The 72,089-nt window shown below is 40.6% G+C and overlaps 2 protein-coding genes and 1 long non-coding RNA gene across 3 annotated transcripts; all 3 read right to left on the bottom strand.

Moving 5' to 3' along the window:
• Positions 1 to 29,467: 29,467 nt before the first annotated feature.
• Positions 29,468 to 39,017, bottom strand: LOC122241269. Its single transcript, XR_006221311.1, has 3 exons — positions 38,886 to 39,017; positions 35,839 to 35,931; positions 29,468 to 30,043 (listed from the first exon to the last, which is right to left on the bottom strand). It is a non-coding gene; the product is annotated as an uncharacterized LOC122241269 (long non-coding RNA).
• Positions 39,018 to 41,446: 2,429 nt separating this feature from the next.
• Positions 41,447 to 56,341, bottom strand: LCE6A (late cornified envelope 6A). The gene is given in 2 exon segments (XM_007088175.1): positions 41,447 to 41,472; positions 56,089 to 56,341. Coding segments are annotated over 2 exon segments (279 nt in total).
• Positions 56,342 to 66,101: 9,760 nt separating this feature from the next.
• LOC122240789 (late cornified envelope protein 1F-like) lies at positions 66,102 to 66,470 on the bottom strand. Its single transcript, XM_042993880.1, has one exon. It carries the CDS (start codon positions 66,468 to 66,470, stop codon positions 66,102 to 66,104), a length of 369 nt encoding a protein of 122 aa, XP_042849814.1.
• Positions 66,471 to 72,089: the final 5,619 nt, after the last annotated feature.

Here is a 72,089-nt window from a genome sequence, read left to right as displayed (position 1 = left end):
GGTGCCCTTTTTGCTTACTGTTTAAACCTAAAGAATATATGATTATTTAATGCAAAATTGAGAGCAATGTATGATGACAATATAATTTGTTATATGTATAATATGTATACATGTAGAAGAGAAAAGTATCACACCAACAGCACTGGGGCCAGAAGGGGAGAAAGGGAAGCACACTCTTCATAAGTTTTTATGCTACAAGGGAAGGGGTAGAATGTGGAGGTGGGCTGTGCTGAGTTAGAGATCCATACAGTAAATCCAGTGTAACCACCAAAATTACACAGTGAAGAGTTACAGAAAAGTCAACAACAGAGATGAGATGAGATCATATAAAACTCAGTGCAAAAGAAAACAGAAAATAGGCAAGACAGAAAACAAATCTCAGGATGCTAGATTAAACTCAACCATAGCAATAATCACACTACAGGCAGTGATCTAAATACTCTGACTAAAAGGCAGAGATTGTCAATTTGAATTTTAAAAGACCCAATTATACATATTTTTTAATTTTTGAAAAAATTTACATCCATGTTAGTTAGCATATAGTGCAATAATTTCAGGAGTAGAATCCAGTGATACATCTCCCACATATGACACCCAGTGCTCATCCCAGCAAGTGTCCTCCTAAATGCTCCTTGTCCATTTAGTCCATCTCCCCTCCCACAACCCCTCCAGCAATCCTCAGTTTGTTCTCTGTATTTAAGAGTCTCTTATGTTTTGTCCCTCTCCCTGTTTTTATATTGTTTTTGGTTCCCTCCCCTATGTTCATCTGTTTTATATCTTAAATTCCATATATGAATGAAGTCATAACATCCTATGATATTTGTCTTTCTCTGACTGACCAATTTCACTTAGCACAATACACTCTAGTTCCATCCATGTTGTTGCAAATGGCAAGATTTCATTCTTTTTAAAAATTTTTTAATGTTTATTTTTGAGAGAGAGACAGACAGACAGAGTGTGAGCAGGGGAGGGGCAGGGAGAGGGAGACACAGAATCCAAAGCAGGCTTCAGGCTCTGAGGTGTCAGCACAGAGCCTGACCTGGGGCTCGAACTCACGAACCATGAGATCATGACCTGAGCCAAATGCTTAACCGACTGAGCCACCCAGGTGCCCCATAATTTTATTATTCTTGGTTGCCAAGTAATATTCCAGTGTGTGTGTGTGTGTGTGTGTGTGTGTGTGTGTGTATCACTTCAAGTATATATTATCTGGGAGGAATCCATTTCAAATATAAGGACACAAATAAGTTAAAAGTACAATAAATGCTTGCCTTCTACCAATCAAAAGAAAGCTGAAGTGGGTAGCTGACTTCAAAGTAGATTTTAGAGCAAAGAATATTACCAGGGATACAAGGTCATCTTTTAAAGATTAAGAGGCAATTTATGAAGAGGATATAATAAATCTAAGAATTTGTTAATCTAATCAGAGATTTTCAAAATATATAAAGCAAAACTATTAGAATTACAAGAAACAACAGAGGAATTCACAGTTATGGCCAGAGGTCTCAACACGACTCACTTAATATTTGACAAAACAAGGTGGTGTGAAATCAGTACAAATATAGAGGACTTGAATCATGCAGTGTAACAAATCAACCTAACTGCTACTATCAAATATGCCATGCAATGAAAGTAGAATGTATTTTCTTTTCAAGAGGACATGGAGTATTTACCAAGATGGAGCATATTCTCATCCATAAAATAAGACTTAATAAATTTAAGAAGATTCAAATCATACAAAGGATGTTATTTGATAACAGAGGAACAAAATTAGAAATAACAAAGATCTTTTGAAAATCTCCCAAAATTTGGAAAATAATAATTTGACATAATTATAACTCATAGATCAAAGGAGAAATCAAAAAGGAAATTAGGAAGTCTTTTGAACCAGAAAATAAAAACAACATATCAATAACTTTTAAATGTAGCTAAAACAGCACTTAGAGGAAAATTTATAACATTAAGGGCACATATTAGAAAAAGAAAAATTTCAAATTAATGGCCTTGGCTATCATCTTAAGTAACTAGAACAAAGAAACATAAATTAAACTCAAAGTGGAAGAAAGGAAATAATAAGGATAAGATCAGACATCAGTAAGACAAAACTGAAAGCAACATACAAAACCAATGAAACAAAAAGCTGGTTCTTTAAGAAGACTGATAAAAATCAATGAAGTTGCCAGCCAGATGGAGTGGGAAACAAAGAGAGAAGACATGAAGGACCAGTACCTGAAATGAAAGAGGTCACCTTATTACAAATTCTATAGGTATGAAAAAATAATAAGAGCATACTATAAACAACTTTATGCTGATAAATAAAAACAGATAAAATATATTTCCTAAAAGACAAAAACTAACAACATTCATTCAAAAGGGAATAATCTGAAACACTCCAAATCATTTAAAGACATTGTATTTTTAATTAAAAACCTTCCCACAAGGAAACCTTCAGGCACAGATGGTGAATTCTAACAAACATCTAAGGAATGAATTATATCAATTCTCTCACAAATTGCTGTAGAAATTAAACAAAAAAAAACCCAAAACTGTAGATCAGTATCCCTCATTAACACAGAAGCAAAACTTCTTAAAATTTAGCAAATCAAATAAAAGGACATGTAAAAAAGGATTAAGCAAACCCAGTCAAATAGGGTTTATCTTAGAAATGCAAGGTCTTTTTAACATTCAAAAATCAATCAATATAATTCACCGTATTAACGGACTATAATCATCTCAATAATGCAGACTTTTTTTTTTTCAAAATCCAACATTCATTTTTGTTAAAAACTCTTAGCAGAGTAGGAAGAGAATGAGCATCCTCAAGTGACAGGGAAAAAAGATAAAATGTATACAAAACCTTATGAATCTACATGAAGTTATTAACACTAATAAGCAGTATACAAGATTGGTAAACAAAAATAATTGTGTTTTTACATACTAACAGTGAAAATCAGAAACTGAAGATAAAACATTCTGTTTGCAATATGATCACTTTGATAATACATATGAAATATGTAGGGAAAATATGACGAAATATGTGCAAAACTTGTTCACTGAAAATTACAAAATTTTAAATAATTAAAGGTAAGCTAATAAATGAAGAGATAATTTCATATTTATGAATTGAAACACTCAATATTGTTAAGATGTCCATTCTTCTTCAAATTAATCTATAGATTTAATTAAATCCTGGTCAAAATTTCAACAGGATTTTCTTTCTTTTTTTGTGTGTGGAACTTGACAAGTTTATTCTAAAATTCATATGGAAGTGCAAAGGACCTAGAATAGCTAAAACAATTTTCAAAAATAACAAAATTAGAGAACCTACATTATCTGACTTCAAGACTTCTATAAAGTACAGTAAATAAGACAATAGTGGTAGAATAGAAAAATTGACCAAAGGAACAAAATAAGAATTCAGAGATAAATACAAACAGATATAGCTATTTGATTTTTGACAGAGATGCACAGGCAATTGAGAAAGGGTAGTCTGGAACAACTGGAGATCCATATGCTGTCTTCCACACTCCCTCCATCCACCCCCACAGAGAACTCCTTTGTTCATACCTTTCATCATATGCAAAAGTTAGCTTATAGAAGGAAGCATAGGAAAAAAATCTTTGTGACCTAGCATTAGGCAAAGATTTCTTAGATATGACACCAAGAATAAGATTCATAAGAGAAAAAAATTGTTTAATTCAATTTTATCAAAACTAAGAACTCCTCTTTGAAACTGTTTGAAAATGAAATGATATAGCCCCAGGGGTGCCTTCAGCTCAGGTCATGATCTTGCAGTTAGTGAGTTCGAGCCCTGCATCAGACTCTGTGCTGACAGCTCAGAGCCTGGAGCCTGCTTTGGATTCTGTGTCTTCCTCTCTCTCTCTTCCCTTCCCCTGCTCTCTCTCTCTCTCTCAAAAATGAATAAACTTAAAAAAAGAAAAGATAAGGCCACAGACTGAGGAAAATATGTGCAAATAATGTATCTGATAAAGAACTTGTGTCAAGAATATATACATTTCAAAAACCCCTCAGAATTCAGCAATAACAAACCAAACAGCTCAGTAGAGTAACAGAGAAAATATTTGAATGGAAAATTCACTAAGGAAGATACATGGAGGCGAATGGGCAAACAGAAATTGCTTAATATCATTAGTCATTAAGGAAATGCAAACTAAGTCACAATGAAATAACACTGTATATTTATTAGAATATCTAAAACTAGAAAAACTGAGCATACGAAATGTTGGCAGGAATGTGCAGCAGCTGGCATTCTCAAGTACTTCTTGTGGGAATGTGAACTGGGACAAACATTTTGGAAAACAGTTGGGTGGTTTCTTAAAAAATAAAGCATACACCTACTAATGACATAGTCATTTTACTCCTAGGACTTTACCCAAAAGAAATGAAAGCATATATCCATCCAAAGACTTGTCGTGAATGTTCATAGCAGCTTTATTTGTAATAACCAAACCTGGAAACAACCCAAATGCCCATCAAGAGATTAATGGATTAAAAAAGTGAGGTGTATCCATACAATGAGGGCATTCACGACTCAGCAATAAAAAAGAATGAATAATTGATACATGCAACAACTTGTTTGAATCTCAAAGTAGTTTTGCTGAGTGAGAGAATCCAAGTATAAAAGAGTACATACTAGATGATTCCATTTATAGAAAATTCTTGAAAGAGCAAACAGATTTATAGGGACCAAAGTAGATCAGTTGCTTTCTGGGGATTGTAGGGTGGGACAGTCATGAGGGAGGAAACACAAAGCAGCATTAGAAACATTTTAGAGGTGATGGATATATCAATTATATGTCAAAAAGGCGGTAAACATTAAAGGTTACAAGTATAGTGAATTGAGGCTGATTTCTCTATTTCTACCTGCCCACCTAGATTAATGGAGGTGTGTTTTAGGGATACATTATTGAAACATGGTAGGTTCTTCGCAGGGAAATCAGGACCTGGTGGCAGAGAGAAGTTTGAGAACCATGTATTGTATATCCATGTGTCTGACTTAAGTACTTTAAGGGAATTATCCCATTTAATTCTCATAAAAACCCTATGAGGTATTATCATTACTTCCATTTTACAGATGAGGAAATAGAGGCTGAGAGATTGAACAATGAACTCTAGAACCAGAGAGCCAGCACTGATGCCCCAAGACTGCACTGTCTGTGCCACCACAGAGCTTGCCTGGGGACCCTACCTCCACCTAAAAAAAATCTCTGCAGTGGGGGAGGGGAATCACTCCCAAGGATGTCCTCTGGCTTGTACTGGCCTCAAATGTGGTAGCCATGGACCCAGGGGCACTGATATTCTTGCATTAAGGGTGACCAACCGCCCCCCTGCTTTGCCTGGGACCAGAGGGGTCCCTGGAATGCAAGTCTTTCATTTTAAAACAGGGACGAGGGGCGCCTGGGTGGCTCCATTGGTTAAGTGTCTGACTTGTGGTTTTGGCTCAGGTCATGGTCTCGTGGTTTATGGGATCCAGCCCCACATCAGGCTCTGTGCTGAGAGTGTAGAGCCTGCTTGGGATTCTCTCTCCCTCTCTCTTCCCCTCCCCTGTTTGTGCCTTCTGTTTCTGTCTCAAAACAAACAAACAACCAATAGGATGAATGAGTCACCCTAACTCTGCCAGGCAGAGGCTTTGTGCTTCCAGGCTCTGGTTCGCATGACATTTCCAGAACATTTTCATGGACTACAACTAGATGGCTAACATGGTTTCACAGATTAAGGAGAAAAAGAGTGACGTTCTTTTTAATGCTCTTTTATTTTTGTGCTAGCTAATGTCAGGATCACTAGGAAAGACGATTCTAGCTTCTTCAGACTTCCGTTTCCATTTGGGGGCCTCCCCAGGGTAGGGAGCTGTGAAGGCAAATAGGGACTTCTGCTTGGGAGTAAATGGTGGTCAGTGAGAAACAGCTTTTCTAAATGTAGGCTTCGTCTGACCCCACCAGGTGATGGACATGACTCCTCTACTTGTTTGGCTTCTTTTGCCCCAACACACCTGGCTTGGGCACCTGTTTTGGACTTTGGGGCTGCTCTTGGGTTTGGGAGCTCTTGTTCTGAGTTTGGGGTGATGTGGGCTCAGAGTTCTTAATAAGGCAAGTGCACTCAGGCTTGGGTTCTAGACAGCAGCACTTGGGCTGAACGCAGCATGGAGACTTTTTCGGGCAGCATGGGGACTTTTGTGGGCAGCATGGGGGCTTCTGTGGGCACCCTGGAGATTTGGGTGGGCAGCACGGGGATTTTGACTGGCCGCACAAATTGCATTTTGGCTGGTCACACATCTTCTGGAGTTTTGAAGGTCCTAGGAAAAAGAGAAGAACATTCTCAGAAGGACAGCTGGCTGACTGCTTTCACTCCCTCTTCTCTGACCCCCAAGTGCATCCATCCCCAGAGTGAAAACTGAGACCAGGCTGGGAAGGCAGGGTTGGATGCTTCAAAGGACACAAGTCAACCCCTCAGTTCTGTGCCTTTCCATGTGTCAATGCGCTGGTTGCTCACCAGGTGGTCATTATCCATATGGAAATGCAAAGACCAGAACATGTAAGAAAGTTGCCTAAGGTGTCTCAGTTAATGAAGAATAGTGTGACACTTAGTAGCCTGAGTTCAAGTCTAAAGTCAGGCACTTCCCAGACATTGTCTCATGAATGACCACAGCCAGCCTAAGAGGTCAGCATTTTTGCCCATTTTCCATATTAGGACAACTGGGTCTTGGAGGTCTACGTCAGCTGCTGTAAGTGGATCCAAGCTGGACTCTGACCCAGCTCAGAGACCATGCTTGTTCTGGTGTCAAATGTGGCACCCAGAGACCCAGGGGCACCAGGAGTCTTGCACCTTGTGTGACCTCCCATCACACCCTTCTGGAATGCACCACCTTCTCCCATGTCTCAGCAGGTAGGAAGCCAGCTGCCAGGGTGGGGGGCTTCAGTGACAGGAAATGGAGAGGAGGGGTTCTGGTACTGGGCATCTGAGATCTCAGCTGAGTCCAAGCCAGCCTCCATAACACCTGGGCCCTGGGGAAGTCACAGAGCACTTCTTCACCTCTGGGCGCTATCTCTTGGCATAGGTGTCAGTGATAATGAAGCCAAATGAGACTTTATAGATATCCTCAGACTCAACCATTCAGGACTCGTGTAATTTCCTAGTTCTTTTAGGAGTGGGAAATTTCAAGACAATCCTGTCTTTGTGCCTCACCCACCCAACCCAGGAAATCCAAGTGCCCCTGAACAGCTCCCAGGGTCTCAGTCCTAATATGTGGCTCTATAGCTGCCCCTTCTCCTCCCACCCCCACACCCTGGTTTTTGCCCCACCTCCCCAATAGCAGGTGGATAAAAGCTGCTGTCAAGGCCCCAGAGCAGGACAGAGGGTCTAGAAGTGGCCAGGAGTCAGAAGGCAGAGGGACCTGGGGAGTCACCTAGACTTGAGGCAGACAAGGAAGAAGGGGGAATGAGCATGCGCCTCCAGTCAGGTACATCCCACAGGCTATACGCCCACACTGGGAGGTGCCAAGTCTGTGAGAGCCTGGCCTCCTGGGTGGAGGACGATAGGCGTGACAGCTGCTGAGGTAAAGCTGCCACTGCCGTCTGGCCTCCAGCACTCACGGATAAGCCTCTGGCCTACACGGGTTTTTTAAACTGAACCAATTCCTGCTATGGGCTTTCCACGAGGCACACACACTCATGCATCTGGTGTGTGTGTGCAGAAGCACAGGCACAAGGACAGCAGGACTTGAGGTTTCTGACAACGGCCGTGTGGCTGGACCAAGCAGAAATTTCTGTGGACTTGTTCATTAGGCTCTAACACTGGAGCATGTGTGAGCAGCTCACAGCGAGCTTGTTTCTGCTCTGGCCTCATTGCCTCCTGCCCATGGGCCTTCTCCATCTCATTCCTGCCCTTCCCTGCCCTGCTCCAAATACTCCACTTGATACTTTGAAAGCCATATCTTTCATCTTTTTGTTCTGTTCTTTTCTATGTTCTGAGGATGGGGGAACTCCATCCCCCTAAAAATTCCCCTCACACCAAAGACTTCCTGAGGGTTACCAGAGTGGGGCAGAAAGCTGTATCATCCCCTCCTTGCCAAGACTGCTTCTGTTCACTGAAAATGCGCAGGACTCTCAAATCAGGTGGTCCTTCTGACACCTGAAGATGACCTACTTCACTGCAGACACAGGGCCTTGGTGGCCTCAGATGATAGGTGTCAGGCTGGCAGTCTCAACCCTTTTCATCTGCAAATCCACCCCAGTCTGCTCATGTGTACAAGCGGCCTCCCACTGAGCCAGTCATGGCAGACACGTCCACCCACTGAAAACAGTAACTTTCAAAGTGACGATCTGTGTGCTGCCCCAGTCTAAGCTCTCCGCAACTCAACTTTTGGAACCAACAGAGCTTCATCTTGGAGTTCCTCTGTGGGAAAGAACCCTTGGGGTGTGCCTGAGGCACCTGTCACTGTGTTCCTTGCTGCTGAGGGACAGACTGTGGCCACTACCCTTTGGAATCCACTATGTTATGAATCTCCTGAACTAGAGCAGCAGACGTGAAAGAAATTTGAGGAGGATCACCTTGCAAGGGCCCCCACCACTGGGTCTACACCCTCCACACTCCCAAGTCCTTGGTCATTTGGCTATAGTCTGAACTGGGTCAGCGGCAGGCTCTCACCCATGAGGGGAAAGTGACTGTGGGAGGAGGGTGCTGGCCTCAATTTGTTTGTGACTCTCTGCCTCCCTATCTCTCAGGAATTCATTCTGTCATTCAGGAAGAGTTTTCTACTTAGTTTTAAGACGACAGCTGGACCAGGAGTCCTAAGGGATGGGAGTGGGGACAAGTGACACAGTCCCTCCTTCCAGCTCAAGAGATGCCAAAAGAAGCTGAAGTGGCAGAGACCTGTGGATGCCCTGACTTGCCTGGAAGGGAAAAGGAAGGAAGAAGCAGAGCAAGGGAGGCACACAGAAAATGAACACAAAACAGTCATCAGCATAAAAGTGGGGAAAAGGAGGGGAGTAAAAGGCCACAGGAGTTTTGCTCTCTGTCTCCTCAGAGACAGAGCTTTGGGAGCTGTTTGGAGTAAAGTCTGTGTGTGTGCTTGGGCACCAGCAGCCACAGCAGGGTGTGCGTGTGCAGGGAGCCTGCTATCTATCCTCTCTATCTACACCTGTCCCCTAGGGGCCAAACCCGAGTTCAGGATCTGAGAGGTCGAAAAGGAGGAGGGAGCCCCTTTCTCATTTTCTGTTGCTTTTGTGAATGTTTTTGCCTCCTTTATGACTTCTTCTCTCTGCCCCTCTCTATCTCTCTCTCTCTTTCTCCTCTTCTGTGTCTATGGTTTACCTTTGTCCTCTGAAGGGCAGTGCTCCCCAATTGACAGTTTGGAGCTTCCTTTCTGGAAGGCCAGCCTGTTTGTCAGGCTCTATGCTTTCAAGTCCCAGCTGGGCTATTTCTACAAAATCAATTCTTATCTTGGTCGCCAGAGGGCACCCAGAGCTCTTGGCCAGGGGTTCCCCTAGCTTCCCCCACAGACATCCCTGCTGAGCCCATCCCCTAAGGACAGTCCCTGGGAACAGGTCCTGAATGGGGGAAGGTTGCCATGTCACAGATGAAGAGGAAGTGAGAAATCAGTCTTCTGCACTGCGGCATTGGGAGGGCAAGGAGTAGTCTCAGGTCCCTACCTCCTGAGCTACCTGAGCTACTGCCTTGCTGCCTGGACAATGGCAAGGCTGGCTTCTATTTGATCTCCGCCCACCAGCCCCACCCCATCCCCTCACTACATGTGAATCTTAACTTCAACATCGTCCCCTTGAGGAAAACTTCCCTAGCCCAAAGGGGTGATGCCGCCATGTAACTTCCTGGGGGGGTCCCTTCACTTCTTGTTACATTCTCACACACTTGTGGTTTCCCTCATTATCTGACTTTTCTAGTCTGTTTGCTTCCTGAGCACAGATATCTGTGCTTCCTGCTTGCCACTATTCTCAGTGTTTAGCACAATGAATGACATGATGTGGGCTTTAACAAGTGAGAAATGACATGAAGAGAGGACCCAAAGAAACAAACTTTCTCTGGGTTACCTGTTTTGGCTACTTCTCTTCAGTTTCTTCTCAATTTATGATGGTCATTTTTGACCCCTCAGAAAAACGGTCTTCTCTGGACTGGTTCCAGCAGATATGACCTCCCCTCAGCAGCCTAGTGAGTCCATGACTGTGAGATGCCAAATGGTTTCTCTTCCCTCCTAGATTCTGAGGTTCTAAGCCTCTGTGACACAGTCATTCTTCCCCCAAGATTCCGTGACTGTGACTGATCCACCAGCATGCCCTGCTGGTAGGACCGCTCAAATCCTTTTGTGTTTTTCTCTCCTGAAGGACAAAGGGAGGTCTGTAGTTAATCTAAAATCATTCAATCACCTAAAAAGGAAACCTAAATGTCACATTTGTATAAACTCGCCACTATCTGCCAGGCTCTGTCCTAAACATGAAGTGTGTAAGTTCCATAAGATATAGTTCACATGCCCAATGCTCTTCCAATTCAGTATAGAGACAAAAAAAAGTGTCAGTCCTATACCATAAGAATGATGTGAAGGTAAGCCCTGGGTGTCACAGGAACACATGGGGCCAGGCTTGGGATAGGGAATGCTTTCTGGAAAGAGTATGTTTTGAAGTGGGGCATGGAGGTACATGTGAAAGGGTGTTTAGACTCAGGTGCACCAGCACTGATGAGCTGTGGGAGGAGCCTAGTGTGGCTGGACAGCCTGGGGAGAAAGGAGAAGAGGTCCAGTAAGCCACAAAAACGGGTACAGGCTGTATTGATGACAGTCTGTACACCATGAGAGCTTAGGCTTTATCCTGGGGGTCTGGGGAGACTTTGAGGGTCTTTTTTTAAATGTTTATTTATTTTTGAGAGACAGAGAGAATGAACAGAAGAGGGGCAGAGAGAGAGGGAGACAGAGGATCCTAGGCTAGCTCAGCAGGCTCAGCAGGTTCAGTGGTCTCAGCGATGACAGCACAGAGCCCAATGCGGGGCTGGAACTCATAAACTGTGAGGTCATGACCTGAGTTGAAGTTGGACACTTCGCCTACTGAGCAGCCCTGGGGCTCCCAGTCTTCAAGGGGTTTTAAACAGGAGAATCAAGGGCAACACAGAATCAAGGAGTCCTTGGGGGGCAAGGACTCCCATTTTATTCATTTTGATATTCCTCTCATCTAGCTCAGCACAAACACACACATGCACATCCAAGGGCCCTTTGTGCTGGCTCAGACTCTCTTCCCTGTGGTGTCTTCTTGACTAACACCCTCACCTCCTCTAAGTCCTCGCTTGTATGTCACTTTCCAAATGATGTGTTATACCCTGATCTTTCCATTTAAAATTACAGTTAGCCACCGTTTCCCTCACTCCATTCACCTTTATATGGTTCTCTTTTCTTTCCCACAGGAGCACTTTTCAAGTACATGCAATATACTATGCATATGATGCACTATACATACATTATACTATACACACATACAATGTTTCCTGGCCATTTTTATGTTTATTGTACACATGTGTGTATAGTATTTTAAAGTTGTTTTATTGAACTATAGCATTCATACATTGAGAGTCTGCACGAACACCACCCAGTCAAGAAACAGAGCATTACTTCCTGTACAGACTCTGGGTCACACAATTCCAGGGACTGAATTAGCAAGGGTAGAGCCGGCGAAGGCTGAAATATCACTGACAGGTGGAGCAGAGAGGCTCTGTGGTAGCGCTTTCTCTGAGATTGCTGTGGACAGCGGCCACAAAGGGGAGTGCATTGTTTGCTTTTGCTGGGTTCACAGGCTCCCACCAGAGATGGCCAGTTGTCCCAATATCTGCCTCTTCTTTGTCCACCACGCTGAATACTGTTCATCTCAGATACTTCTTGGGCCTTGACAGGCTAAGCTGAGCCACATGTGTCATAGTCCTGTCTCACAGGCCTTAGATTGGGGAATGTGTGTTTTCCAGGGAGCAGACCTTTCAGGGTAAGGACTCAATCATCTCCCTCACAAGTGTTTGTGCTTCTGCTGAGGGGTCTTTGGATTTATTATGGGCAATGGCCATATTTGATATCTTGTATAAGACTGAATTGAAACACAGCTAGTGAACTTTTTCTTTGTATAGAACTATAAGCAAAAAGGAATGTGCTTGCTATGCAAAAAAGCTTTTAGGCAAATCCCCTGGCTTCTCTTTCCACCCATCCCGATTGCTGTCTCTAAGCCATGTATACATTCTGGAACCACCCTGGGTCCATTTAGTAAATTCCTTGCCTTGGGGGTCAGTGGCACCAAGATCAGAACATGTTCAGGGCCATTTCTGTTCCACAGTATCCTGAACAGTCTGTGTACAACATGCATCAGCTTGCTGTGGTGTGTAGCAGGCCAGGATGGCATGATAAAGGGATGCCTCCTAAGTCTCACTGTATGAGTGGAAGCAAAACTAAAGCTGTAGCCTTGAACTCAAGCCCTTCTCTGTCCCCTGCTGAGATCTGGAAAGACCTCCTGTTATGATTCTGCTTTCAGGGAGTAGAAGTTTCACATCCTTTTCACAACCTCACTCTGACACTTTAGGTCCAAACTGCAATTAGAAATCAGAAGAACTACTCCTGAATGTAACCGTAGTTGCCCCTCTCCCCTTCCCCCCATAATGCCTCACCATTAGCAAGAATTCAGGAGGCCTTCAGGGTCATGACACAGTGTGAGAATGCCCAAGTAATTTGTGTCCATACACAGCTGTGCAAAGTCCAGTTTAAGGCTCAGCTTTCCTGGCCCTGATGGAAAACACAGCCATCCTTATAGTCCTGAAATGTGAACGGCATTTCCTCCTGAGTTGATTTACTGTCATATGAATTACAGTTACTGTCCCCAGTGAATAATCCTTCCAGGACAGAGATGTAATCCATTTGTCAGAGAAACAAAAGTCACTGTGGCACAGTGAATGCACGTGTGTGAGTGTGTATGCATATGAGTGTGTGAGTGTGCGTATGAGCGTGTGGGTGTAGGTGTGGGTGTCTGTGAGAGCACTGTGAGTGCACGTGTGTGAGTGAGTGTGTGTGTATGAGTGTGTGAGTGTGAGTATGAGTGTGTGGATGTAGGTGTGAGTGTCTGTGAGAGACATAGAAAGCGTGCATGCCAGTATGCCTGTTGTCCATTTATTACCTTTCAGCTCCAAGTGCACCCTTTAGTAGAAGATCTGTGATAAAGAACGCAGTCCTCTTGAGCATGCCTCCTCTGAAGTGAGCAGATGGTAAATCTTTCTCGTAGAGGGCACTGGAGAGACACTGCAAGGGGGAGAAGCTTCCTGCAGATTCCCTTTCAGAGGACACACAGGCAGATACAGGTGTGTGTGAAGACATCTGACGGCACCTGCCCAGCCATGGACCCAGAATAGGATCCTCTGCCACCTTGAAGCTTCTGCATGAGGGTGACCTTTCCACAGGCCTCTTAACCCTGAAACCAAAATTCCCACAGGGTTGGACCATGCACAGGCTCCTATGTGAGGGTGGGGTGGGGGTTGTCCATAAAGCTGGTGCTCCCCTACTGGGCATCCCTGCTGCTGGTTGCTCTGAAGGCCTTCTACCCCAATGTGGCCCATGCTCCCATCTCACACACAGGCCACTGTGGGTTCCTGATGTCCCCTCCCCGTCTCACGCTGCACCTGAGAAGGTGGGCTCTGTTCCAGCAACTTCGGACCAGCTCCTGTTTGGCTAGACCAGACAACTCCTGTGCTAGTTGAAGGCTGAACCACTCCTTTCCAATCGTATGGACCCCTTCCAGGTTTGTCCCTCTGTGGTACTCTCCATTAGCCTTTTCCTTGTAGTTACTTTTTCTTTTATTATTATTAATAATTCTTATATTGAATCTCCTTTGTCTAACTTAATAGTTGGTTTCTTTCCCATGATTGCATCCCCTGCTGCAGTCAACTAACCTGGACTTAAACCTCACCTCTATAATTTACCAGCTCTGTGACCTGGAACAAATTGCTTAACCTCAAGTTTCCATACAGTGAAATGAAGAGAGACAGTACTCTTTCATAAAGTTGTTGTGAGGGCTGCATAACATAGTACATGTTTAGCTTCTAGCAGAATGTCAACACAGGGTTAGCAAGTATTGCGAGACATGGCCAGTCAAGGAGACAGAAACACCGAAAGACAGAGAAGAAAAATACCAGAAAAGGAAAATAAGCCAGAAAAATGCCAGACAGAACAAAAGAGAAATGTGAACATACATACATCAAACAAAACACAAGAGATCAATGTCCTCTAATTTTTTTAAAAATAACATTTTATACAGTAGTTTACAATTTAGAAACAATTTCCAAATACATTATCTCATTTAATCTTTAAACTAAACCAACCTAGTATGTGCTGTCATTAGTGATGGTGTTGTTTCCATTTTCAGATGTCTAAGACAAGGCTCAGAGCCACACCACTGGCTTGTACCGGGATTTCCTCCAGATACTGTGGTCTTTCCCTCACTGCCCTCTTGTGGTCTAGTAGGTACCAACACCTCATTCTTCAGGGACCACACTACCTGTTGGCTCCAGGGGCAGGCAGGGGGTTTAGCTCTGAAAATTGATGCTCTGTTTCCATTTAAACCAAATGTCGTCTCAAAAAAAAAAAAAACAAAAACAAAACAAAACTACACAACACTGAAGGGTGTCCAATGTGACTCAAAGGAAATATTTCTAATTATTATCATCTTGTAAATTTTTATTTTTTGTTTTGTTTTATATTGTACTTAAAATTAATACAGTAATATGTGTATAGAATTCATTAATAAATTAACACACATGTGTTGTTTACTGATGGAGTTTTGATGAATGTTGCTCTGGACTACGTTTCTCCAAATTATTAGAACATGGCATATGTAATATTTTTAATTTAATAATGGAAGAATTCATTTAATTTTGTTCAGGAAATACACATAACACCTTTTTGCATTAAAGTAGAGAAAAAAAAACAAAGATCCCACAAATTTATTTTCTCAGTAACACTTCAAAGGTGATATATTTGTATAGTAATTTACCCAATATTTAATAATATTGAATAGTATCTCAAGTATACACTAATACTGTAAAATAAGATAAATAATATTAATGACTATTCCCATTCTTTAGACAATATACATCAACGCAGAGATTAACCAGAAATTCCATATGTGAATTAATACCCAAGTTATAGGTCATGTGTAACCAGCTCAGATAATCAATTTGTCGGTGACTTTCTGGCTTTCTCTGATTAGGCATGTTATTTTCTTAAAACGCAGATGGCATGTTAAAATAAAAAATAATATAAATGTCATTAATATCACAATGAAACTTATATTGTTTATAATATTTATAAAGAAAAATATTACTTGCAAATTTTAAAAATACAATCCCTATTGGTGTAACGTGGAATCTCTAATATTCTTTGGAAGCTTTCAATATTTTAACAACTGCAACCATTTTTCAAATAAAATCTTACATTGGAGTCATTATATATAAAACAGACAAGGCTTTATCTATTCATTTAGGTTTTTCACATTAAAATTTGCGTCAGTTAATCAATTTAGAGAAATTTGGCTATTTTGATGAATATACAAAAAATTAATTAATGGATTGCAGATGATGGTTGCAACCCTATAATTGGTTTTAGCATCCACTCTACTTCTGGATTTTTTATCTGGTTGGACAGGATTGGTGAAATCATAATTGCTGCTTTGCAAATAGTAACCAGGGCCTCTGCTCAGAGTTGCGCAGACCATGTACTGCTCAACCCAGGGGTTTCCCCTATCAGCTAGCACCAACAGTTGTCGGTGTTTGTTTCTTTCTTTGTTTTGTTTTCAATAGATCCATTTTCAATTTCAGCCTATTTTTTCAATTGGACTAATACCATCATTTGAAAAAAGAATCATAGACTGTCAGACCTGCTCACATTCTTTAACTGGAAAGTGTGAAGTCAAAAGCAAACTAAATTTAGTATGTCAGACAATGCAAGTAAGTGTTGTTGAGTAGAAAAATATATATGATATGGTATGGTGTGATGCAGTAGTATTTGATATAATACTTAGGGGTATAGAACAGTATGAATAATCCACAATAATGTTCTTGACACTCTAAGAATCCTTGGTCCTTAGTTCTTACTCCTTGAAAGAAATTCAGTCGCAACTAGCAGGAATGGTGGCAGTGGAGGCAGTGGGGAGGCAGGGTACTGCTCCCCGGAGCTGATGGCCTTCTACTCCACTCTGTCTGGAGGACTCTTGGCACTGACCCCATCACACCCTCTCTGCCCACCTGTTTCAGTCACACTAGATGTGTGTGACTGAAACTCACAGGTCACGTGTTCCCTAATGGGACCCCATCTTCCATCCTCTACCAGCACCCCAGACTTCCCCCAGAGCCCTCAGAGACTCATGGTTCTACATAAGCAAAATGCATTTCCAGGCAACGCTTCTCTCAAGGCCCCTCCACCTTCTCTCTTTTTCTTTTTCTTTTTCTTTTTCTTTTTCTTTTTATTTAAATTTTAGTTAGTTAATGTACGATGCAATATTGGTTTCAGGAGTAGAATTCGGTGATTAATCCCTTACATACAACACACAGTGCTCATCACAAGTGCCCTCCTTAATTAATACCCATCACCCATCTAGTCCATTTCATACCCACCTCCATCCATCAACCCTCCTTTTGCTTCTCTATCATTGAGATTCTCCCGTGGTTTGTTTCCCTCTTTCCTCTTTTTTCCCCTTTCCCATATGTTCATCTGTTTTGTTTCTTAAATTCCACACATGAGTAAAATCATATGGTCTTTGTCTTTCTCTGATTGGCTTATTTTGCTTAGCATAATACATTCTAGCATAATACATTGCAAGCTCACGTCATTGCAAATGGCAAGATTCCATTCTTTTGATGCTGAATAATAATCCATTGTGTGTATACATACCAAATCTTCTTTATCCATTTATCAGCTGATGGACTTTTGGACTCTCCATAGTTTGGCTATTGTTGACGGTGCTGCCATAAACATTGGGATGCATGTACCCCTTCAAATCTGTATTTTTGTATCCTTTGGGTAAATACCTAGTAGTGAAATTGCTGGATCATAAGGTAGTTCTATTTTTAGTTTTGTGAGGAACCTCTGTTCTCCAGAGTGGCTATACCAGTTTGCATTCCCACTAATAATGCAAGAGGGTTCCCCTTTCTCCACATCCTTGCCAACACCTGCTGTTGTTTCTTGTGCCATTCTGACAGGTGTGAGGCGGTACCTCATTGAGGTTTTTATTTGTATTTCCCTGTTGATGAGTGATGTTGAGCATATTTTCATGTCTCTGTTAGGTTTCTGGATGTCTTCTTCTTTGGGAAAATGTCTATTCATGTATTCTGCCCATTTGTTAAAGGTATTTATTTATTTTGAGAGAGAGAGAGAGAGAGAGAGAGAGAGAACAAGCAGGGTAGGGCCAGAGAAAGAGGGAGAGAGAGAAAATCCCAATCAGGCTCCACATTGACAGCACAGAGCCTGATGCAGGGCTTGAACAAACCGTGAGATCATGACCTGAGCTGAAACCCAGAGTCAGACACTTAACTGGCTGCCACCCCGGCACCCCTCTTCTGCCCATTTCTCGACTGGATTATTTGTTTTTGTGTGTTGAGTTTGATAAGTTCTTTATAGGTTTTGGACACTAACCCTTTATCTGGTATGTCATTTGTAAATATCTTCTCCCATTCTGTAGGTTGCCTTTTAGTTTTGCTGATTGTTTCCTTCGCTGTGCAGAAGGTTTTTATCTTGATGAAGTTCCAATAGTACATTTTTATTTTTGGTTTTCTTTCCTCAGGAGATGTGTCTAGTTTGAAGTTGTTATGGCCAATGTCAAAGACATTTCTGCCTGTGTTTTCTTCTAAGATTTTAATGGTTTGCTATCTCACATTTAGGCCTTTCATCCATTTTGAATTTATTTTTGTGTATGGTGTAAGAAAGTGATCCAGTTTCATTCTTCTGTGTGCTGCTGTCCAGTTTTCCCAACACCATTTGTTGAAGAGACTCTTTTTTTCCATTGGATATTCTTTCCTGCTTTGTCAAAAATTAGTTGGCCATGTGGAAATCCATTTCTGGATTTCTATTCTGTTCCATTGATCTCTGTGTCTGTTTTTGTACCTGCACCATGTTGTCTTTATGACTACAGCTTTATAATATAACTTGAAATCCGGAATTGTGATGACTCTGGTTTTGTTTTGTTTTCCTTTTTCAGAATGGCTTTGGCTATTTGGGGTCTTTTGTGGTTCCATACAAATTTTATGGTTGTTTGTACCAACCCTGTGAAGAATGCTGGTGGTATTTTGATAAGGATTGCATTAAATGTGTAGATTGCTTTGGGTTGTACATACATTTTAATAATCTTTGTTCTTCCAATCCATGAGCATAGAATTATTTTTCATTTCTTTGTGTCTTCTTCAATTTCTTTCACAAGTGTTCATAGTTTACAGAGTGCAGATATTTTACTTATTTAGTTGGGTTTATTCCTAAGTATCTTACAGTTTTGGTGTAATTGAAAATGGAATCAATTCCCTGATATCTTTTTCTCCTACTTAATATTGGTTTATAGAAATGAAATAGATTTCTACACATTGATTTTATATCCTGTGACTTTGCTGAATTCATGTATTCGTTCTAGCAATTTTTTTGTGAAATATTTTGGGTTTTCTTCATAGAATATCAAGTCCTCTGCAAATAGCGACAGTTTGCCTTCTTTGCCCATTGGATGCATTTTATTTCTTTTTGTTGTCTAATTGCTGAGGCTAAGACTTCCAGTACTTCATTAAATAGTAATGGTGAGAGTGGACATCTTTGTCTTGTTCATAGGAGAAAAACTTTTCATTTTTTCCCATTGAGGATTACATTAACTATGGGTCTTTCATATATGGACTTTATGATATTGAGGTATGTTCCCTCCATCCCTACTTTATTGAAGGATTTTATCAAGAATAGATGCTCTTTCTTTTCAAGAAAGATCCTCTTTCATTCATGATATTATCTATTTGGTCTTTCCTCTTTTCTTTTTGATAAATCTGACTAGGATTTTATCAATTTATTAATTCTTCCAAATAACCCGCTCTTAGTTTCACTTACCTGTCCTACTGTTTTCTTTGTTTCTATCTCATTTATTTCTGCTTTAATTTTTATTATTTCCTTTCTTCTACTGGCATTAGGCTTTATTTGCTGTTCCTTTTTTTGGCTCCTGTAGGTGTAAGTTTAGGTTATGTACTTGAGACCTTCCTTGCTTCTTGATGTAGGCCTTTATTGCAATATATTTCCCTCCTGGGACTGCTTTTGCTACATCCCAAAGTTTTGGACTGTCGTGTTTTCATTTTCATTCACTTCCATGTGTTTTTTTTTAATTTCTTCTTTAATTTCTTGATAAACCCATTCATTCTTTAGTAGGCTGTTCTCTAATGTCCATGTATTTGAGGGATTTCAAAATTGTTTTCTGTGGTTGACTTCAAGTTTAAAATTGTTGTTGTCTGAAAACATGCAAAGTATCATCTCAGTCTTTTTGCATTGGTTGAGGACTGATTTGTCTCCCAGTATGTGATCTATTCTGGAGAATGTTCCATGGTGTATTCTGCTTTAGGATGAAATGTTCTGAATATATTGTTAAGTCCATCCAGTCTAGTGTGTCATTCAAAACCATTGTTTCCTTGCTGAAATTCTGCTTAGATTATCTGTCCATTGCTGTAAGTGGGGTGTTAAAATCCCCTAGTATTATTTTATTCTTATCAATGAATTTCTTTATGTTGTTAGTAATTGATTTATATATCTGGTTGCTTCCAAATTGAGGACATAAGTATTTATAATTGTTAGATCTTCTTGATTGATAGACTCCTTAATTATGATATAATGCCCTTCTTCATGTCTTGTTACAGTCTTTGTTTTAAAATGTAGTTTTTCTGTTATGAGTATGGCTACTCTGGCTTTCTTTTGACATCTATTAGCATGATAGATGATTCTCCATCCCCTCACTTTCAATCTGCAGGTGTCTTTAGGTCTAAAATGAGTCTCTTGTAGGCAGCAGATAGATGGGTCTTGTTGTTTTTTTAAATCCATTTCGATATCCTTTGACTTTTGATTGGAGCATTTAGTCCATTTACATTTGGAGTGATTATTGAAAGATATGAGTTTAGTGCCATTGTGTTACCTGTAAAGTTGGTGTTTCTGGTGATGTTCTCTGATCCTCTCTAGACTTTGTTGTTTTTGGTCTTTTTTTCTCCACTCAGTTATTTTTCTTGTGGAGTTATTATCTCCACTCACTCATTTTTAATTTTGGCCTGACTAGATATTAAGGAGTCCTCTTAATATTTCTTGCAGGGCTGGTTTAGTGGTCACAAGCTCCTTTAGTTTTTGTTTGGGAAGCTCTTTATCTCTCCTTCTATTCTGGATAGCAGCTTGCAGGATAAAGGATTCTTTGTTCCATCTTTTTCCCATTCACAACATTGGATATATCCTGCCACTGCCTTCTGGACTGCCAAGTTTCTGTAAACAGATCTTAATTCTTTCAAAGAGTCCGCTCTTTGTTTCTATCTGTTTGATGTAGGCCTTTGTTGCAGTATATTTCCCTGTGATCTTGATTTATCTTCCTTTGTAGGTTGAGGAGTTTTTCCCCTTGCTTCTTTCAGGATTCACTTTTGTCTATTTATTTTGTGAGTTTCACTATGATATGCCTTGGCATTGGCCAGCTTTTGTTGAATTTAATGGGAGTTCTCTGTGCTTTTGGATTTTGATGTCTGTGTCCTTCCTCAGATTTAGAGACATCTTCAGCTATAATTTGTTAGAATAAACCTTCTTCTCCTTTTTCTCTCTTTTCATCTTCTGGGACTTCTATGATATGAATGTTATTACTTTTTTAATGTTTATTTATTTACTTATTTATTTATCTTGAGAAAGAGCTCACCAGTAGGGGAGGGCAGGAGAGAGGGAGAGAGAATCCCAAGCAGGATCCATACCTGGGGAGAACCCAACGTGGGGCTTGATTTCACAAACTGCAAGATCATGACCTGGGCCAAAATCAAGAGTTGGATGTTTAACCAACTGAGCCACCCAGGCACCCTTGAATGTTATTACATTTTAATAAGTCACTGCGTTCCCTAAGTCTGTCTTCATGATCCATTACTTCTCTTTCCCTCTTCTTTTCAGCTTCAGTATTTCCCATGATTTTATCTTCTATATCACCAATTCACTCCTCTCTTTCAACCAGTCTCATTTTTATGATATCCAGTTGGGTTAGCATCTCAGTTATAGCATTTTTAATTTTGGCCTGACTAGATTTTAGTTTTTTTTATCTCTGTAGAAAGGGATTCTCTAGTGTCTTCTATTCTTTTTTCAAGCCCAGCTAGTATCCTCATAATCATTGTTTTAAATTCTAGTTCAGACATCTTACTTATATCTGTATTGATTAAATCCCTGTCTAAGGGTTCTACTTCCTGTTCTTTCTTTTGTGGTGAATTTCTCTATCTCATCATTTTGTCCAGAAAAGAAAAGAAGAAAGAGAAGGAAAGAAAGAAAGAAAGAAAGAAAGAAAGAAAGAAAGAAAGAAAAACACAAAGAATACAAACAAAAAGGCCCCTGGATCCTGTGTGTGTTTTGTTCAGCTTGTTAAAAGAATCTAGATCCGGGGCGCCTGGGTGGCGCAGTCGGTTAAGCGTCCGACTTCAGCCAGGTCACGATCTCGCGGTCCGTGAGTTCGAGCCCCGCGTCAGGCTCTGGGCTGATGGCTCGGAGCCTGGAGCCTGTTTCCGATTCTGTGTCTCCCTCTCTCTCTGCCCCTCCCCCGTTCATGCTCTGTCTCTCTCTGTCCCAAAAATAAAAAAAAAAAAAAAAAAAAAAAAAACGTTGAAAAAAAAAAAAAAGAATCTAGATCCAAAAATGAAAAAAAACAAAATTAAATGAAAATAAACAAAAAGTAAATGTATAACATACATATGTATATAATATATATAAATTATATATATAAATTAGAAATAATAAAAAATTAAAAATAATTGGAAAAAGTAAGGAAATAAATGAAAAAATAATAATAAAAAATAAAGAACAAAAGGAAAAAAAGAAGCTAGATCCTATTTCCTCCAGAGCTGCAGTTTTGCAGCACTCAGTGGTCTGTAGACTTGGTGTCAGTGAGTTGTGCTGGTCTTCTGGGGAGAGGTCTGTTGCACTGTTTCTTAGGTAGACTTGCTGGAGTAGAAACTCGCCTCCAGGGCTCAGGGGTGCAGGGCTTGGTGTAAGCGGCTCTAGCCTCCACTAGGTGACGCTGTTTTGCTCCCTCAAGTCTTTTACTCCTGATGAGCAGGATGAATATGGCAGCACTCCACTCTTTAGCCCCAGAGTTGAAAGACCATGCCTCCCCATTCTTCAGAGTACCCTCGCAGAAGAGCAATCAGTCACCCCTTTTGTGTCCCTGCCTGGTTTCCATGAGAACCCTGCGTTCGCACTGCCTGGGTCTGAGGTTTTTTTTGTTTTCCTCAGGTGTGCAACTGAGTTCAAAACTCCAAACTTTAGGGACTCTCATGGGATGGACCTGCACTGTTCCTCTGGGCGACAGTCTCACCGTGCTTTTGCCTTGCCAGCCCATGCCAGGAAAGTGGTCACATAATCACACAGCAGTTCAGAGTTTATGGTAAAACAGAGCAGAAAGCCTCAGCTTGCTGCTCTCAGCCAGTGTCTCCACTCCTCTGCGTGGGAACAGTGCAGCATGTTGGCACCACCTATCATTCTTGCAACTCAGACCATGCTGCCACTCCTGGGATTCCTCCCTGCTTTGTCTCCTGAGCACCTGTAAGCCAGGCACATCTCCCCACAGTAGCAGACTTCTAAAAGTTCAGATTTTGTGTTCTACTTATAATACTTTGTGGTAGCCTCCATAAACAGTGCTCCCTCCCTGCTGCCTTAACTGCAGCTTTGTCTCCCCCAAGTCAACTCTCCACACCCTCTACCTTCTGAAACATGGTCTCTTTTCTACTTGTAGACTTGCAGTTTTTGTTCTCACAGACTTCTGATTGATTTCTTGGGTGTTCAAAATGATTTAACTATCTAGCTGTGTTCGAGGGATGAGGTTTGGGGTTCTCCTACTCCCCCACCATTTTTACTCCTCCCCTCCACCTTCTTGTTTTCACTAAAACCTGGATCCTCCACAGTTTTCCCACAGGATGGCTGTCTTTCCCACAGGATGGCTAGATTCCCACTTGTCATTTAACACTTAGCCCACATTTACTCTATCCCACACTATTCCTGTTGTGACCCTTGGTGATTTTAATGTTCACAAAAATGATTTCCTTGATGATTTGCTTCATAATCCCTTGACCTCTGCACCTCTAAATGGTTTGTCCTTCACCCTACCTTTTATCCATTCCCACTTCTACCACCTTAGACTTCATCCTTATTAACAATGGCAACCTCTCCACAATATCTCATTCAAACCACTCACCTGCTGTGTTTCTGACTGGTTTCCTCCAGGATCTCAACTGAGAGAGGTTTTGACCCCACAGTGCATTGATACTCTATCACCTTGACTTGGCATTATTGCTTCACATCTTCATTTCTCTTCTTGCCCAGTGTAAACCCCATGTGTTGTTGTCATCCACTGGATTAATCCATGTCTCTCTTGCTCTTCTTTCTTCTGTTCATTGAACTCTACTAGCAAAACCATGAAGCTGGCTCTGTCTGGCTCTCAGCAACCACAAACCACAGAGTGACTACATAGAAACACACAGCCGTACCAAATTGATTTCATTTCAACTTCATGAACGTGATCATGAGTGTACATGATAATCTCACTGCAGATCTCAAGTCTGTTCACTCTGTCACTGCCCTGGACAACTCAGCCCACATCCCAGCTCTCCTCAAACTCCTGGCACTTACTTTCTTGTCCTCCTTTTCAGTGGATGAACATACTTTCTGTTTCATGGAGAAAATAGAAGCAATCAGAAGAGAATATTGACATGCTCTTGTCTGCTAACATACCTGCAATTCGTAGCTACATGGTAATATTGTTTTCCTTCCTGCTCCCATGCAGGAACTACCCACTACTCCAGTCTGAGGCCTGTTCCACCCCAGATGCCCTGGATCCCACCCCTCTCATCTACCCAAGAGTATTTTACTGGCAGTCATCCTCTCTCCTATACTGTATCATTCCCATCATCATGTAAAAATATTGCATATATGTACATATACATATATATTCTTTAAAAAAATCAGTCTCTGTCTCTGACTCTCTCCCTCAATCTGACATCCACTTCAAGTCAACACTCTGTTTCCTGTTTTATGTACCATAAAACTGCTCAGAATTCTCATTTCCAGTTCTTTCAACCTAGCCACCCAGCTTGCATCCTTACAATTTTCACCAAATGCCCTTACATAGGTCCTGCTGATCTCCCTGTTGCCAGATACAATGGATGGGGCTGGCACCAACAGCAGCATCTGACTGGGGTAGGCACTCGCTCTTTCTGGAAGTGCTTCCTCTGCCTGGTTGTTTGGCCATCACCCTGTCTTGGTCCCATACTCTTCACTGACCACTCTGCCTCACTTTCCCTCAATAGTCAGTTCTCATGTCCCTGATTTCTAGGCATTGGAGCATCCTGAGGCCTACTCATTGAAGATGTGCTCTTCTCTCTCCAGGTGTTACCATCCTGTATCAACCATCAAAACAAACAAATAAACACACCGACTCCATTTTTCCTAAAGTTTTCCTTATCTCTTTAAAAGTATTTCCATCCTAAAAAAGTTGGGGCGGGGGGGGGTTGCCTGGGTGGCTCAGTCAGTTGACTCTTGATTTTGACTCAGTCATGATCTCAGGGTTGTGGGACTGAGTCCCATGTCCGGCTCTTCACTGAGCATGAAGCCTGCTTAAGATTCTCTCTCTCTCTCTCTCTCTCTCTCTCTCTCTCTCCCTCTGCCTCACCCCTACTCACTCACATGCACTCTCTCTCTCTCTCTCAAAAAGAAAGTAACTCCATCCTTCCTGCTGACCAGATGAAACATTCTCTCACTCCTTTTTGTCATACATGCTTATATCTCTTCAGCAATCCTGTTGCTTAAGTCTTCAAAATATGTCCAGAGTCTGAAAACTTCCCATCACTTCCAACACAAATATTCTGTCCACACCATTGTTAGCTCTTGCCTTGATTGTTGTGGTGGCCTTCTCTATGGGCACCCTGACCTGCCCTTAATCTCTATAGTTTATTCTTAACAAAACAGCCAAAATTATACTTTTAAATATAAGTCAGGTAATGGCACACCTCCACCCCAAACCTTCTGATGCATGCCCATTCCATTTATTATAAAAAGAAAATTTTGTGAACACATCATAACAGAATATAAGTTATCTCTATGATCCTACCCCTACCCAGACACCCACTCCCTCCCTCCAGCTAGAATCTAGTGTGTTTCTGCCCAAACTTTGTATTCATTGTTCCTGCTGCCTAAAATGCTATCACTCTAGATATTCGTGTGGTTCACTTCTTTGCTTCCTGATAAGAAGAGTTTATCACACAGGTATTCCCTGACCATACTGTATCAACTGCCTCCCCCCAGAATTCTCTGTGCCCCCAACCTTCCTTTATTCCTCCTCCATTCTACTTAGTAGCATCTAATATATTGTTTACCGGTGTGCAGTTATTATCTGCTTCTGCCACTAGACTCTGGGCTCCATGAGCGCAGGGACTATTTTCTTTCTGTTTATAGCTATATCCTCAACTGCTAGATTAATGCCTGGCACACAGTAGGTGCTTAATAAATATTTATTTAATGAATTACTAACAATTCAATGTTTAAAAAGTTGAATTTACTTTCTTCTATGTTGAGTCAAAAGCTTTCATTTGATTAAGAGTACATTTATCTTGACGAGCACTGAGTAATGTATAGAATTGTTGAATCACTATATTGTACACTTGAAACGAATATAACATGGTATGTTAACTACACTGGAATTAAAATTTGGGAAAAAAACCCTCTCATTTCATTGTTTGTATCTGATTTTCTGTTTTAAACACAGTTACATTGCAATACCGTATATGTTGAGCTTTTTCAGTTTATTAAGCTAATCAGAAAAATTTGGCAACTGAGGCAACCATGATGTATTTATGAGATCTTCGACAACCATAATGATGTTTGACAACAAACAAAATGGTAATTTCTTATTGCATTTAAAATATCTACACCAGGAGGTTGTCTCTGTATTGGCAATGATCTGTGATATAAAGACATAAATGCCATTTCTTCTCATTTCATACAAATACTATTAGAAATCTGGCAAGTTAAAGCCAATTTTTATGAATGGTTATCAGATCTTGTCTTTCAATATCTCAGCATCTTATTAAATCCATTTATTTTTCACGCCACACACAAGTACTTCAATATATATTAACAATAGTGTCTATACAAAGCACAGTTCGTGCAATTTTTCTTGCCTTTTGCCTTTGCAATATCAGTATGTAAACATCACATTTTCCCTATGTATTTAATAATGTGTTAAAAATCCAATCTCAATATATAAAGTTGTTTTCTTCTGTTAAGTATGTGTAATCATCTTTATATTTACTTGCCTAAACATACTGTAACAAAATAAGCAAAATGGAAAGATTCTTAGCTATACTCCTCTTGAGCTTTGTTATAAATATCTCATGATCTGAACCTTTAAGGTAATTCACAAAGTGTGGTTGATGTCATACTGGAATATTTCTGAACTTCTTTATGAGCAAATGTTCCAACTGTAATTCTAAATTAGTCAGTCATAAACATCCTTATTACAGTGTCAATTGTATGTGATTTTTTAACAAGCTATTCTACAGTGGTATATGTTTTTCTCTCCTGTAAAATGTGGGAATCCACTTTTGATATAATATAAATGAGTTTTCATTGCCAGATTTAAATTTTTCTTAATTTTTTTATTAAAAATTTTTTAATGTTTATTTATTTTCAAGAGAGAGAGAGAGAAACAGAGTGTGAGCAGGGCAGGAGCAGAGAGAGAGGGAGACACAGAATCTGAGCTGTCAGCACAGAGCCTTGTGTGGGGGTCAAACTCATGAATTGTGAGATCATGACCTGAGCCGAAGTCGGATGCTTAATCAACTGAGCCCCCAGGCACTCATCCAGATTTAAATTTATCTGTACTTTTAACATTACCTATTTCAAGTGAATGTATGTTATACTTTATAGCAAGATTATAATTGTCAGGAAGTAGCTGGCATAAACGATCTTGTGAAATTTCACTGCATTAAACATGTCAGACCAGTTACCTTATTCCTAACCACCGTAAATGATGAATCCTGATGACAATAAACATAATTATAACGTGCTACTTTAAGGTATGTTCAGATCAAATTTTGGGCTGAAGGCATTAATTTTGTATGCTATAATTAATGTAGTTATTGTTAGTTGAAAATCATGTGGTACCAGTACTATATAACGTGTCTTATTTTAAGCCTGAACATTCTGTTGGGCACAGCAGTGATTACTCTTTAATTTTTTTTCTGTTTAATCAATGATCCATTTGTAAAATTATTTTATCTTTATTTAAAATAAGTTTTTTATAAATATAGCCAGATAAGAAAACTTACACAGTACTCAGATTAGCTTTAGCATTATATTATTACATAGGGCATATGACTTGTTTACTAGTTCTTAAGATACCTTACCATAAGACACTGATGCATCTGGACTTACTTGGTATCACATTTAATGAAACAAGCTGTAGTACAATTTTGTGTGAGTAAAATTGCGTATAACCTAATACAGTATATAAAGGATGGGTGGATCCAGCACAGAGCTACGTTCTTCTTAATTTTTGAGAGGGTTAATTAATCACATTCCTTTATTCTCCAAACTCTGAATCAATTGAGAGAGATTTAGGTGTAAGACAGATGGTCAGTAAAGCATTGAAGAATGTAACTTGTACCATGGTCAAAATGGAAGCCATAATATTTATTCCAAAGTCTAAGACCTGGTACCTGGATTGGGACAGAATCTGGTCCACAGATACACTCCCCCAGCTACCAACAACAAGCAAAGAAGTGTACACACGAGGAAAGGCTCTCACAACCTCACCTGTCAGATCACTTGCACTTCCTCTAGAGCTAAGGAGTGAGTTTGAGTTTGAAAATATTATTTCAAAGAATAAAGCTAGAATGTTGAAAAAAGATATTTCCCATTAAATCAATAAATATGACTAAGACCTTAAATGCACCCTAATTTGTTACAACATTTTTACTCTGACATCTGCTAATTATGCTAATGGCCCAGATTGCCTGGAGATCCTGATGACCTCCAAGATGTTACCATTTATCATTGGTTATTTAACACTTTTGAGTAAGCATGCTAAATATTATCACAGAATTTTAAATAAATAAGCACACACATAGTTTCTCTCTCAAAGACATCTCAAGAACCTCTGAAACATCTTTCTGGATGCCTACTGTTGCTTTTTTCAGAGGTTGAAAACCACTGATCAAGCAATTTCCTTTCTCAGACTGAAGGTTGATTGGGATGTAAAAGAATGTGGCTTTCAGTGACCTGAATGCCACATGACTTCCAATGCTGTGACCTCTAATAATTTATTTTGGTACAAGAGGATGGCCTGGAGCAGTTGCCCTCAGTCTCTCTTCTACAGCATACCTAGGGGATGGCATTCAGGTGTCAGACTCACTCCACCACATGAGCCCAGATGTTCACATAGCTGTGGCTTGGTTGATATAAGATGTGGATTATGTGCAACTTCTGACCATAGGAGCACTGACCATAGTTCCATCCCTTTGTCTTCCACTGCCCCCAAGACACCAGTGTCTCGATCCTGTGGCTAAGAAGCCTAGTCCTGGAGGATGGGCATGAACATTGCTGTTGCCTATGCTGACTGCTGGGTTAAAAAGGACAGTATATTGAGAACTTGCCCCAAATCCATACCATTTGTCCCATTGAATACAAAGAGAAAAGAAACCGCAAAGGGTACACAGCAAAAGTGTCTCAGAAGAATTGTGCTGTGTCACTGTGTAGACTCCAGTTCCTGGGTGAAGAGAAGTAGTGAAGGACTCAGTCAGGTAGATATGTTCAAGGAGAGTATTTGTCATGGATTTTTGAACCAAGGTCTGAAAACAAGTATCCCTGTGCCACTTCTTTCTTAAGGATGAGATTCCCTCAAGTCAAAAGAGTCTGGAGGCTGAATTTCAGGGCTGGGGATCATAGTGTCCCTAATGAATAGGAAGAAACCTCATGGATGGTGGCAGCAACATCATTGGAACAGGGTCACTCAGGTTTTGGGAGTACCCCATTGCTCCCCTCTGGATCTTTCCTTTCCACAGCCCTCTCAGACGGCCCATGTCTGGGACCTCCCTTGGTGGGAATTTCCCATATATAGTTGGCTCATTCTGGAGTCTGCTTGAAGAATCCAGGTTAATAGGGGCTCCCCAGAACTGAGGATGGGGGCATCGACAAACACTAAAGAGCTCAGGGTGCCAGGAAAGATAGGCTTTATTTTTACATGTTGATAAGGCTTTGGGAAGCAGAGTTTTTTTGTAGCATTCAGGTATTGATGTAGGAAAGAGCCAAGGCCAAGAGGTCTGAAGTTTTTAGCAAAAAGAGGAATTCTTTAAGTACACATCTAGGCATCTTAGTTCAGGAGGAGAATGAGAACAAGGTGCGAGTGAGGAATGTCGTCAACTCCAGGCTCAGCCTTGGCTATGGATGAACCAAAGCTCATCAAAAGCTGCAGCCCCCAAATCCATGGCAACTGGAACACCCAGAGGACTCCCTCTCCCAACAGTTGGAAGGCTGAAGTGGGCCTAGACAGACATCCGGAAACCGATGAGACCCCAGAGAGCAGCAGTTTCCGAAGCCAGTGGTACAGCAACTGTGGACAGAGCAGGAGGGGACAGGTGGGGGGCAGGGAGCTGGGCAGGGAGCCAGGGCCTGTGGGGCCTGAGGGGCCTGAGCGAGGCACTTCGGTGGACACTTGGGAAGACACTTGGCAGGGAGCTGACATTTCTGCTGGGTTTGCTGGCTGGACATCTTGGGAAAAGTTCAGTTACTCTGAAAAGCAATGCAAAGGTTTTGAAAGTTCAGTGACTATAAACTTAATTTGCATCAGTATTTTTCTCCAGATTCTGAAGTTCTATAACTGATTCTATGACTCCTGGATCCATATCTTTATAGCAGAGAAGCCCCACTTTCCAGGCATAGGAAAAATCAGGCCAGGGGTCAGTAACTTCTACTGACCTGATTCTCCCAAGACTCTTGACTTCTGAGGCAGCAACTTGGGTAGTTTCCAAAGTATTACCTTGTTTTTATAATATATTCTAACTTATGCATTCTAGAAACCACGTGGTTAGCCTGAGTCCATGGTTATACCACATGTCTTCTTCACCTCCTATTTTTTTTTAATCTTTCTTACATCATGGGCTTGGCCTTCAGTTCTACTTTTCAGCCCTATGTGTGTCTCTTGTCCTAAAAACTAGCTTCCCCCACCCCGACCCCAATCTCAATTAACACTCATCCCTTCTGGGATTGCTGCTTCTGAGCCATCTAATGATTTCTGTGAGCCTGATCTTCCTGAAATTACCAGTTAGTTCCCATTCTCTCCAGCCTAGAGTGGCTTATCCCATTTAGCTATGGTGTGGCAATTCCAGCCATTCCCAAACTGCCATCCGATGAGTAAAGACACTTACCTTGCCTCCCAATGTCAGGCAAGCAATGGATAGGTCAGGGGAAGTGAGGAGACAGTATGGTCTGAGGCCTTTTATACACATCCTGCACTCAACTCAAGAGAATGAGCCATGATAATATGAAAGCTCTTCCCAACCAGGTGGTTATGATGGCAACTTCCCACATTCCTGTGGCTATGTCATTCTACCACTTTATCACTCTGGATCACTACTGGATCCTCATGAGTATTTTTCCAGAACATCCCTTCCCTCTATAAAACTTAGAAGTATTTCCATAAAGATAAGAAGATCATGATTTACAAGGGCATTTACAATGGCCACCCTTGGGAATTGAACTTAGTGTTTCTGCAGGAATCTAATGCAAGCTTTAGATGAAAATCTAAGGCCACTATTGTTGGATCAATCTAGGACAGAGATAGGAGTTTTTGTAGATTCTATTATCAGTTTGAAGCCAATAATCTTAGCACCCCTGGGTCACTACTGAGGGCTTAGTGTATCTGATTCAGATCCCAGGGTGCATAAGGAATCAACCAACAATGTAGCATCATAGAAAGGCCCAGTTGGAAAGGATTTCAGTCTTGTACCTACAATACACACATAGATGAGGAACTGAGCACCAGAGAGGGCACAGGAGATGTTCAAAGTTGTGCAGTGTCTGAACTGGGAGCCAGACACCCCTGCCTTTGACCTCAGTCCCTTCTTTTGAACCTGCTTGGTCATTTCCACTAGAATCTACCACCTCTCTGCCCACCAGATCCTTCTTCTTCATGCCACTCCCCACTCATTTGCTTTCTTTAGTTTATTATTTTAACCACTCTGTCACCAATATAATAAATGTTCTTGGTCCTTTGACTTATTGCACTTGACTGACAAAACACCAACCCTGGCTAAAACCTTCATGTTATGCCTAGCTGCTATAAAAACAAAAACAAAATCAAAACAGACTCTTTGGCAGGTTGGCATCATCATAAGATCATGACCATCCACTCATGCTGGGCCCCAAACACTGCTTGGTGATTCTATATACTTCTCTGTGTTCACTCCACACACACACATCATGCCCTTTCTCCTCTATGAACCTCCAAAATACTCACTGTTACCTCTAAACAGATGATACTGCCTCTACTCCAAGGGTCAGACAGTAGCTGTCAAATGTGAGGCACTTCAGCTTCCCACTATTGGGTCTTCAATACTACTTATGCCTATAGCCATCCTTTATGATCTCCTTGTTAGAAGAGATATGGCCTCTTTTCCTTTCTAAATACTGTCCCTGCTACTTTGCTCTGGGTCCTTGTGTGTTCAGACTCAGTCATATTAGTTTTTCCTGTGAAATGTTGTCATGATGCCCTATACTCCTATAACACCATTCTTGTATTTATTTTTCAGTATCACTCATCCTGGATAGAATGAAATCTCCATGTTCCTCAGCGCTGGCACAGTGCCTGACATATTGTAAGTGCTCAACAAATATTTGTTGAATGCCAAACTATGGAGAGAGACTAAATGTCCATCGACTGATGAATGGATAAAGAAGATGTGGTATTGGGGTGCCTGGCTGGCTCAGTCAATTGAGTGTCCAACTCTTGAATTTGGCACAAGTCATGATCTCATGATTTGTGGGATTGAACCCTGAGTCAGGCTCTGTGCTGACCATGTACAGCCTGCTTGGCATTCTCTCTCCCTCTCTCTCTGTCCCTCCCCTAATCATGCTCTTTGTATCTCTCAAAATAAATAAATAAACTTTTTTTTTTAAAAGATGTGATGTCAACAGCATATAAAAAGAATTATTCACCATGATCAAGTAGGATTCATTCCTGGGATGCAGTGCTAGTTCAACATTCACAAATCAATCAATGTGATACATCCCATTAATAAAAGAAAAGATAAGAACCATATGATCCTGTCAATCGATGCAGAAAAGGCCTTTGACAAAATTCAGCACCCTTTCTTAAAACCCCTTGAGAAAGTCAGGATAGAAGGAACATACTTAAACATCATAAAAGCCATTTATGAAAAGCCCACAGCTAACATCATCCTCAATGGGGAAAAACTGAGAGCTTTTTCCCTGAGATCAGGAACACGACAGGGATGCCCACTCTCACCGCTGTTGTTTACCATGGTGTTGGAAGTTCTAGCATCAGCAATCAGACAACAAAAGGAAATCAAAGGCATCAAAATTGGCAAAGATGAAGTCAAGCTTTCACTTTTTGCAGATGACATGATACTATACATGGAAAATCCGATAGACTCCACCAAAAGTCTGCTAGAACTGATACATGAATTCAGCAAAGTTGCAGGATACAAAATCAATGTACAGAAATCAGTTGCATTCTTATACACTAACAATGAAGCAACAGAAAGACAAATAAAGAAACTGATCCCATTCACAATTGCACCAAGAAGTATAAAATACCTAGGAATAAATCTAACCAAAGATGTAAAAGATCTGTATGCTGAAAAATATATAAAGCTTTTGAAGGTAATTGAAGAAGATATAAAGAAATGGAAAGACATTCCGTGCTCATGGATTGGAAGAATAAATATTGTCAAAATGTCACTACTACCCAAAGCTATCTACACATTCAATGCAATCCCAATCAAAATTGCACCAGCATTCTTCTCGAAACTAGAACAAGCAATCCTAAAATTCATATGGAACCACAAAAGGCCCCGAATAGCCAAAGAATTTTGAAGAAGAAGACCAAAGCAGGAGGCATCACAATCCCAGACTTTAGCCTCTACTACAAAGCTGTGATCATCAAGACAGCATGGTATTGGCACAAAAACAGACACATAGACCAATGGAATAGAATAGAAATCTCAGAACTAGACCCACAAATGCATGGCCAACTAATCTTTGACAAAGCAGGAAAGAACATCCAATGGAAAAAAGGCAGTCTCTTTAACCAATGGTGCTGGGAGAACTGGACAGCAACATGCAGAAGATTGAAACTAGACCACTTTCTCACACCATTCACAAAAATAAACTCAAAATGGATAAAGGACCTGAATGTGAGCCAGGAAACCATCAAAACCCTAGAGGAGAAAGCAAGAAAAGACCTCTCTGACCTCAGCCGTAGCAATCTCCTACTCGACACACCCCCAAAGGCAAGGGAATTAAAAGCAAAAATGAACTACTGGGACCTTATGAAGATAAAAAGCTTCTGCACAGCAAAGGAAACAACCAACAAAACTAAAAGGCAACCAACAGAATGGGAAAAGATATTTGCAACTGACATATTGGACAAAGGGCTAGCATCCAAAATCTATAAAGAGCTCACCAAACTCCACACCCGAAAAACAAATAACCCAGTGAAGAAATGGGCAGAAAACATGAAGAGACACTTGTCTAAAGAAGACATCTGGATGGCCAACAGGCACATGAAAAGATGCTCAACGTCGCTCCCCATCAGGGAAATACAAATCAAAACCACACTCAGATATCACCTCACGCCAGTCAGTGTGGCCAAAAAGAACAAATCAGGAGACTATAGATGGTGGAGAGGATGTGGAGAAATGGGAACCCTCTTGCACTGTTGGTGGGAATGCAAGTTGGTGCAGCCACTCTGGAAAACAGTGTGGAGGTTCCTCAGAAAATGAAAAATAGACCTACCCTATGACCCAGCAATAGCACTGCTAGGAATTTACCCAAGGGATACAGGAGTACTGATGCATAGGGGCACGTGTACCCCAACGTTTATAGCAGCACTCTCAACAATAACCAAATTATGGAAAGAGCCTAAATGTCCATCAACTGATGAATGGATAAAGAAATTGTGGTTTATATACACAATGGAGTACTACAGGGCAATGAGAAAGAACGAAATATGGCCCTTTGTAGCAACGTGGATGGAATTGGAGAGTGTAATGCTAAGTGAAATAGGTCATACAGAGAAAGACAGATACTATATGTTTTCACTCTTATGTGGATCCTGAGAAACTTAACAGAAACCCATGGGGGAGGAGAAGAAAAAAAAAAGAGGTTAGAGTGGGAGAGAGCCAAAGCATAAGAGACTGTTAAAAACTGAGAACAAACTGAGGGTTGATGGGGGGTTGGAGGGAGGGGAGGGTGGGTGATGGGTATTGAGGAGGGCACCTTTTGGGATGAGCACTGGGTGTTGTATGGAAACCAATTTGACAATAAACCTCATATATTGAAAAAAAATAAAAAATAAATAAAAAGATGTGATGTGTGTGTGTGTGTGTGTGTGTGTAATGGAATATCACTCAACAATCAAAAAGAATAAAATCTTGCCATTTGCAACAATGTGGTTGGAGCTGGAATGTATTATGCTAAGCAAAATAAGCCAATAATAGATAGACAAACACCATATGATTTCACTCATATCTGAAATTTAAGAAACAAAACAGATGAACACATGGGAAGGTTGGGGGAAGAGAAGAGAGGGAAACAAACCACAAAAGACTCTTAATGATAGAGAACAAACTGTGTGTTGATGGAGGAAGTGGGTGAGAGATGGGTTAGATGGATGATAGGTATTAAGGAGGGCACTTATTGTGATGAGCACTGGGTGTTTTATGTAAGGGATGAATCACTGAGATCTGCTCCTGAAACCAATATTGCACTGTATGTTAGCCAACTAGAATTTAAATAAAAAATAATAAATATTTGTTGAATGAATTAATGAGTTATTTGTGTTTGAGACAAGGGTCTGCCTCCTTTCACACCTTGAGAGAGGTGTACTTGGGAAGACAGGCACATGTAGCCGGTGTGGGAGGTACTCCCAGGGTGGAGTTACCCATACAAGCTGCAAGAATTTTGCAGTGGATCAGGGCTCTGGTCCTGGCTCTGCTACTGCCTCTGGGTTTCAGAGGAGACTGGATCAGATTATCTAAGTACATCACCAAGCCTATATTTGCACTTATGAGCATCAGACCTCCAAGTGCTGCCTTTCCTGTTTTTCTCTTTTCCCTGAACATATTTTACCTGGGATCAATGTGGAAGTGAACTCAATGAAAAGGAGAAAGATGAAGGCTAGTGTGTATATGGTGATGTGGAATATTGGAAGGTGTATGAAGTTGTTATATGAGATAGCAACTTCATATAGTCTAGTTAGTTCATCCCACTTATCAGACAAATTCCTTACTTAACTTCTTGTCTGGTTGTACCAAAGCAGAGAATTATGTATATACGTGACTCACCTAATTGCTCTTCTCCGAGTTGCAAATGTGAGCTCTTGAAGTCCTGATCAGCAGGGATAGGCAAAGTTATGTTCCTTCCATGCATGGTCCCCACTAAAATATTGCAAATAATTTCCAAAGGTTGTAAAACATTGTTCTATTGGATTGACTCAATACCACCAATGAACCACTGGTTCAATGAAGAAAATTATTTATCCTAACAGAAATTTCTTTCTTATAGTAACTTTGCAAATATCACTTTAAAGACATTTATTTACTGAGTGATGGTTATGTGCAGGGTTTTGTGAATTCAGAGAAGATTAAGATTCTTCTTTGTCTTAAGATGCAAGTGGGATAATAAAGGGAGATACTGGGAATTAAAATTTATTCTAAAACCATCAAACATGTTATTTGCATTATCACAATATATCAGCTCTATGAGTTTCTTAATGTTAACCCCACTTTACAGATTAAAAAAGACTGTGGCCCAGAAAGAGAGTGAGCACTAGTCAGGAAGTGAGAGGAACTGGTATTCTAGATAGAGGGAAGAAAAGCACAGGCATAGGCATGGAGATGTGTAGGGGCATGATCGTTTCTGGAAACGGGCCATAATATTTGGTAAGAGCATAGTATTGGGCACTAGCTGGGTAGAAAGAAATGAAGGGCCCAGAACATCAAGAGTTTTACTTATTGGGTTATATACTTTAGCCTATAGATCAATGGCTTCTAAATTATACTGCTTGGAACCCGGTTGTCAAGGATGTTCAAACATCAGCTCTTCCAAGAGCCACATCTCTGGGTAGAGTGAGTTGATCTGTGTTGCTCCCCTTCCAAACTTGTTCCCTGCCTCTTCCATTGTCTATTGCATCAGCTCCATGTCTTTACATGTCATGGAAGCTGGAAGATGAGTCTTGGAATCGGAGCACTGGCATCTTGACCATGGGTATGCTATTTAATATTTTTTTTGAGATTCATCTTTTTTTAAATCTGTATAATGGGATTAATAATAAGAACCTCAGAAAGTTATTGTACTGTGATAATGCAGATAACGTTCTACAGATAGTAGTTTGGAAATACATTTTAATTTCTTTCCTTTCCTCAACATCATGTCCCATCATCACATGGGGGTCCCTAAACTTTTTGAGTCACAAAAATTAAAATATCACAAATACTTAGTTCTTGACTAATTGGGCTGCCTGGGATGGGGATCATGAGCAGAAAACACTCTGGGCTTCTGACTTACCCCCGTTGCAGAGTAATTATACCTGTACCTGCTTTATATATTGAAGGTATACATTCAATTTATTTTTTTAAATTTATTCATTTTCGAGAGACAGAGCATGAAGGGGGAAGGGGCAGAGAGAGAGGGAGACACAGAATCCGAAGCAAGCTCCAGGCTCTGAGCTGTCAGCACAGAGCCCGACGTGGGGCTTGAACTGACGAACTGCGAGATCATGGCCTAAGCCAAAGTTGGACACTCAACCGACTGAGCCACCCAGGTGCCCCAGGTGTACATTCAATTTAATTTGAAAACAGTATCATGCTGCTTTAAATGGTTTGACCAAGACAATCTGGGCATCCCTGACCATTTAAGCAACAGAAGAACCTGATAAGATTTACATTTTAGAAAGATCACTCAGCTCAAGTGAACTTAGGTGTTATGATTTAGTTACTCAAGAAGATGAAGTCCGTGGTGAATGTCCAGGCTACAAGTTTAATGCAAGGATTAGAGATGGATGCAAGTGAGCTAGCTCTTTGTTAATGAGCTTGTAGACAAGGGACCAGTTGGAGGGTTACTGAAGGGTCTTTACTTGGCTGAGTTCAGTCTGGACATAGCCCATGTATTCCTGGATTCTGTTCTTATCAATTGAAGCACTTCCTAACCATCCTGCCTACTTGAGGAATCAAGCATGCTATAGATTCCTGCTTGTCTTAGGTGTGCCCCTTAATAGAAGGGTGAGACCAGCCTTGGCATGCATGAAATTCAGATTCTTATCAAGCTAATTCCCAAGTGACGAAAGAACGGAAAACAAGGATCTTCCTTTTGCAAAAGTAGTCAGACCTTTGAACAATCTTCCTATAAGCCAGAATCCCAGTGGGCAAGCAGACATATGGGTCTGACCCTGGCAAACATCACTGAGAGAGGATTCATGGTTCTTCCAAAGGCAATGGGATTTATACCTGGCTTGTTCAAGGACTAATGTTGCTTTTGCTTCTCTTGGGGTGGAGGGAACAGTCATGACCCATGTTCAATGACCTGGCCCCATTGGTCTCAAGCCATCCCAATTAGTGTGTAAAAGAGAGAGGACAAGACTAACTCAGCATGACACATTCCCATCACTTCCATGAGGTGGCCTCAAAAGTCAATCACCCTCCCTTATCTGTATAGTGTGGGCTACAGACATAGGCCTACTATATATAATATGGTGGTTAAAACAAATGCTTATGACCAAGGAAACCAACACCCTGCCCAGCACTGAGCAGGTGTTCTGTAAGCTGTAGTTACAGTGTAAGTATGATCATTATTGACTGAAGTCCTGCATATTTCCCAGCTTCTGAGTCCTGTTCCTGTGGCACTGGTGGGGGGGCATACACCAAGATCATCTGGTAATGGTATTATAGCCCCTCTTTTCTCTCATATATCCAACTGCAGAAAACTCCCTTGGATTGAAGTAGCAGGTTGTCCCTGGAGCACAGGCCTGGTCCTGACACTGAGGCATGAGTCATTTGCCTTATCTAGGCCTCAGGGTCTCCATTTGTGAAATGAGTGTTTGCTGCTGTTGTTTTTATCTTGTTCCCTGGCATAATCATGAGAGACCTCTGTGCTTGGAGCTGTCAGATCACACTAGATCCTGGGTGACATGATGAGTTATCATCCTTAATAGTTGTAAGGATCCTTCTACTATGTAACAAATGTTAAGATATACATATAGGCTATACATATAGGCTATAATGCCTCTTTTAACCCCAGGCTTTACCCTGGCCCCTCAGCTGACTTCAGTGAGTGGGACAATAGCTAAAACATCTTGTTGTGTCTTGTGTTTACAAATGTCACCATCAAACAATACCTTTTAGTCTTAAGATAGGAAGGGATGAAGAGTGAGGTCACTTTGCCTGTCTTCTTCCTATAGACACTGATCCCAAAAAAATACTTCTAAATCTTCCAAGAAAGTAGGGCCCACAGCCTATAGTGACAGAGCTTTCTTGCTCCTGTGTGACTTCATTCCTCTCTTCTGATGTCATAGTAAGTACCTCCCACCAGGCTTCACAGGACAGCCCTTTGGCTCCATCATCTTCCCATTCTTAAAGACTGCTGTACTAATAATATCTCTGACTCATCACGACACCATGCTAATGACTTCACTATCATTCTCCCCACTGTGCCAAAGGAAGATAACTCAGGAGACTGTATTTTCTATCCTGCAATTAACACATCTTCAGAATCATCAGAGAAGGATAGGGACTATGAAAACCTTTTACCACTGCAACTACTGATCCAATAATTATCTTTACCTAGGAAGGCCACTACTATAAAATATGAGCATAGGGGGCGCTCATTAAGACTTAGGCAAGTTCCTCAGACTTTTTGTGCCTGCACTATCATCTGTGACATCAGGACTTTCTGTTCTGTTATTCTGTGAACGTATAGTTCTCAGCCATTCATACTTTCAGAGACAGTGGTCACCCACCTCTCCCTAACATTTGTACCACATTTCATATGATTTATTTTTGCCTCTTAACAACCCTGTGGGGTGGATATCACCACATACGGAAAAACTGAGCATTGGAGAGTTTAAGAGCAAGTGCAGATCACACAGTTTCTTGTTTCTGAAGTGATAGGGCCAACCCAGCAAGGATTGCTTGAAACAAGGAAGTTGTTTTTCAGTCTTGGTCTAGGTGCTGTTATAGATCAGGGATTCTAAACCTGGTTGTACCATCTGAAAAGCACTTTTAAAGTTCAGATTCCTGGTCCCCAACTGAGGCCTATTGAGTTATAATCTCCACAGAATGAGTTCTAAGCATTTGCAATGTTTAAATCCCCAGGGGATTCTGCTAGTTTGTAAACTATAGTCCTAGAGTGTTCTGTTCTTGGAGTACAATAGAACTGTAGCCAGCCCACAAAAGACTCTGGTAACGTTCCCACAGCCTCCTACCTTCCTACAAGCTCTTCTGGGGATCCTCATAGACAGCAGACATAGGGAGGACAGGCAATTCACAAAATCCTTCAGCCCTGGAGGGGTCTTAGCACACATCTAGTATATTTTTCTACCTGGTGCTTCCATATCCTCTCCTGTATGCTTAATGATAAGCTTTCTGGGATAAACTGACTTTTAGTTGGAGAACTCTTTACCTCACAAAGCAGCCCATTTCTTTCTATTATCTTTGTTAGAAATTTTTCTTTATAAATGCATGCACTAGATAATAAATGATGATAATGCTTCAAAAAAGCCATTCTTGACATAGCTGACACTTAAGTACTTGTTGAATGACTGAATTAATGAATAATAAATATGCTATTTGGCTTGGCTATATGTCTTCCTTTCACAACTAAGAGTTGAAGATTCAAAGCCATTTTACTCAATTCACACAGTGAAAATTGTGGCAGAATTAGAACTATACCTAAGGTCAATTGATTTCCAACCCAGTGTTTATGCCTGGGGGTGGGCAGAGGAGGAGAGGGACACAGGTAGCAAGAGGAGAGCAGATTCATTCAACACCACCCCCTTGGGGGCACAACATCAGAGTTAAGCGTCTATATCTGCACCCAGATCATCTGGCTTATATTCCAAGTTCCCTTATTTATTGGTTGCACAAAATTAGGCTTGTCACTTGTCTTCTCTGTGCCTCAATTGCTCATGTGTAAAACGTGATAAACATTAATTCTATTTCCTAAAACTGTTGTGAGGATTAAATAAGTAGTATGTATATGGTAATAGTAGAGTGTTCCTCCACAGTAAGCTCTGTGTAAATACAGATTATTGCTGTTGCTCTTTGTTCTATTGTTGTTATAATATTTATTATAATAATAATTTTATTAATATTATATTAATTATTTAATATATTTAATAAATATTATTAATATTTGGGTGGTTCATTGTCCCTTGTTATAATATTTATATAATAATTTATTATTGTTCTTATTTGGTTAGTTCACTATCCTTTGTTGTAATATTTATAATAATTTAATGATAATTATTTGGATAGTTCAGAATTCTTCAGTGATGAAAACCCACATTTTTATTTCTCGAAAGACTTACAAATAGTCTTTACAAATACCAGTAAATGCCAAGAGAATTTGTCAGGACCCAGACAAGCTGGTTTCACTATCCTCTTTCCACCCTACCCCCAGGACCACCACCACCTCCTATAGAAATCTCATGGGGCATGCATGGGTTGGGGCTGTAGCTGTGACATTGGATACTGAGATGGATCAGACAAGAATTCAAGGTGAATTAGAGTCAAATATTTGGGAAATGGTTCTAATATATCAGGGTTATTATATGAAGCTATAATCAGGAAAGTTCCCTACAATTCACTCATCTGAAAGCTATGAGATCAAACTAAGTAGGCACTAGAGACACAGTAGGGCTAGTGCTTGGTTCAGGCAGGGGCTGAGTCTGCATGGGGCTTAGGGTGTGGCATTCACTGCTAGTCCTGTGGCAATAGAAACAGGACAGAAAGGAGGATCCTGGGAAGATGGCAGCGTAGGAGGATGCTGGGCTCACCGCGCATCCTGCTGATCACTTAGATTCCACGTACACCTGCCTAAATAACCCAGAAAAACACCAGAAGACTAGCAGAACGGAGTCTCCGGAGCTAAGCGCAGACGAGACGCCCACGGAAGAGGGTAGGAAGGGTGGAGAGGCAGTGTGCACTCCCCTGACTGGCGGCAGGGAGCCGGCACGGAGGGGCGGCCCGATGGCCAAGCAGAGCCCCCTAGTCTAGCTTGCAAAAGTGGAGGGACCGGATGGAGTGTGTTCTGACAGCAACCGGGACTTGACATCTGGAGGATTATAAGCTAACAGCTCTGCTCGGAGAACGGGAGGGCTGGAGGACAACGGGAGGGAGATTTGTTGAGCCCCAGACTACAGAGCTCAGCTTGGCGGGGAACAAAGGTGCTCGCCTGCACCATCTCCCTCACCCATCCCCCAGCCAAAATCCCAAAGGGAACCAGTTCCTGCCAGGGAACTTGCTTGCACCACGCAAACATCCAAAGCTGTGCTTCTGTGGATCCATCCCTCCGGCGGGTCTGACTCCTTCCCGGTGCCACAGCACCCCTCCGGAAGCAGATCTCTGAAGGAAAAGTGAGCTGAGCCTGCCCCTCCTGCTCCTGTGCACCTTGCCGATCCACCCCAGCTAATACGCCAGATCCCCAGCACCACAAGCCTGGCAGTGTGCAAGTAGCCCAGATGGACCATGCCACCCCACAGTGAATCCCGCCCCTAAGAGAGGGGAAGAAAAGGCACACACCAGTCTGACTGTGGCCCCAGCAGTGGGCTGGGGGCAGACATCAGGTCTGACTGTGGCCCGCCCACCAACACAAATTATTCAAGACAGCACAGGAGAAGTGCCCCGCACTCCCGCACCACTCCAGGGACTATCCAAAATGACAAACGGAAGAATTCCCCTTAGAAAAACGTCCAGGAAATAACAACAGCTAAAGAACTGATCAAAAATGATTTAAACAATATAACAGAAAGTGAATTTAGAATAATAGTCATAAAATTAATCGCTGGGCTTGAAAACAGTATAAAGGACAGAAGAGAATCTATTGCTACAGAGATCAAGGGACTAAGGAACAGCCAGGAAGAGCTAAAAAATGCTATTAATGAGCCGCAAAATAAAATGAAGACGACCACAGCTCGGATTAAAGAGGCAGAGGAGAGAATAGGTGAACTAGAAGATAAAATTATGGAAAAAGAAGAAGCTGAGAAAAAGAGAGATAAAAAAAATCCAGGAGTATGAGGGGAAAATTAGAGAACTAAGTGATGCACTACAGAGAAATAATCTACGTATAATTGGTATTCCAGAGGAGGAAGAGAGAGGGAAAAGGTGCTGAAGGTATTCTTGAAGAAATAATAGCTGAGAACTTCCCTGATCTGGGGAAGGAAAAAGGCATTGAAATCCAAGAGGCCCAGAGAACTTCCTTCAGACGTGACTTGAATCGATCTTCTGCATGACATATCATAGTGAAACTGGAAAATTCAAGGATAAAGAGAAAATTCTGACAGCAGCTAGGGATAAATGTGCTCTACCATATAAAGGGAGACCTATAAGACTCATGACTGATCTCTCTACTGAAACTTGGCAGGCCAGAAAGGAATGGCAGGAGATCTTCAATGTGATGAACAGAAAAAATATGCAGCCGAGAATCCTTTATCCAGCAAGTCTGTCATTTAGAATAGAAGGAGAGATAAAGGTCTTCCCAAACAAACAAAAACTAAAGGAATTCGTCACCACTAAACCAGTCCTACGAGAGATCCTAAGGGGGATCCTGTGTGACAAAGTACCAGAGACATCGCTACAAGCATGAAACCTACAGACATCACAGTGACTCCAAACCCATATCTTTCTATAATAACACTGAACGTAAATAGACTAAATGTGCCAACCAAAAGGCATAGGATATCAGAATGGATAAAAAAACAAGACCCATCTATTTGCTGTCTACAAGAGACTCATTTTAGACCTGAGGACACCTTCAGATTGAAAGTGAGGGGATGGAGAACTATCTATCATGCTACTGGAAGTCAAAAGAAAGCTGGAGTAGCCATACTTATAGCAGACAAACTAGACTTTAAATTAAAGGCTTTAATAAGAGATGAAGAAGGGCATTATATAATAATTACAGGGTCTATCCATCAAGAAGAACTAACAATTATGAATGTCTAAGAGCCGAATACAGGAGCCCCCAAATATATAAAACAATTACTCACAAACATAAGCAACCTTATTGACAAGAATGTGGTAATTGCAGGGGACTTTAACACCCCACTCACAGCAATGGATAGATCATTTAGACACACAGTCAATAAAGAAACAAGGGCCCTGAATGATACATTGGATCAGATGGACTTGGCAGATATATTTAGAACTCTGCCACCTAAAGCAACAGAATATACTTTCTTCTCGAGTGCACATGGAACATTCTCCAAGACAGATCATATACTGGGTCACAAAACAGCCCTTCATAAGTATACAAGAATTGAGATCATACCATGCACACTTTCAGACCACAATGGTATGGAGCTTGAAATCAACCACAGGAAAAGTCTGGAAAACCTCCAAAAGCATGGAGGTTAAAGAATACCCTACTAAAGAATGAATGGGTCAACCAGGCAATTAGAGAAGACATTAAGAACTATATGGAAACAAATGAAAATGAAAATACAACAATCCAAACGCTTTGGGATGCAGCGAAGGCAGTCCTGAGAGGAAAATACATTGCAATCCAGGCTTATCTCAAGAAACAAGAAAAATCCCAAATACAAAATCTAACGGCACACCTAAAGGAAATAGAAGCAGAACAGCAAAGGCAGCCTAAACCCAGCAGAAGAAGAGAAATAATAAAGATCAGAGCAGAAATAAACAATATAGAATCTAAAAAAACTGTAGAGCAGATCAACAAAACCAAGAGTTGGTTTTTTAAAAAAATAAACAAAATTTATAAACCTGTAGCCAGGCTTCTCAAAAAGAAAAGGAGATGACCCAAATAGATAAAATCATGAATGAAAATGGAATGATTACAACCAATCCCTCAGAGATACAAGCAATTATCAGGGAATACTAGGAAAAACTATATGCCAACAAACTGGGCAACCTGGAAGAAATGGACAAATTCCTAAACACCCACACTCTTCCAAAACTCAATCAGGAGGAAATAGAAAGCTTGAACAGACCCATAACCAGCGAAGAAATTGAATCGGTCATCAAAAATCTCCCAACAAATAAGAGTCCAGGACCAGATGCCTTCCCAGGGGAGTTCTACCAGACGTTTAAAGCAGAGATAATACCGATCCTTCTCAAGCTATTCCAAAAAATAGAAAGGGAAGGAAAACTTCCAGACTCATTCTATGAAGCCAGTATTACTTTAATTCCTAAACCAGACAGTGACCCAGTGAAAAAAGAGTACAGGCCAATATCCCTGATGAATATGGATGCAAAAATTCTCATTAAGATACTAGAAAACCGAATTCAAGAACATACAAAAAGGATTATTCACCATGATCAAGTGGGATTCATTCCTGGGATGCAGGGCTGGTTCAACATTCGGAAATCAATCAATGTGATACATCACATTAATAAAAGAAAAGATAAGAACCATATGATCCTGTCAATCGATGCAGAACAAGCATTTGGCAAAATTCAGCAACGTTTCTTAATAAAAACCCTCGAGAAAGTCAGGATAGAAGGAACATACTTAAAGATCATAAAAGCCATTTATGAAAAGCCCACAGGTAACATCATCCTCAATGGGGAAAAACTGAGAGCTTTTTCCCTGAGATTAGGAACACGACAGGGATGTCCACTCTCACTGCTATTGTTTAACATAGTGTTGGAAATTCTAGCATCAGCAATCAGACAACAAAAGGAAATCAAATGCATCAAAATTGGCAAAGATGAAGTCAAGCTTTCACTTTTTGCAGATGACATGATACTATACATGGAAAATCCGATAGACTCCACCAAAAGTCTGCTAGAACTGATACATGAATTTAGCAAAGTTGTAGGATACAAAATCAATGTATAGAAATCAGTTGCATTCTTATACACTAACAATGAAGCAACAGAAAGACAAATAAAGAAACTGATCCCATTCACAATTGCACCAAGAAGCATAACATACCTAGGAATAAATCTAACCAAAGATGTAAAAGATCTGTATGCTGAAAACTATAGAAAGCTTTTGAAGGTAATTGAAGAAGATATAAAGAAATGGAAAAACATTCCCTGCTCATGGATTGGAAGAATAAATATTGTCAAAATGTCAATACTACCCAAAGCTATCTACACATTCAATGCAATCCCAATCAAAATTGCACCAGCATTCTTCTCAAAACTAGAACAAGCAATCCTAAAATTCATATGGAACCACAAAAGGCCCCGAATAGCCAAAGAATTTTGAAGAAGAAGACCAAAGCAGGAGGCATCACAATCCCAGACTTTAGCCTCTACTACAAAGCTGTGATCATCAAGACAGCATGGTATTGGCACAAAAACAGACACATAGACCAATGGAATAGAATAGAAACCCCAGAACTAGACTCAGAAATGCATGGCCAACTAATCTTTGACAAAGCAGGAAAGAACATCCAATGGAAAAAAGGCAGTCTCTTTAACCAATGGTGCTGGGAGAACTGGACAGCAACATGCAGAAGGATGAAACTAGACCACTTTCTCACACCATTCACAAAAATAAACTCAAAATGGATAAAGGACCTGAACGTGAGCCAAGAAACCATCAAAACCCTAGAGGAGAAAGCAGGAAAAGACCTCTCTGACCTCAGCCGTAGCAATCTCTTACTCTACACATCCCCAAAAGCAAGGGAATTAAAAGCAAAAATGAACTACTGGGACCTTATGAAGATAAAAAGCTTCTGCACAGCAAAGGAAACAACCAACAAAACTAAAAGGCAACCAACAGAATGGGAAAAGATATTTGCAAATGACATATCGGACAAAGGGCTAGCATCCAAAATCTATAAAGAGCTCACCAAACTCCACACACGAAAAACAAATAACCCAGTGAAGAAATGGGCAGAAAACATGAAGAGACACTTGTCTAAAGAAGACATCTGGATGGCCAACAGGCACATGAAAAGGTGCTCAGCCTTGCTCCTCATCAGGGAAATACAAATTAAAACCACACTCAGATATCACCTCACGCCAGTCAGAGTGGCCAAAAAGAACAAATCAGGAGACTATAGATGGTGGAGAGGATGTGGAGAAACGGGAACCCTCTTGCACTGTTGGTGGGAATGCAAGTTGGTGCAGCCACTCTGGAAGACAGTGTGGAGGTTCCTCAGAAAATGAAAAATAGACCTACCCTATGACCCAGCAATAGCACTGCTAGGAATTTACCCAAGGGATGCAGGAGTACTGATGCATAGGGGCACGTGTACCCCAATGTTTTTAGCAGCACTCTCAACAATAGCCAAATTATGGAAAGAGCCTAAATGTCCATCAACTGATGAATGGATAAAGAAATTGTGGTTTATATACACAATGGAGTACTATGTGGCAATGAGAAAGAACGAAATATGGCCCTTTGTAGCAACATGGATGGAACTGGAGAGTGTGATGCTAAGTGAAATAAGCCATACAGAGAAAGACAGATACCATATGGTTTCACTCTTATGTGGATCCTGAGAAACTTAACAGAAACCCATGGGGGAGGGGAAGGAAAAAAAAAAGAGGTTAGAGAGGGAGAGAGCCAAAGCATAAGAGACTGTTAAAAACTGAGAACAAACTGAGGGTTGATGGGGGTGGGAGGGAGGGGAGGGTGGGTGATGGGTATTGAGGAGGGCACCTTTTGGGATGAGCACTGGGTGTTGTATGGAAACCAATTTGACAATAAACTTCATATATTGAAAAAAAAAAAAGAAACAGGACAGAAAGGACCTATCAGAGAGAAAAGTAGAATTTCTAGGACCTTCAATCAGAAGGAGAGCAATGGAGACAACTATAGGCGCACGTAGGAAGGGCATGCTGAAGCTCCAGGGAGGAGGATGGCAAGTGCAAACTAGAGAGAAGTATGGAAGTTAACGTGTGTGTGTATTGTGTGCATGTGAGAGAGAGAGAGACATATGTGTGTGTGTGTGAGAGAGAGATGTGTGAGACAGAGACGTGTGTGAGTGTGTGTTAGAAAGATGTGTGTGTGTATGTGAGAAAGAGACGTATTTGCGTGTGTGTGAGAGAGAGAGACGTGTGTGTGCATGTGTGTGTTAGAGAGAGAGGCATGGGTGTGTGTATGTGAGACAGAGACGTGTGTGTGTGTATGTGAGAGAGAGAAGTGTGTGTGTGAGAGAGACGTGTGTGCATGTGTGTGTTAGAGAGAGAGGCATGTGTGTGTATGTGAGACAGACGTGTGTGTGTGCGTGTGTGTGTGAGAGAGACGTGTGAGCATGTTTATGTGAGACAGAGAAAGGTGTGTGTGAGAGGCATGTGTGTGTATGTATGTGAGAGAGAGACGTGTGTGTGCATGAGAGACAGATGTGTGTGTGTTAGAGATGTGTGTGTGTGTGTGTGTGTGTGAGACGTGTGTGCAAATGTATGTGAGAGACGTGTGCACGTGTGTGTTAGAGAGACATGTGTGTGTGTATATGTGAGACAGAGAGAGATATGTGTGTGAGAGAGACGTGTGTGTGTGTGTGTGTGCGTGTGTGTGTGTGTGTGTGTGAGAGAGAGAGAGGTGGGGCAGGGGTCCTGTACTTGTCACGTGGTAGACAACACAAGCAGGGAGTTAATGAAGCAGAAAGTCATGTATTTAGGCCCCTTTATCTTAAGCATATCTCACACCAGAATGAAGAATGGAGATATTTTGTTGGCCACATTTCAAGGATGGGTCAATTCCATCCCTCGTGAACAAAACTCTAAATAGACCTGAGAGATCTTCTGCTTTCAGGCATCTGCTTTTTCTTCATTGACCCTCTCTGCCATTGCATTAGCAGCATTTGATTTTAATACAACATGCCTTTTTCAGTGGGAGACAAAACAATAGTGCTTTGTCACTTTCATCTGTGATTGTGTTCTAGGAATGTCGTTAAGTATATCGCTGATCACTGCAAAAAAATTCCTTTAGATTCCACTGTTAGGAGGGCAATAATTCCCTTGAAGTCTGTATATATTAGACCATTTGTCTCTCTATATTTTATCTTTCAGGAAGCTCAGAACTAATCATTAGTCTGAGGTATAATAACTGTGTAGGTCACAGATTGAATATTTGTGCTCTTTTCTCAACTCACAGTCTATTTCCCATTGTTTTCTGATTTTCCACTTGTAGTTTTATGACAAAGATGCTATGCCCTCTCCTGCTCTGGTTCATAGGAAGAATCCAAACTGGTTCTAACATGTGCCTGGGTATGGAGTGAGGCTTTCTCCTGCCCACAGTCCTACATGGGTGTCCATTGATCTCACCTTTTGTGCCAAAACCATGTAGGAAGAGGGTCTGCTAGGGTAGGATGGTGGAAGGAGGAAACCAAGCAGAGCCTCTGTTTAGGAGATGATCTCTGGTGGGTGAAGGTCCTCATGAAAGACTGTCCATTTCAATTCAGTCCCTTGATCCTTATGATGCCCTGTCTTTCCCTTGACCCATCCTTACCCAGCCTCAAGGATGCTGGCTCACTCATTCTTTCCTTTTTAATCAATAGTCTTTATAGCCTCTAGAGGAAAGAAACAATTGCTCATATAGCATGCACTGACTCCAACGCATTCCACAATTTTGTTTTCACAGTAGAGGACCTCATATCTGCATACTGGGATTGAACAAATATGTGAATGTGTGCAGATGGAAAGAACTAGATTTCTCACTGTTCAAGTGAGAGGTTATAGATAAGCAAGAAAGAGCTGTTGGCCAAGAAAGAATTCACTGAAAATTTAAACAAATAGGTATTTATTTGGGCAACTAGAATTGCAATTCCAGAGACAGATTCAGGTAAAAACCTGACTTGTGTTGTGAGAAAAATTAAGAGGCTGCCAGGGAGAGTGGTAAAGGAAAAGGGTCATGAGTACAGCTGTCATTTAGGTCCTCCATGCAAAACAGCGGTTTAAAACAGGTTAACTGCAGGGTACCTGGGTGGCTCAGTTAGGCATCTGACTCCAGGTCAGGTCATGATCTCTCAGTTCTTGAGTTCGAGCCCTGCGCAGGGCTCTGTGCTGACAGTTCAGAGCCTGGAGCCTGCTTTGGATTCTGTGACTCCCTCTCTCTCTTCCCCTCCCCTGCTTGCACTCTGTCTCTCTCTCTCTCAAAAAATAAATAAACATTAAACAAATGAACAAATAAGCCAGGTTAACTGGGATTGGTTGGATTAATATGCAAATGAGGGATTGAAACTTGTCAAATCACATTGGCTCCTTCCCAAATGAAGAATGAAAACAATTCAGGGGCCATAGTGAGGAGGGAGTTAAGTTCAGGCTGAGCTTAACTTTTCACAGCTGGCAAAAATTTAGTTTTTCCCATAAGGATACACATAAATTTCTCTCCTTTGGCCTCCTAGCTAGGCTTGCTTGCTCCATTTTGAAATCTTCTTTTACAAAGTCTAGAATAAACCATGGGACACTGAATTAATGTAGACATCATTATGAACTCATGTTTAGCTTAGACACTGAATTAATGTAGACATCATTATGAACTCATGTTTAGCTTAATATAGATACAGAGGGATTATGACTAAAATAATTATAGGTATGTGTGTAGATGCTGGTTACTATACACACATATATTTCCAAGTACTGAGTACTGAGAAGGGATGACACCCCAGTAGTAAGGAATAAACCAGCTCTCAGATCTTGGTTTACAATCAATTTCCCAATAAAAGAAATCAGGGGTCATAATAAAAATAGCTGAATCTAGGTCTGGGTCAGAGATTATACAAAGTGAGCCTGAACCATGTGATACATAGTGCCCTACAGTAAGGATGTGCTTTAAAAAAAGGACACAGGAGCTGACTGAGAGAGGTCCCAAAGCTGGAAGGTTATGAACAACAAAATAGAAAGCATGGCATTGGATTACAACCCAAAATATAATATAAATAGTTATCCAATATCCATGAGTCAATACTGATATTAATAAATGATGTTGGAAATAGAGAGAGAAAGAGAGAGAGAGAGAGAAATATGACCAAGACAAATCTTCTTACAGAAAAATTCCAAATAACTTATAGATACTGTCCCTTCAAGGAGGTAGAGTGTAACTCCCTATTTCTTTCAATGGGCTACACTTAGTGACTTCCTTACAAAGAGAAGAGCATGGAAAGGGAAAGAAAAAGAGGACCTTTATATGGAAAACCTACAAACACTGCCATAGCCAGTTGGCGAGAATCAGTGTCAACAGTGAGGTCATGTTGATAGCATGTACCCTTGATATAATAGGATGAGAATGGCTTTATTCCTGTGATTTTCCTCCCCCCAAATCCATAATCCCATTCTAAGCACTAGAAAAACACACCACACAAATCCCAGTTGAGAGACATTCTACAAAATACATAACTAGCACACCTCAAAACTCTCAAGGTCATCAAAAATAAGTAGTCTAAGCGTCTATCACAGTCAAGAGGACCCTAAGGAGACAAGACAACTGAATGTAATGTGGTGCCCTAAATGGAATCCAGGAACACAACAATGACATTTAGTAAAAATTAAGGAAACCTGAATAGAGTATGGATATGGACTTTAGTTGATAATAATACAGGGGCACCCGGGTGGCTCAGTTGATTGAGCATCCAACTCTGGCTCAGGTCATTATCTCACTGCTCGTAGGTTAAAGCCCCAAGTTGGGCTCTGTGCTGACAGCTCAGAGCCTGGAGCCTACTTCATATTCTGTGTCTCCCTCTCTCTCTGCCCCCCCTCCCCCACTTATGATCTCTCTGTCTCTCTCAAAAGTAAATAAACATTAAAAATTTTTAAAATTTTTAAATAAAAAACAATATCTTAATATTAATTCTTTAATTGCAACAAACATACCATACTAATGTAAGATCTGAACCACAGAGTAAACCACATGCAGTAAACATGGGAAATTCTCTATACTATCTTTGCAACTTTCCTGTAAATCTATAACTATTCTAAATAAAAAACCTATTAAAAAATTAAGTGCATGCCAAATATAAGTTACAACTAATTGAGCTAAATATGTCAAAATGTTACCTATGACATCATATATAATCCCCTCCACAGCCTCATGAGGCTACTATTATTTTACCTAATTTTAAAAATTTTATTTTGATGTTTATTTATTTTTGACAGAGAGAGTGTGAGCAGGGGAGACACAGAATCCTAAGCAGGCTCCAGGCTCTGATCTGTCAGCACAGAGCCTGACTTGAGGCTTGAACTATGAACCATGAGATCATGACCTGAGCCAAAGTTGGACACTCAACCAACTGAGCCACCAAAGCACGCCACCTAATTTTTAGATGAGAAAACTGAGGCCTAGAAAGGCACAGAAACTTGCATAAGATCACAGGGTTTTCAAAGATTTGAAATGGGTTTCATTTGACTGGGGTCTGAACATGTACTTGTTCTGTTAAGGAAGGTTTGGCCTCGGATTCACACAGATGTGTGTAAAAATGGGATGTGATTTCATTTGTTTTTAAAATAAAGTAATACATTTACATGCAAATTAAAAATCAGGTAATCCAATAGGTTGTAATATGAAAAGAAATGTCTCATTCTAAATAATCAGCGTATGCATTTATTTCTTTGTCTCCTTCTAGACATATCTATTCACTTCCCCAATGAAGCACAATGGACCACGTTCACCATCCCATCCCACCCTCCCTTTTATTTAGACATGTTTTATTTTTCATGCTCCTATTGGCTTACCGCTATAACTTTAAATACTATAACTCAAACCCAGTTTCTTCACCTGCCAAGCTGAGGCAACATTTCCTGACTTCCCGTTAAATAAGAGATCACATCAGCACAACATAGCTTCTTTTGGCTTAGGATGATTTTGTTTTCATATTTTATTTGTGGCAGCTTTACAGGAAAAAATAAAGCAACGACTTTTTATTACTATTTGTGTTATATCATGGAACACATGGTATGTAGTAACAAAGTATGGTCTGCCAGACGTTGTAAAGTAAGCTGCTGAAAACACACTGGACCCAGGGCATAAGCTAGGCTAGCCTCCCTAGAGGTGACCAAAGGGCCAGGCTGGTGAGAGAACGTCTATCGCAACTGGAGACCACAGGGCACTCTGAGGCAGGGCTGACCTGACCTGAGGCCACTGGGTTCAGTTCAGTTCCCAAGTGAAAATGTCCCTTCTGGAAGGCTGCTATGACTACTGGTTGGAAGAGGACAGAGCCCTGTTGAATAGCTCACCCAGGAGTCTTTCAAAGTCCCTCTGGGAACTCTTTAAAACATCACAGCTCGCTTTCTTAAAAAATTTACATGTTTTTCACTTAGCCCAATTTTTAAAAATTAGACAAAAGAACATATTAAATATCAAATACTCTGTCAAAACAAAATTACCTAATTAGAAAATGTTGAAAATGTGTAACTATTTAACATTCATTAAAAGTGTGTAGTTAGAGTCAAAAGAAAAGTGGTTGTACCACTTAACTGTTTTGGATATCCCTATAAATATAAGATTTTGGATATAAGATGTTTTGCACAAAATGTGAAGTCTACATTTTTAATTATTTATTATAGAAAAAAATGTAAATGTACAATATTAAAATGAAACCTTACTGAATCCACACCAAAAAAACATTAACAATATTAACATTTTTGATGTACAGACATATTTAGAAAATGCAAAGATGTCAAATGCAGACCTTTATGATAAAAATAATGATCAAATTGGTAGATTTTTTTCAAGGTAGGAATTTCAAAATCAATTTTTGCAGACTGGACACTGTAGTATGCAATAATATATAAGTTGAACAGTTACCAAGGGGAATCCAAGTACTGACTGGGGAATTGAGGAGACCAAATATTAAGTAGTGTTCTTGTCAAAGAAAATTTGTTTCAGTCAAAACTTTTTTTTTTAATTGTTGTTTGGTGAGTGTCCACCTTTGTATAGAACAAAAATAAAAACAGAAGAAAAGAGATTCTTAGATATTACACAATCAACCAAATGTTGACATTTTGCTTTTTTTCTTAGGTAAAAATGAGATTTTTCCACACAGAATTCTCTCACACAAACATAACTGAACATCTAAAATCAAGGATATTTAAAACTTATCAGCCAAATATGGAAGTGCAACCAATGGTATATCAAAATTCATAAGACACTGCTTTATACAATAAATAGCATGCTTTTTCACTTCAAAAAGAGAAGGCATCTAATCTTTTTTTTTTTTTTAAAGTACAGATTTCATGGCAGTACAATAGGTAGATACTTGGTAAGTTCCTCAGAAAGTATATTTTTATTTCCCCACAAAGTGGATTTTTCCTTTAGCTATAGTAATTTTTTAACATAGTACTCATTCTTGCTCTGTTTAAAAAGAAAAAATTAACATTTATTTATTATTGAGACACAGAGACAGAGCATGAGCATGGGAGGGGCAGAGAGAGGTGAAGACACATAATCTGAAGCAGGCTCCAGGCTCCAAGCTCCAAGCTGCCAGCACAGAGCCCGACACGGGACTCAAACTCACGAACCATGAGATCATGACCTGAGCCAAAGTCAGAAGCTTGACTGAGCCACCCAGGCACCCCCACTCTTGCTCTTGAACAAAATAAGTCTCTTTCCCCAAAATGATTTTCTTAAATGGAGGCATTTTAATTGCCTCTAACATGCAATCTTTCTGGAGAGTCTGAAAAAAAACTTCATAGTCTTTGACAATTTTAAAATTCCAACTCTAAAGATTTATCTTAGGAAAATTACTAAGAATAATCACCAATTAAAATGTTTATTTTATTATTGTTTACGGCAAAACATGGAAGCAACATTAAGTCCCCCGAATCAGGGAACTCGTTACACAAATCATGATGCATTCATATAATGGACTATAATAGTGTTGATCAATATTTATTAGCACAGAAGAATATTGACAATTGTACTATTAATTAAAAGATCAGGTTATAAAGTATTCTGAAATTATCCCATTTTGTGACTTTCTTTAGAAAATTTGGAAATAGATCCTGAAATTATTAGCAGGAGTTATTTTTAGGCAGTAAGATTTTTGATTGGTCTTAATCATCTTCCTTATGCTTATCTACATTAATACATCTTTATATGGGTATGAATCATTTTTTTAGAGAGAAAAATTACACATTCAAAATTATAATTATATACAATTATGCTCTATCTATATACCTATATAGTGAGATATATGCTAGCAGAGGCAAAATCAGGTCACAGCAGTCAGGAGGATTGCTAAGGTTTCAAAATTGGCATCTTGTGTTTTGGGAATCATAGACAAGCTGACACTCTGCCCTGAGACTAAGCAATAGAATTCATTGGGCTGGGTACTTAGTTAAAAACATATTTTCAGTTTCCCCCAGGAAAATGGGAATCAGCTAAAAATTATCACCTGGAACTTACACTGATATGCAACTACATTGAGCCTCAAGCCTCAAGGCCCCCAGGCACCTCTACTTTATTTCAAGTCTGCCCTACCCTGGGGCAACAGACTCTAGGCATGGGCCCAGACTGTCTTCTAAGGTACAGTCCTTTGGGACCTGGGGTTTCGAACTTGGCTTATGAGTTGTTTCATATGATCATCTCACACCTGGAAGTCCAGCCAAGTTGAAGTCCATGTCATTGGCAAGTACCCCACTTGTATGTGAAAGGACCATTTCCACCTGGAAAGTTCTTCCCCTCGTTCCACACCCAGCACCAAAGTCTTCTTGTCTTTAAAAGCCCTGTTGAAAACAACTACCCCAGAGGCCTGTTCTCCCTCAAGCAGCATGCTCTGCTTCAGATTTCTCTTTCCAAGACCCAGGAAACCACTTTTGATCTGCACCATCAGAATGAGTCTCTCCCTTCTGTCCTTGACTTTTTGTACTCTTTTCCTCCTTTGAGTTCATACAAAGTGAGAAAAAAAGAAGTATGTCAATCACCTTAAAATTATATTTATTATTTTACATATTTCAATCTACAACGTACATTGCTTCTCGCACTAGATTGTAAGCTTTTCTAGAACAGGAACAAATCTCCTATTACATTGAGGAACACAGAGCACAGTATAGAGTAGGTGCTCAACATATGCTTACCACACTGAAGATGTCAGTGCGAGGATTATGCAACAACATGGGTTGACAGCTATGAGGATACAGAGACAGAAATCTCAAACCATGTGTCTTTGAATCACCAGCATCTTGAAACAGTCAGCATCTTGGGAGGAAAGAAGAAGGTGCAGCCTCCACCTCAGCCCTTACAAGGGACCTCAGGGGTTCATAGCAGCCATAGCTTCAACTCCAAGTTGTTGCTGAGATGAAGGAGTGGGTGGAAGACAGGAGCAGGAGTGCAGCTTATAGGGGCCAGGAAGTGTTCCCCAGTCCAAATGAGAAAGGGGGACCCTGAGCTTCCCAGCGGAATAAAAGCAGAAACCTGGGTAGGGAGAGAGAAACTGTACCTGTGTCCCTCTCCTTCGGGCCAGTCACCTTAGCACTCCTCCTCTTTGATGTGGTAGACTGTGGCACCACTGAGGCAGCAGGGTTTCTTGCAGCGAGCCCTCTGAGAGTGTCCCAGACTCTGATCTCCTGGCTTCTGGGAACTGGAATCACTGACCTGGACTCCTGGACGGGGGTCATAGAAAGGAGCAGAGTAGGCAGGTAGGGAGGGGTTTGGGCACTGGGGAGGGGTACATTTGGGAGCAATAGGGGGCTCCCAAGATTGCTGCTTCTGCTGTGACATCAGTGGGCTAGTGAGTGGAAGCTGGAAGGAAAAAGAGCATGGATTAGGTCAGGGCCTTGATTCTTTTCTCCATGGGCTGGGACTGTCAAAATGAAGCTGGCATTTACAACCTTCTAAAATCCATCCCAGGAAGGACAAAAATGGGTCTGAGAGGGTAAATTGGGGGAGTGAGCCATGGTGGGAACCCTCAGGGGACCCACTCACCAACAACCAAGCTAATAACTTATTCTTCTTAAACAAAATGCAGCTGAGTTGAGCAGACCATCCACCTTCCCAGGCCAGTGTCCATCATGTTCAAGTGTGAAGGAGAAACAAATCTCTACTCTTTCTTCACTCAGTCTTACTTTGCTCTGAGTGTCCTAAGCCTGCTTGTATCTTCTTTGCCTCTTCATCCCTCTGTCTTCTGTAATTTTCTCCCATGTTAAATAATTTGAGGTCTTTTGCAGGGACCACTTCCCTTCCCTAAAGTTCTCTTACCTGGTGAGAGGAGAAATCAGGCCTGCTTTTGCAGCACCTGGGTGAGGGACATCCAAGTGTCTCCCCACCCAGAAGTAGTATCACCCTAGAGGAGGATGCGTGGACAAATCATCCAAGAAGGAGTCTGGAGGCCTTTTATACATCCTCCAGTGAAGACTTCAGGCTACATGTTATTGGAAGACAGCTGTGGGTGGACTATTTATGTGAATGTTTCACAATTCCCAGGACTGGATTCCTCAGTGGCACGCAGCAGGATGTGGGTCAAAGGAATCCCATGTGAGTGAACAACCAGAGGCTATAGCCTTCAGAGTGGCCTGAGTGGGCTGGGTACATTGGCCAAGTCTAGATGACATCTCTGGGGACCTGAGAGGGACATGATGACTGTGGAGATGTCTCTAGGATTGATAAGGAAGGACTAGGTTAAATGCCACCCAAGTGTGAGGAAGACACTTCTGGTCTACCCCTACTCTCTATCCATGCTTTCTTCCACTCAGCTCAAGGCCACCACCTCCATGAAGACTTTCCTGGTCCTCCAGACCACATCTGAGTCCTCCCTCCTCTGAATGTCAGAGATACCTCTCATAGACTTTTTAGCTGCTCATAATCAAGGTGACCTACATATTTGTCCTATCATCTTTGTTACACAGTTACTTGATGACAAGATCTTGCCTTTATCATTCTAAATTCCTAGGGCCTGATTCTGTCCTTGACATAAATGTTCATTAATACTTGTGGGATGGAATAATCTATGTGCCATTAAAATAGACTTTGCATGTGGGGAGAACAAAAAATAGGAGAAAAACATAACAAAACCCACTTGTTTTTTGTTTTGTGGGCCAAATCTCAACTTCTTGTATCCCCACCTAAGACTTCTGGGAACACCCTTTCATAAATAGTACAGAGAAATCGGTGGGTGGATCTCACCTTAAAGATCAAGCTGTGAATAGTGTGGAGAACAAAACATTCATAAACCCTGCTACCTCTTAATGCAAAGTGGAGTTGCTTATGTAATTATAGAGAGACCCCAAGGAAAAGCTTTTTACAGAGTGAAAAGTTTTCACTTATCTTCTATGAAAATTGACATCAGCACATGGTGGCTGTGCTTATGGTAGGAACATTCTCATTGAAATACAGTCTTTCACTTCTGGAGGCTTCTGTCTCAGAATAGCTGCAGACATGCCTGGCTAAGTGAAAAGATCCTGTTGAAATTTCTGGTGGTAGGGACAGTGTCTTGCCTTCCTCTGTGTTCTCAGTGCCTGACACAGTAGGGACTCAGGAAACAGGTAAGTGGAAAAGGTAAGCTATTACAAAGTATTTTCTGATTATAGGGGCTGTCCTCAAAGACTTCAAGTCATACATTGTACAAAGGTGAGCAAGGTCAGTGTGTGGGATGACAGGTAAGAACTTAACAAGACTGGAGAGTGGGACAAGGCCAGAGGAACAGCTGCTGGAGTAAATCTGCAGGACAAGACTACCAGGGCTCACCTGCTTCATCTTAGAAGGCTCCCAGGGGGAGGCAGGCTTTGGCATGTAGTTTGGCTGAAAAGAAGAGTCTATATAAGTGAAACAGAAGGTGAGATGGTAAGAAGCCTTTCTCAGCCTATTAGAACAGGACCCTGGGTAGACAGCACCTGAGTTATGGGGCCTCAGAGGTCAGAACCCTTCTTCCCTAACTTCCTTCTCCCTCCTATCTCTCCTTTTCCCCCTTTCCCTCTTCTCCTCCCTGTAAGGCCTCAGAAGTAGTCCTAACTGTTCCTCAGAAAGGAGTGATGGACAGTAAGCACTGGGAGGGCAGAGTAACTCTTGTCTTACTATACAGCGGTTCCTTTTCCCCACCCAGACTCATACCACATAAGCCCACACTCTGATACCTCATGCACCACAAATGCATTTCCTTGAGGTTAACTAACAACCACCCAACCCACACCACCCCTACCCAAGGGCTGAGGACTCTTTCTGGAGGCTCTTTCCCCCTTCCTCTCCAGTTCCCCCAGACCACTCCTCATAATGCTGGCCCCCTGAAGTCTCAGAGTCCAGTCATTTTCAGTACAGTGAATTCCATCACGATGTTGGGGATTGACCCCACAAGGATTGGCACATTTAGTGGAGGAGGCAGCATCTGGCTTTGTCCACTCCCTGAAGTGAGCCTTTTTGAAGTCCTTGAGCTGTCCCTCACCCTACTAGACTTCCAAGTCCAGCCAATTCCAGATCAGGACCCCAGACATGTGTCTCCCTCCAGTGCCACTCCATTTCTCCCTGGCTGAGGTGTCCATGGCATGATTCTATGATTTGGTATTTGCTAAGCACCTACTCTATCCTGGATACAAAAAGCAGTAAGAGCCCTGCTTCATGCTTCGGAGCTTTCACTCTAGAGATAGTGCAAACACATTACACATTAATAGATAACACAAGATGATAAGTGAAAGATGGGCAAACAGAGAGGCAGGTGAATTCTGGTTATGGGTTGAAAATGGTACTAGTCCACCTGCATGTACCACATCAGAATGATAGTATTTTGAATGATGTTGTTCCTACTATTATTAGCATCCCATCCTGGGCTGGGGACAGGAGCCCATCCCTGATAATTATCCACCCCTTCTCATTCCTAGTCCCAATTTGTTGTGACCCTATTGCTCTGAGCAATAGATGTCTCTTCCTTCCTTCCTTCCTTCCTTCCTTCTTTCCTTCCTTCCTTCCTTCCTTCCTTCCTTCCTTCCCTTCTTTACTTCTGTCTTTTTATTTTTTGTCCTGGTTCTTCTTCTGAGAGTATTCTCCCCCTCTTCTCTTTGTCTTTGGAAAACCTTTCAAGAACCAATCTAAATCCTCACATCTTCTGTAATGGGTTCCCTGGTAATGCCTGACCAAGAAAATCTTCCAGAGGCTTTATTGCTTGCTGCACATGTAATTTATTATTGTGCACATTTTAATGTGAGATTGTAAACATTTCAAGCATGAGGCTATGTCTCATATATATCCTATTTCTTTTCAGTGAATGCAATGGTTCATTATGCATATTAGTTATTAGGTATTGAAAAATCCTTGTCATCAACATTTGTAAAAACAGTTTACAGAATGCTTTCCATATACTATGTCCTGAGTCAATTAATTTCACATGACTATGAACTCAGGCCATGACAAAATCAGAGACTTAAAGTGAGGTGGATTGCCTACATCACACTGTGGACACTTCAACTACATTTCCTGAATACTATGATATTTTTATTTAGATTGTACCAAAAAATTCAATTTGGAGTCAGTGTTCAGGTACTTCTTATTTCAGAACTCATACTTGCCTTTTTTTTCCTAGGAATAGATACTAAGAGATCTTCTGTCCCTAGAGTTTTCCTCCTGGTACAACTATAGCCAAACAACCATAATCCTGACTTGTACCCATGGCTACAAGTAACATCATGAGGACAAACCACTGGGTCTAAATTCTTGGTTTCTATTTCAGTAGAGGAAATTGTCACTAGCAAAGGATAGGCTTAGTGTAACCTATTCATCATCAAAAGGCTCAGTCCCTTATGTTCTCTTTTTCTCCCATCTAAAGGAGAGAAGTAGAGGAGAATTTTCTGGTATTTAAAGAACAGAAATAAAACTGTGCTCAAAGTTTAAGTTATCCATACTCTTCATAAAATAATTTTTTAAAAATGTAAAATAAAATATAAAATAAATCTATACATACATAAAATCTTAAGATGTATAGTTTTCTTAAGTCTCAAAGAAAATCTAAACCAAATTGAACCAAAGATTTTACAGGATAACTTCTGGAACGACAGTATGAAGAACTCCGTCTCCCCAACAAAATAGCTATAACTGTTGACAATTACTTTAAAAAAAAAAACTTTTAAAGTTTCTATAAATTGTCCTATGGCAAATTAAGAAAAAATTTATTCAAGAAAATCTACTAAATGTCAGTAACAACTAAAAGCCAACATTTCTCATAACATCTCTAGCTCTATGTTGCAGAGGCTAAATCCCAAGATGGGGCAGCCAAGACACAGGGCTCCCTTCTTCTACCCAGCTCCCACTGAAGAGGCAGGCAGTGATCCTACCTCAGTTGCAACAGACCTAGAATCCTGGAACCCTTATCACCTTTGCCCCACCTCACTTTTAGGATAGAAAAATCCATGGTGAAGAGGCAATTTAAGAAGATTAGAGGTTGCCATCCCAGTACAATGCCCTGCTCATACAACAAGGATGTCTCTCCAAGAGAAGCAGACAAAACTGTCCCCAAACTCAGCTCCAGAGCAGTGGCTCAGAGATTTTGACCAGCGGAAGGGGTAAACCAAAAGATCAAAAACTTTGAGGTTCTTGCCAAAGGAGCTTCCTTTATTCAGAACAGAGTTTGGGAGAAGTTCAAACCTAAAACCACTCTGAAAAATAAGGGAGATTTTATTAAGAAAAGCTGCTTATCCATAGCAGCAATACGTTGAATCACAGCAGGACAGCTAGTGTACCAGAGAGAATCAAGGAAAGCAAAGCCCTTCTGGGTTCAGAACAAACCTCAAAGATCCCCTCAAAAACTACCTGCAAAGGGCATTGGACCTAATTGGATCTGACCAATTAAGAGATTTGAGAGTTCAGAAATAAACCCATCAATGCCTGGTGAATTGATTTTTGACAATGTGTCAAGACATTTCACTGAGGAAGCAATAGTCTTTTCAACAAGTTGTGCTGGGAAAGAATGTAAAAGAATGAAGTTGTTCCCTACCTACAGTATTTAAAAAAATAACTCAGAATGGATCCAAACCTAACTGATGGGCTTAAAAATATAAAACTCTTCATGTATGAAAAAATCTTCATGACCTTGTAGGGAAACATAACCTCTGTTTTCATGACAATCTAATCTGAGGTAGATATTTATAGCACCTGACATTAGGAGGTATCCAGTATAAGCGAGGAGAGACAACCCCTGACCCATTTCGAACTGGAATATTACATTCCTCAGAAATATAAAATCCTCTTGTCTGAGAATTCCTACTTAGAAAACATGGTGGTTATGTGTCACTTTGGCCAGCAATCAACTCCATACATGTTAGTATGCTAGTTGACTTTTTGGAAGAGATCCCCCAACCCGTGTAGTGTTTGAGCTTTCTTGTTAATGACATCAAAGGAATATACATCCCTCTTCTAGCTTTCTGAAATAGCCAAGGAGCAGATACAAGCTGAAGATCAGCCATATGGATGAATCCTCATGAGACTTTGAATCTTGAATGATTAACTAAAGACACAGGGACATCTAGAGGTCATATTAATCACAGCAGTTGTGATGGGTTCTTACTATCTGCTCCACCAGACATTTGTGTTTTTTCATGAATTAAAATATAAATTTGAGGTATTGGCCACTTATCCAGTTTATAATAAGACTATCAAGACTATATCAAGATTATCAAAAAATGAAATCTTGCCATCTGCAAAAACATGGATGATCTAGAAGGTATTATGCTAAGTGAAATAAGTCAGACAGAGGAAGACAAATACCATATAGTTTCACTAATAAGTATAATCTAAAAAACAAAACAGGGGCGCCTGTGTGACTCAGTCGGTTAAGAGTCCAACTTCAGCTCAGGTCACGATCTCACGTGAGTTCGAGCCCCGTGTAGGGCTCTGGGCTGATGGCTCAGAACCTGGAGCCTGCTTCCGATTCTGTGCCTCCCTCTCTCTCTGCCCCTCCCCCGTTCATGCTCTGTCTCTCTCTGTCTCAAAAATAAATTAAAAAAAATTAAAATAAATAAATAAATAAATAAATAAATAAATAAATAAAACGTTAAAAAAAACAAAACAAACAAAAACAGAAACAGATTCATAAATACAGAGAACAAACTGGTGGTTGTCACAAGGGAAGGGAGTAGAAAACAGGCAAAATAGGTGAAGGGGATTAAGAAAGTACAAACTTTTAGTTATAAAATAAATAAGACAGGGATGAAAAGTACAGCATAGGGAGTATAGTCAATAATATTGTGATAACATTGTATGGTGATGGTGGTAAGCACACTTTTCTTGGTAAGCATTATGTAATGTATAGAATTGTCAGATCACTATGTTGTACATCTGAAACTAATATAGTATGTCAACTATATTTCAATAATAAAAAAGACTATCAAGGAAAAATAAACTCAAAATAAAATTAATTAAATGTCATGTGAAGTTTTTAATTAAAAGCATTATGATAAAAAAATCAAGACTATTTTACAAAACATAGATATGAAATATTTGACTCTAAAAAACTCAGGGAGAGAAAAGAAAGAAGTGACTGATTTTCTTAAATTCCCTGATTCCTTTAGTAGGCATTTTTAATTTTTACAATCTTTGCCGCATGCTATATGGATGTTTCTAGTTAGAATTAACCAAGATTCATGGGCTATTTGTAAAAAGTTCATGTACACTTTTCTAAACAATTTTTTTGGCTGAAGGAGAAAGAAATTCAAAGGTGAGTTGGGGCAATGTCATACAGGGGGAAGGAGGAGGAGACCAATGGAGGGATGGAATATGCATGTGTCCCTGCCTTGTCCCAAGGACTAAGCTGCACCCTGAAGAAAGCCCAAGTCCAAGCTCAGGGACAGCTTCATAGGAGTTGTCTGGGAAATGGTGTCAGAGTATGAGGCAGAGCTTTTCATAAAACAGACATGGTGAACTTCTCTGAAAGCAAAGATATAGAGGACAGCTGTATCAACAAAATTGCCTAAAGTCAGTGTCCTTTAAGTGGAGATGGTAAAATGGGCATTCACAAAGTGTGACAAGAGTCCATGCTCCACACCACTCAGAATTCTGAAAATGTCCCACCTAAGAGCCAAGTCAGAGTGATAGAGCTCTTTGCTGAGCAAGAAAAAAGAGTCCCCTTTTGGAGGAACTTTGCAGATAGTTTTTGAACAGATATATATTATCATCATACATCATGTATTATATATGATATACAAATAATATATAATTATCTCACAGAATTATATATATAATAAATATTTGATATGTAAATATACAATAAATACATATAAATATATAATAAGTATATATATGTGTGTGTATGTTTTTGTGTGTGTGTGTATATATATATATACATATATACATGCATATATGTATATATATATAGTAACCTAACTGCTGGAAACAAATAAGAAATTTTCTATGATTAAGAATTCAGGACACTGTCCTCTTAATTCTTCCCCAGGGAGGAGTCTGCCAGATGTCTCCCTGATTTCGGGGATAGGAAGTAGGACCCAAGTCTTACCCAGGAAATGGCAAGGAAATGAAACCAGCTGTGTCACCTAAGCAAGTTCCTCTACAAGTGTGAGTCAAATAATGTACATTAGTGCAGTTTCCTGTGACCAAATGTCCATCACAGTGGAAAGAACAACTGGTCCTGAGCCATTTCATCCTTTGTTTAAGAGAAGATTCTGGAATCAGGTGTGACCTTGCTGCCATAGGAGAGGCATCATTCACATCACAGATAAAGGAAAGGAGGAGTCAGAGACTGGAATCTGCTAAGTAATTGCATCTAATATCAGAAGAAAATTGCACCCCATGTAGACTGTGCCCCTTCCCCCAGTGTCCAAGCAGCAATCAGAAATGCATTTAGAAGACTAGAAGAAACAACAAACATCAGGAAGGAAATGGAGAGGCTCCCTTCTCCTGCTGTGATCACCCAGCCCACAGGACTGACAAATGTGCCATTAAACCAAGTTTGGCATTGTGACTATTTCTTACACTGAATAGTTTAATTTCTAAACTGAGACTGGGTTTGCGTTTCAAAATAAATTATTTCATTTACTTGGAAAGAGATTTAAAGTCACTAGGCCTTCCTAGGTCTTTAGGAATTAGAAGATCATCCCATTGAATAAAATTTTAAAGATAGTAGCATAATATTAAAAATTTCTATTTTTATTACATCCCATAAGCTATGTTTGCTCAATCTGATGGTTTAGTCAGATTGTTTAACATCCACCTGCTTGAGGAAGTGCTTAGGTAACCAGATAAGGCTTTACAAAAGGATGATATTTGAGGTGGGCCTTCAAGGGGGAATAGAATTTAATGAGGATGTAAAATGTTCTGGATACTGAGCTACAGATGGTAAACTCTACTGCTTCCCAGGTAAAAGACATCAAGATGTACAAGTCTGAGTTATCTCTAGATAAGAGTCAATTGTTGAGTGTGGGAAAAGCATGAGTTTTCTTGGAGCACCATGAAGGGCAAACCTTGGAAATTAAGTTGGAAACACTTTCTGTTGGGTCTTAAATGCAGGACTTAAGAAGCATGTGCATTATTCTGTAGAGACCCCTGCTTCTCAGAAATGAAGTGGCAAGCTCACAAATGTGGCACAAAGGGTATGTTTGGGGGAAAAAAGGTGTAGAGGATTTAATGGAGCCAGAAGAGGAAGAAAGGTTTGCTGGGAGGTGAGTACAAGAGCAATTTTTACTCCCAAATGTTCTGGACCTAAACGTATTACAGAAGTGGTGGGTAGGAAACATGTATTTTCAAAATATGTCTATTTTTTTTCTTTTTTAATTTTATTAATTTGATTTTTTCTTCTTCTTTTTGTGTATGTGTGTGTGTGTGTGTGTGTGTGTGGTGGGAGAGGAAGGATCTTTGGTGGGGTAGGTCAAGAGCACCAGAATGAGTACATGGAGGGAGGACAACATGGAGTTGGGGCCCTGAAAGTGACCAGAAGCTCAAGCATTTATGTTTACAAAAAGGTAACCTAACTGCTGGGAAACAAAGGGAATAAGAAATTTTCTATGATTAAGAATTCAGGACACTGTCCTCTTAATTCTTCCCCAAAGACTTGTAATCAGAGACTTGGTTACAGCAATCTGCTTCAGAGCCCAGACAACATGGTACAAAACAGAGTGGGAAGCCTTTGTCTTTCATGCTACACCTCCATTTACCCCAGTTTAGGCCAGATTGCCCTCTGGCCCCTGAGGTTCCAAGGCCACTACCAACAGAGGACAGGGTGGAGGAGAACAATGATAATCCAGGAAAGAAATGGCCCTTTCAGAACAACATGCTGAGCAGATTCCTGATTTTATTGTTTTACATCAGCCAGAGAGCACTGTGGAATAAGGTACAACATGAGTTACTTTGACATGGGGATGAAATCCAAGGCCAAAAGATGGGGGAGTAGGAGACAGTTGATTTCTAAACCCCACAGAAGTCATCTTGTCTTTGCAAGTTCAGAGTCTTCTCTGGGACCTCTCAGACTCTGAGTTAGGCCTAGGAGGAGAAAGATGACGTTCTCAGCAGTTCGTTGCTTCCAAGTCTGCTCTTCTTGGCTCAGGCAGGGTCCATGTCAGCAGCAGCCTCCAGATGACTGACCGCTGCTCCCTCCACAGCAGCTGGAGCCCCCCGAGGGCTGGCTGCAGCATCCAGAGCCCCCTGAGGGCTGGCTGCAGCAGTCAGAGCTCTGGTGCCTGTGGCGGTGGGACCTGCGTCGCCTGTGGTGGCTCAGACAGCAGCCACCACCCCCAGAGCTACAGCAGCCACCACCCCCAGAGCTACAACAGCCCCTGCCCCCAGAGCTGGAGCCACAGCAGCCCCCAGAACTGACATTGCAGCAGGAAGAGACTGGGGGACACTTGGGGGGGCACTTGGGGGCAGGACACTTGGGGGGACACTTGGGAGGAGGCTGGCACTGTTGCTGGTTTTGCTGGCAGGACATCTCGGCAGGAGGGGTCAGGAGCTGAGGAAGAGTCACACAGTCAGACCCAGGACACAGAGCCCCCCACCCCACCCCTTCCTGTTCTCAGTATCATTTCTAGAGCCTTTATTTTTAACATTTTAAATGGAGTTGTTGATAATTCAACACTGGAATTTTCATTATTTCTAGTGGTTAGGCAAATGCTCTCACACTACCTCCCTTGAGTCATAATTTCTGTTTGAGGTAGGCAGGGATTATTCTGTATTTCACAAAAAAAGGAAACAGAGGCAAAAACCAGTAAGAAGAAAATCTACTATGATTAATTATCTGATAAGTGAAGGTGGTAATTTCTCCCATCTTGTCAACCAGAAGTCTCAAATTGTCCAGTCTGGAAACCAGATCAGAATGTAAATATTGTCTTGAAGAAAGCAATTAAGGATCATAACTTTATCGAAGGTTTTGTTCTGTAAGGAATTGGACATGCTGATAGAAATGATCTGGGAGGCTGACTGGTCTCACTGGCTCACTTTCTTACTGAGATAGCTAAAGAATGGTATGTTTGTGGAGGTGGGAGATTCAAACTTGGACACCCCAGCTCCAGTCTGATGTTCTGGCATTTCCAGCACACCCAAGGCCTCTCACTATATCTTGGCACAGTGAGTCTCAGCTTGGTGTGTCTGACTTCTTAAACAGACCCCAATTTCATCTCAGATCCATAGGTATGTAGGTTTTAGAACTGCCACAAATATCCTCTGATTAGCCCTTTCTCTGTCAGTTGAGAACTACTATTCCCAGCTGAACTTTGCAAAGAGTCACAATTTAAGATTTTACTCTCAAAAGTGACATCCTCTTGTGAAAGCAATTCTAGTGGAGCCTGATGGCCAGCACTTTCATTCTCTCTGACCTGACAGCCCTCCCAGCTAGAGCTCAGTTTGGTATAACACAAAGACACTGCCATCCACTCTTCTATCCAGCACTCAGTAGACACAATTCCCCATGCATGTCCTCCTTCAGTCTTCCTGAGGCTTCTCTCCCTGTTTCCACATGGCCTCCAATCCCCAAGGCCTTTTCTCACCTGCCCCTGCAGCTCTGGTCTAAGTTCCCTCCCAGGGGACACTTACCGTGTGCAAGCAGCACTAGTCTGTCAGCACCTCAGGAGAGGAGTATACGAAGGTGCTCTGAGGCCAAGGTCCTTTTATCCTGGCTTTGAGCTCTGCCCCTAAGCTGTGAGACAGGACCTGGGCATGAGGGGACCTCCTCCTGCCACCCACATTGTCCTGTCACCTGTGACCAGGTGGTGACTGGCAGTTGGTCCCAGTTAGCAATAGGGTTGCTTAGAAAAAGGATCAAGGGAGAAAAACTGCAATCATCCCCCACCTGACTCTCCCATTGTCCCTGCAGGATACCAGCCTGGCTCAGTTTTGGAGCTTGAGTTCTATTTTCTTGCCTCCCAAATCTTAATTCAATGTTTCTGGACAATCTGGTTTAATCCAAGTTTCATAGAATCCTCCAACTCTTTATTACTTTTATGTAAGTGTGTGTGTGTGTGTGTGTGTGTGTGTGTATCCACACATGTGTGTGTGTGCTATAGCAACCAGGAACCTGCTTGAGGAGTGTAACCCTGGAGAGAATCTTGGTTCTGCCACCTATTAGCTGCATGACCTTGTGAAAAATACCTCATCCTCTTGTTCTCAGTTTTGTCCAACTACAGTGGAGATCATATAAAAATAACTTTCTTGTTGGAGGGGTCTGAAAGTCAGTGAGCTAATGCAAGGGAAATTTCTGATAGTTTTTAACATGCTATATTCTCTAAGAAAATGTCAACACATTCATTTTTTTAAATTACAGTTGTTTTCTAAGGACAGTGAATCTGGTTAGAAAATACAATCCTCTTCTGTTTTGTTGAGCTTATTGGTAGGTTTTAATAAGACATTGTGAACCAGGAGTGAAGTTTTATAGAGAAAGGAGAGAGGGAAGACCTGGTCCACCAGTGAGATAAATAATTCAGATTTTCCAGGTGTCATGTCTAAGGCTAAACTGAAGTCCATATATGGCAGTGAAGAAACAGTGAGACTGTGTAAGACTGGACACTGCCCAGTGTAAAGCAGCCAGGGGAAAGACATCCTTAGTGGAGTGGAAGATGGAGTGTGTTTAAGAACAAGAGTAATTAATACATCATATAACTTTTGTCTCTTTCTGTTTTATAAGCATCTCCCAACACTCCTAGTCCCTTAGAGCCTCAATTCAGTTATATGAAAACAGGCTTTTCAAAATAATATTGGTATTTTCACATTTTTAGGAGATAAAGAAAAGAGCCAGAGTTCACATCTGGGTTGGTAGTAAGTCGGATAGCAAGACCCCCATCTATGGTGGTGCAAGGTTATTAAACAACTAAACCACTTATCAGATGAAGTAGAATCAGAGCTAGGGAGACTGTATGAAGGGAGTCTACTGCCCTCCAGGCTTGTGAAGAATTCTGGAATTTCCTAGACCCTGAACGGATGTTGATTTGAAAATATCCAGGTTACTTGGTGTGTTACGAACCCTACTAGTATGTGGTTGAGGTATGTGTGTGCATGTGTGTGTGTCTATGTGTTCTTCTACTTAGAGATATTATAGAGACCATGAGAGACCACATATATGACTATATGTACGTGGGTGTGCACACATACACATCTGTATATCTTGCCATGTTCCTTCTAGCATCTGGTATCCCCTCATGTCCAGCCTTTCCTGAATTGTTCTGCCTCTTGCCTGCCATATGTCCCCTACATTCTGTTCCTCCTTGTGTTTCAGTTCCTCATTGATTTTTTTTTCCACATTGGGTTCTACCCCTCTCCCTCAGGAATAATTGCCTCAGACCATGATGAGCTCCAATCTCTACTGGCTGATGGTTGAAGCCTGTGCAATAGGACCCTTGTTACATCTCCAGTTTAGAAATATTCTTCTTAAGCTATTTTCTCTACCTTGAATTTATCCTCCCTGTTAAACTTCCATGATTTATTTCATGATCCATGCACTCGTAAAACTGTGCTATTCACAGTTCACTGTGATTCCCTGTATGAGTTTTATTTTTCTTCTTCTTCTCTCAAATCCACTTATAATAAACTCTCCTCGAATCCCCAGCTTGGGTCTTACATTTCTATATCCCTCATCAGCTCTAATATGCATTCAATGAATACTGAGTTTAAAAATGTATTTATTGGGGCGCCTGGGTGGCTCAGTCGGTTAGGCGTCCGACTTCAGCTCAGGTCACGATCTCGCAGTCCGCGAGTTCAAGCCCCACGTTGGGCTCTGGGCTGATGGCTCAGAGCCTGGAGACTGCTTCCAATTCTGTGTTTCCCTCTCTCTCTGCCCCTCCCCCGTTCATGCTCTGTCTCTCTCTGTCTCAAAAATAAATAAACGTTAAAAAAATGTATTTAATACTAGCATTAGCTTTACTTTGATTGTGACCTAAGCCATTATCATCAGAATTCTCACTCTGAGATATTCACATTATTATGTCCTAGACTTATCACCCTACAGAAATCTGCTGGTGAATTATCTGGGTGTGGCTAATATTGTTTCAAAGAATGTAACCAATGTGAGTGTAGACAAGATATTGATTACTGGCTCACATAATCCTGAATTACATGATTCAGGAGCCCAGCTCATCCATTCCAAGTGTGATGAGACTTGGAAGCTATTTTGTCCATGCCCTAACTCCACAAAGAGAAACACCCAAAATATCAACCAATCTGTTTGGGCTTAGGTGACAAGATAGCAGCATGATGTAACACTGAAGTCGGGCACTAGATCTCAAGGGCTTGGGTATCATTTTAACATAAACAATGTGCACTAGCAAAGGATGAGTTTTCTGAAAGCATATGTTTTGTTTCTTATGTTGTCAGGCTCTCATAGTCTCAGGAGATAGGAAGGAAGAATGCTGAGACCTAGTAAGAATTCAGACTCAGTGTCCCCAAGCCAGAAACTTCAAGTCTCTATAGTAGCAACAATATCAATACTCCAAAACTACTAGACTATTTACCTAATTATTCCTTTATAAGTAGTCAGGTAAAATATTTTAAGCATGGCAAAAAATATTGACAAATTTCACACATAGAAAAATAATCTGTATGGCAGAATGCATCATTTTTAAAAAAGATGGAAAAAATAACCATATTAGGAAAAATAAAACACACAGCCCAGTAGCAGAATTAAATTTATAATAAAGAGTAAGTTCTTACAATTTTATAGAAAATACATAAAACTACAAAACATTCTACAAAACTATCTACAAAATCAATAGATTTTGAAATTTATTGCTTTATGTTTCTGCATACAAATAACCAAAGAATTACATACAAAACAAGGATGAATTTTCAGGGATGAGTTCTATTAGATTTATTCCTTTATACTAAACTGGAAAAGACTTAAAATGTATCACAAAACTCAGTATTGCTGAAGGTGATCGGAAATAGGTCTTGTGTTGTTGGAAATATAAATTATCATAATCATCTAGTTGAAAATTTGGTGACTTGTTATTCAACAAATAATTGTTGTATATACAAATTAAAATCTAAAATGAACATACTCTTTTATATAGCAATTGAGCTTCTAATAATGTAACCCAAGAGGAAAAAAAATATTTGATAAAGAAAATCATATGCATAAGAATGATTACTACAAGAAATTAAAATAATAGTAAGAATTAGAAAAGTTGCAAGATATAAGATCAGAATACAGAATAAATTAGGTATAAATTTATCAGAAATAAATAATTCAAAATTATAAAAGTTGCTATTTAAAATAGCAAAAATTGGGGCACCTGGGTGGCATACTTGGTTAAGCGTCCAACTTCGTCTCAGGTCATGATCTCACAGTTCATGAGTTAGAGCCCTGCATCGGGCTCTGTGCTGACAGCTTGGAGCCTGAAGCCTGCTTCAGACTCTGTGTCTTCCTCTCTCTCTGCCTCTCCAGCACTCTCAAAATAAAAAATATTTAAAAATATTATTATAATTATTTATTATAATAATTATAATTATATATAATAAATATATAATATATAATAAATATATAAATATTAAAAATCTCTTAAAAATAAATAAATATTAAAAAATAAAATAAAATTGCAAAAATTATAATGTCTAAAATATTATTGTAAAATATTTTTGATAAAATGAGGAAACTTTACTGAAAGGCATTGCAGAATAAATACCAAAATAGAGATATACCATATTCATGGATGGCTGGAAAGGAAAGTTATTTTTTAAAAAAATTGACTATCCTTCATATAGGAATGCATATACTTAGCGGTATTTCTATCAAAATTCTAAAGATATTTTGTTTTCCTTTATTTTCATTTGTAGTAAGTGGCAAGGTGCCTCTAAATTTTATACGATAGAGCAAAGCTCTAATAATCACCAAGACAATCTTAAGGTGGGGAACGAAGTTATACAACTTATGTGATATCACAATTGATTACACACCTATAGTAAATAAGGCAGCAGGATAGTCTCACTGGGATAAACAAATTGACAATGAAAAGAATTATCAGTCTAATTACAGAGCTATACAAATGTAGAAACTCAGCCATGACTGAGGAGGTATTTCAAATTAGGGGGAGAAATAAAATATTTGATTATGATAGACAACTGATTA

Source organism: Panthera tigris, chromosome C1 (assembly GCF_018350195.1).
Source record: "Panthera tigris isolate Pti1 chromosome C1, P.tigris_Pti1_mat1.1, whole genome shotgun sequence".
NCBI lineage: Eukaryota > Metazoa > Chordata > Mammalia > Carnivora > Felidae > Panthera > Panthera tigris.
Note: the sequence above shows the minus strand (reverse complement) of the source record. Positions and strands in the feature narration are given on the sequence as shown.

Bases quoted from the DNA above. Each gene is read 5' to 3' on its own strand.
- LOC122240789 (XM_042993880.1), bottom strand. From the start codon at position 66,470: ATGTCCTGCCAGCAAAACCAGCAACAGTGCCAGCCTCCTCCCAAGTGT.